This window comes from Hemitrygon akajei, unplaced genomic scaffold (assembly GCF_048418815.1).
Source record: "Hemitrygon akajei unplaced genomic scaffold, sHemAka1.3 Scf000045, whole genome shotgun sequence".
NCBI classification, from domain to species: Eukaryota; Metazoa; Chordata; class Chondrichthyes; order Myliobatiformes; family Dasyatidae; genus Hemitrygon; species Hemitrygon akajei.
In genome coordinates this window covers 5,313,404-5,379,299 of record NW_027331931.1, presented here as the reverse complement: position 1 = coordinate 5,379,299, position 65,896 = coordinate 5,313,404, and the positions used below count along the sequence as shown (strand labels likewise).

The 65,896-nt window shown below is 45.4% G+C and overlaps 2 protein-coding genes across 2 annotated transcripts; both read left to right on the top strand.

The window, feature by feature from the left end:
* Positions 1–6,374: 6,374 nt before the first annotated feature.
* LOC140720594 (uncharacterized) lies at positions 6,375–35,111 on the top strand. The gene is made up of 8 exons (XM_073035426.1): positions 6,375–6,519; positions 9,203–9,327; positions 26,043–26,139; positions 27,513–27,800; positions 28,379–28,545; positions 33,953–34,124; positions 34,224–34,289; positions 35,056–35,111. The coding sequence occupies exons 1-8, from the start codon at positions 6,375–6,377 to the stop codon at positions 35,109–35,111; spliced, it is 1,116 nt and encodes a 371-aa protein (XP_072891527.1).
* A 7,106-nt stretch (positions 35,112–42,217) lies between these two features.
* LOC140720592 (ribonuclease inhibitor-like) lies at positions 42,218–47,771 on the top strand. Its single transcript, XM_073035425.1, has 5 exons — positions 42,218–42,240; positions 42,359–42,529; positions 46,700–46,870; positions 47,026–47,193; positions 47,331–47,771. Exons 1-5 carry the CDS (start codon positions 42,218–42,220, stop codon positions 47,416–47,418), a joined length of 621 nt encoding a protein of 206 aa, XP_072891526.1. The 3' UTR covers positions 47,419–47,771.
* Positions 47,772–65,896: the final 18,125 nt, after the last annotated feature.

The window sequence follows — 65,896 nt, the reverse complement described above, 5'->3', positions numbered from 1 at the left end:
TCTCCTATCATTTCGCGTTTTCCCCTCCCCCTCCTACTTTCAAATCCCTTACTATCTTTCCTTTCAGTTAGTCCTGACCAAAGGTCTCGGCCCGAAACGTTGACAGTGCTTCTCACTATAGATGCTGCCTGGCCTGCTGCGTTCCACCACCATTTTGTGTGTGTCTCTCTGTCAAACCTTCTTTTGATCTCCCACCTACCCACACACTTCTGACAGAAGGGAACCAACACTGCAGACGGTGATACACAACAGGTCTCACCAACCGACTATATAATGGAACAATCACATCTTTACACCCCTCCCCGCCGTCCACTCCCCGCTATAAACTGCAGTGTGAGTAGTTCTCATAATTTTGACCTCTCCCAGCAGCTACCTACCGAAATGTCGTAAAGGGCAGACAGATAGTGTCGACCCCTCCTGCGATGGAATAAGCAAAGCGAATTGTTGAATTCCCTCGGTCGGGGATCAGTAAATCCCTGAGTGTGGACGGATCGGCCTCCTGCTGTTGCAAGCAGTAGCCCGGGACAGTTCCGAGATTCGGGAAGCTCGCACCTCCCGAGCCTTTGCTGATGAATCACAGCCGGGTTGAAAGTGCGGCGTTTCCGATAACACCTCCAACTACACCGGTTCCCCGGGACATGCACAGGAAGTCGATGCATTCAATTAGCTGAAGGGAATTATTAATTCATTTAAAAGCGATTGGCTACAGTTCTAATGTCGATCAACACAATACGTTATCAATCCCATTCGTGTTCATAAAAGTGGCTAACAGCCTTTATGATGTTTATATTTCAGTATATAGAGCTTCTTACCTTCTTACTGTGTACCGCGGTTCCTGGTTCTGTTACCACCCTGTCCCAGTAAGGCTGTGTTACGGGTTCTGTAAGTAATGAACACACCCTGGTTAATGTTCAGTCAGCTCCTGATGATAATCATTAACTAAACCCACAGCTTTATCAGTGGTTCTCTCCCTATCCTGTTCCTTAGTACAGGGTACGTTCTGTCTCCAACAAACATCACCATGGAGATGAAATGTGATCTCAGTGATTTTGAGAGTGGAATGTTTGTTGGTGCCAGAGGGTGCAGTTTTATAGACAACAGTCAATAGGTTCAGGAGTAGGCCGTTCGGCCCTGCGAGCCAGCACCGCCATTCAATGTGATCGTGGCTGACCATCCGCAATCAGTACCCCGTTCCTGCTTTCTCCCCATATCCCTTGACTCCGCTGTCTTTAAGAGCTCTATTTAACTCTTTCTTGAAAGCACCCAGAGAATTGACCTCCACTGCCTTCTGAGGCAGAGCATTCCGTAGATCCATAACTCTCTGTGTGAAAAAGTTTTTCCTTATCTCTGTTCTAAATAGCCTACCCCTTATTCTTAAACTGTGGACTCCTGTTCTGGCCTGGGGAACATTTTTCCTGCCTCTGGCATGTCCAATCCCTTAATAATCTTATATGTTTCAATCAGATCCCCTCTCATCCTAAATTCCAGTGTTCCGGTGAAAACACTGTCATTCAAGCGTGAAGAAAGTTTAACTCTTTGTGGTACAGGGAAGAGCGGTAGAACCAATGACGCGATGTAAAATCCATTAGCTGGGGTCTCGAAGGTCGACTGTTCTTTTCTCCATAGATGCTGCCCGGCCTGTAGAGTTCCTCCAGCATTTTGTGTGTGTTGCTCGGATTTCCAGCATCTGCTGAATTTCTCTTGTTTGAGAGAGATCGGCGACGGGTCACTGCCCCGTGGGATATTTCACATGTCACTACCGGGGTGTAAGATGCTTTCTGCTCACACTCAGTAGAGACCAGCCAGGAGAGTATTTCTGGTTGACGGCAAAGACGTTGTTTCTCTTAATCCATTTGGACAATAATTGACATTAACATGAACATGTCAGGACTCCCTTCTCCCACTAAATTCACTCCCTATCTCGACCAAAGCCGAACCTCGCTCTAAGTGCTGAATCGTTGTGCAGAATCATAGACAACACTTACCTCTGATGTTGTAACCGGACGGCGTTCAGTGTGGTCCCGGGAAATCACAGTCTGACTACCCGGGTGATCGATAATGGTCCTGCACTGGTGTGCTCACCCTGTACGGAGAGTTGAGTCTGAGCTGCTGCCCCCGAGGCCACTCGGCTGTGATGTGTCCGTCGCTCATTACAGATGGACAGGGCCGGGTGAGCCGGGGTAGAGCGGGACTGCAGCAGTCCGGGTCACACTAACTCTCAGCGGCTCAGGACGGGTCTGACAGCGGGAGGAGGCGGGAGTGGGATCAATGTAGCAACCCTGAAGAGGAAAACAAACAGGCTGCGTTAACCTTTCTGTCCGGATTTCCGTGTGGATCTCCCCTTTTTCTTTCATCGCAACCAGTGGGGCGGAGTTTCTGTTTAACACAGCGAGTCCCAGGCTGCGGATTTGATCCAGCCGGGGTTCTGGGAGGGTCTGAACTCCGCCCTTTGTGTAAGAAAGTCTGCCTGACATGGATAGAGTTTCAGTTCAAACTTCCCTCACCTGTTCAGGTACAGGGAGCCGCATTTCTGCTGAAATTAAAGCAAACACGCTCGACTATATATTTCCACTAACTGGAAAAAAACTGGGAGCGATGTTTGCATTTCCATCCGGACAACTATTGTCACAAGAACCCTCCTCGCCCACGGTTTCATTCCACACCCCGCCGGAAATACTTGTTGAATTTATTTCTCTTAAAAGTCATTTATTCCAAATGGCCAAATGTTTTACCGAGGGATGGAGTGACTCACTCACTAAAAATTGTCACATACGTTAAAATGGTCGACAGGGAGGGAAGGACGCACTGATCGAAATGAGCATGGGGGAGGGGGGAGTTGTTTGCCGATTAAAAATAGTTGCCTCACTCCCTTCTATCCCCTGACCCTCACTATCCTCATCCCTCTACCCTATCTACCCTATCTATCCCCTTCATGATTTTGTGAATCTCCATCAAATCTGCCCCAAATCCTCTGCGTTCCAAGGAACAAAGTCGTAACCTATTCAATCTTCCCCAATAACTCAGGTCCTCCAATCGCAGCAACATCCTTGTAAATCTTCGTTTTACTCTGTCAACCTTATTTACATCTTTCCTGTGGGTAGGTGATATAAACTGCAAACATACTCCAAATTAGGCCTCATAACTGCCTTATATCATGCAGTCTCCTGTACTGAATACTTTAACTTATGAAGGCCATTGTGCCAAAGGTTTCTTTACTACCTTATCTAGGTGTGCTGCCACTTTCAATGAATTATGGACCCGTATTCCCGGATGCCTTTGTCCTACCGCACCCTTCAGTGCCGAACCCTTCTCTGTGTAAGTCCCACCCTGGTTGATCCTACTGAAGCGTAACAGCTCACAAGCCTGCATTAAACTCCATCTGCCATTATCAGACATTTTTACACCTGGCGCAGATCCCGCTGCAAGCTCCGATAGTCTTCCTTGCTGTCAAATACACCCCGAACCTTGGTGTCATCCGCAAATTTGCTGATCCGGATAATCTAATTATCATCGAGATCATTGATATAGATGACAAACAACAACAGATATCAGCACTGATCACTGTGGAAATCCACAAGTCACAGGTCTCCAGTCAGAGAGGCAACCATCTGCTACCACTATCTGCCTTCCTCCTCTATGCTAATGTCTACTCCCATTTACTAACTCAAATTGAATGCCAAGAGAATGTAATTTATTGGTCAACACCCTATGCGGGACCTTGCCAAATGCCTTGCTAAAGTCCATGCAGACAATATCTAGAGCCTTGCCTTCATCAACTTTCCTGGTAGAATTCCTTGTAACCTCTTTGAAAAACTCTATAGATTGTCTAGGACACACAAAGTCATGTTGGATGTCCCTAATCAGTCCTGTTTATTTAAATACTCCTATATCCAATGTCTTCACACGACTGATGTCAAGTGCACCGGCCTATAATTTCCTGGTTTAATTTTGGAGCCTTTTTTAAACAATGGATCAAAATTTGCTATCCTCCAATCCTCTATTAGCTCTCCTGTCTTTGAGCATAATTTAAACATAACGGTAACATCCTTGCAATGTCTGCATCCGCCTACATCGGGGTCCAAGGACTGATCTTCTCAGTCACTGGGGCTTTATACACTCGCAGTTGACCAATTTGCCCCAAATATTTAACTCATCCGTAATTTGTATAACATCCGTGGCCTCAGTTCTCCTTTGTCTCACTTAGATAGATTATTTTCACAAGTGAACACAGAAGCAAAAATCCACTTAAGAACTCCTCTATCTGTTTTGGCTGCATGCATACATTGGCATTCTGATAATCCGGACAATCAATTGTGTCCCCTGAAATCCTTTTGCTTTTAAAACATCTGTATGATCCCTCACCTTGTCTGCTAGGACAAACTGATGCCACCCTATAGCCTTCCTGGTTTCTTTCCTCAATCTTATCTTGCATTTTCTCAACTCCACAAGTACCTCAATTTTTTCCTACCTGCCTACACCTGTTATGCATCTATTTTTTTTTCTAAACACAAAGTACACTACTGATGCTGTGGTCAAATCAAGACGTACAAAAAACCTGGATGAACTTAGCAGGTCGGGCATCATCCGTTGAAAGCAGCAGTCAAAGTTTCGGGTTAAGACCCTTCATCAGGACTAAAGAAGGAGGGGGCAGAGGCCCTATAAAGAATGTGGGGGAAGGGTGGGAAACCATTCAGTGGAAAGATCAAAGGGTGGGGGAGTGGAAGCAGGGAGAGGATACGCAGGAGAGGTGAAGAAGGAATCTAAGGGGAAAGCACTATGGGTAGTAGAAGAAGGCAGAGTCATGAGAGGTGATGGGCAGCAAGAAGAGGAGACAAACTGAAGGTGGGATGGGGGAAGGGAGAGGGAGGGAATTACTGGAAGTTGGAGAATTCGATGTTCAAGAATTCGATCCTTCTTCTGGTTTTCCACCCTCCCCCCACCTTATTTATAGGGCCCCTGCCCCCTCCTTCATTAGTCCTGATGAAGGGTCTCAACCCGAAACACTGACTGCTTCTTTCAACGGATGCTGCCCGACCTGCTGAGTTCATCCAGCTTTTTTGTACGTTTTTTTTCTATACCATGGCCTCAATATCACGGAGCAGAGCTATCGTTCTCCATACTTCCTTTGAATCTGATTGCATTGTGATCACCAGATGCAAACCGTTTCCCTACACAGACTTCTGTTACGTCTGTCCTGTCTCAGTCCCTAATGGGAGATCAAGTGTCACACTTGAGTCTTTGGGACTTCGATGTACTGATTAATGAAACTTTCCTGAAGACATTTGACAAGTACATGAGTACATCTATAGTATGAGAGTTCCAGTCTGTATGTGGAAGGTTAAAATCAAATTATAACAAATTACGTTACTTGCAATATTCTCGGACATCTACTAATTTGTTCCCCTAAATCCCACAGACTCTTGAGTGGTCTATAAGACAGACCCATTAACATGTTCAAACAATTTTTATTTCTCTGATCTACCCATAAAGCCTTACTAGATGAGTTCTCCCATCTGCCCTTACTGTACACTGCCGTGAGTTTCCCTGAGTAGTGAAACCACCCCTACCCCATTAATCCCTCACACTCTGTCCTGTCCAAAACAACAGAACCCCGGAATACGGAGCTGCCAGTTCGCTGCAAGCCAGTCTCAATAATGGTGACAATATCATAATGCCATCTGTTGATCCATGACCGAAGCTCATCTGCCTTTCCTTCAATACATCGTGGGAATTTTTTTTTTGTGTTTCCGTCGATTTACGGAGAGTGAGGAAGTGGTGGGTGCTGTCGTCACACAGATTTACAAGGGATTTCAGCCACCCCAGAAAACAGGAGTTGTATTCTGTGAATGCTTCAGAGATGGGGTCATTTTTACTGCAGTTGGTAGTTTCCACATCCCTTAAAAGGCTAACAATTACACCAGTGCCCAGGAAGAGCAGTGTGAGTTGCATTAATGACTATTGTCCATAGCAATAACAGTTATTGTGATGAAATGATTGAGAGGTTTGCAATGGCTAGAATTAGATATTCTCTCAGCAAGGACCTGGGCCCACTGTAATTTACCTGTATCCACAATAGGTCACAATGCAATCTCATCAGCTCCTCACGCGGCTTTGGATTACCTTAACATACGAATACTTACATCAGAATGCAGTTTCTCAACCAGAGCTCAGCGTGTAAAGCAATTATTCCTACAGTTCCGATCAAAAGGCTCGAACCTCTGGGCCTTTCTACCTCCCTCTGCAACTGGATCCTCAATTTCCTCAACAGAAAACCACAATCTGTACGGTTTGGATATAACGCCTGCACATCGCCATCGATACTGGTGCACCTCAAGGGTATGTGCTTTGCCCACTACTCTACTGTCTCTGCACCCATGGCTGTGCAGTTTGGCACAGCTCAACTGCCTGTGACAAACTTGCTGTTGTTGGCAGATTTACAGATGGCGAGGAGAAGGGAAACGGGCGAGATATATCACCTGGATGAGTGGTGTTGCAGCAACAAACTTGCACTCAACATCGGTATGATCAACAAACTAACTGCGGACTTCTGAACGGGTAAGACGAAGGCACACACACACCAATCGTCATTGATCAGTCAGCAGTGGAAAGAGTGAGCAACTTCATGTTCCTGTGTGTCAGCATCTCTGAGGATCTAACCAGGACCCAACATATCGATGCAGTAACAAAGAATTTCATTAGGAGTTTGATGAGATTTGGGATGTGACCAAAGACTCACAGATTTCTACACTTGTACCGTAAAATTTTGTTCTAACTGACTGCACATCGCTTGATATGGTGGGGTGGGGGAAGTGGTGAAGCTACTGCAGAGGATCGAAATACTCTCAGCAATGTTGTCAATTCAGTCAGCTCCATCATGGGCAGTAGCCTCCGTAGCATCCAGGGCATCGTCATGGAGCGATGCCTCAAAACGGCGGCATCGGTCATTAGGGATCTGCTTCACCAAGGAGATGCCCTCTTCTCATTGGTATCACCAGGAAGGTGGTACAGAAGACTGAGGGCACGCACTCAGCTAGTCAGGAACCGCTTCCTTCCCTCTGCCATCCCATTTCTGAATTGACATGAAACCCACGAACCTACTTCACTGAATTCATTTTTGCAATACTTATTTAATTTTAATTTCAGTAACAGATACTTATTACAGTTCTTTTTTTCTATTATTAGAAACCGTGTTGGCTAAACAGCTTTTCTCACGCTTGCTTTGGAATCGTAACCCCTGATTCGGGAACTGTTTTAACCTTGACATAAACTGTGGAGAATCTCAACCGTGCAGACAGGATAATGCAAGAACAGAAATACCACGACCGACAGAACAGGCTTGAAACAGAGCGAATAGCTTCTTGCAATACACACAAAATGCCGGAGGCTCTCAGCAGGCCAGGCAACATCTAGGCAAGGAGTCCTATCGAAGGATTTCGGCCCAAAACGTCGTCTGTTCACTCTTTTCCTAGATGCTGTCTGGCCTACTGAGCTTCTCCAACATTTTGTGCGTGTTGCTCCAGCATCTGCAAATTTTCTCTTGTTTGCAAGTAACTTCTTGATCACTGATCCAAAACACAGGGAACGTGTCGACTGGAAACAAAGATCGGAAATAAATATCAGAAGCTGAATTATTCTCACCTTAATTCGCTAAGAATATTCAGTCTCCGTGTGGGTATATTCTAACTTTACAGCAGACAGTCAAGCGAGGGTCATTTAGTAGCCACGGGGTTGGAGGAGAAGGGGGGGTGGGGGTTGCTGATCTGTGAAAACTCACAGCGCGATTCTCTGTGTACACAGGGCGAATTCCAACACACAGACATCCCTCAGAGCAGGGAGCGGCTTCTCTGCTGAAACCAAACAAACCAGTTCGACTTTCCGCGCTCACCTTCAACTGTGAAGAAAGCTAATTTAACACTGTGTTTAAATATTTATGTTACGGAAAAAAAAAAACACGATGATATAGAAAAGGAAGTACACCATTGTCTGCAATCTGAATGTCGACTTGTTAGAATTACTATCACACTTTGACAGGTGATATATATATATATATATTATACACACACACACACACACACACACACACACACACGCACACACGCACACACACACACACACACACACACACACACACACACACACACACACACACACACACACACACACACACACACACACACACAATTAATTAAATAAATATATCTGTGGCATTGACCACTGCGGCGTTCCGAAAGGCAAAATCTTACAGTAGCTCTGTATTCCGAATAGTTTTCCGTGTGTATGTGAGTGAGAGAGTGACAGGGAGTGAGAGGGAAAAGAGGGAGAGAGACTATTTCCCTGCCCCGTGGCGACACTTCGCATATCATTGTCGGTGCGAAAGGCTTTTCTGCAGCGACGGAGTCTAAAGCAACTGGAGAATGTTTGCAATTGAAGTCAATCGTTTTTTTTAATCCATTTAGTCAATAATTAATTCGTTAATTTGAAGATTTCAGAGTTCCCTTCTCCCACTGAATTCCCTCCCACCTCGACAGAAGCCGAACGCCGTGGTAAACGATCACTGATTCTGGAGAATCGGAGACAACACTTACTGTGATGTTGAAACCGGACGGAGTTCAGTGCGGTCCCGGGTGAACGGTGTGTTCACCGTGCACGGAGATTTCAGTCTGAGCCGCTACACCCGAGATCATTTGGTTATATAGTGTCTGTCGCTCATTTCAAAAACACTCGCTCTCCTCCCACCCGCCCCTCCCCGTTGTGCTCTCCTCCCAATCAACTATTCGGGATGGAATAAGCATCTGTCTTAGTTACTGCATTAACTTTCCTGTAATCAGTACAGAATCTCATACTCCCATCTGACGTAGGGACAATCACGCACGGTGACGCCCAGTCTGAAGTGGATGGCCTAATAATGCCGGCTATTAACATATATTCAATTTCTTGTTCAATCATTTTATTTTTGACTTGGTTCATTCTGTGAGGGTGCTGCTTAATGGGATCAACTTCATCTACAATTACGTCATGCACCGCAGCCGTGCACGGTCTTCGAATATCAGGGAATAAATCTTTATACTTGTCCGCGTAAGCCACATGTGATTTCCGCGCAGGACATATGTAGACATCGAGGCATTGCAATGATAACATGAGTGCCAGCAACTCTTTTTCAAAAGTGGAGTAATTTTTCTGATGCACATTAAATTTCTTTTAGAAATAAGCTCACGGATGTTCAATTTCATCATCATCCTTTTGCAACAATACCGCCCCAGCAGCTTCACCACGAGCGTCTACCGCGATTGGAAACGGTTTATTGAAATCAGGTGCTCTGAGCACAGGGTGATAACAGAAGATGGTTTTTCAGGCGGTCAAATGCCTCCTGGCAAAGGTCATCCACACAAATCTGCGAAAACAAAATTCAACAGAGTTTCACATACTTCTTTAACAGGCCACTGTCCTGCAAGCGGGGTCAAAAGTCGGGAAACCAGTCCAAACTTCACGAGTTCTTTATTCAAAAATCCAGAAACATCACCTTTCTCAATATTTTCAATAAGATTTACCTCACCAGCTTTCAACTCATCACCAACTTTTAGAACACCGTCTAACGCAAGTGACTGAGTATCCTCAATTTCCACTGGCATCAAATTTAACCCTTTATTCACTGAACCAAGTCCATCCGGCTGAAAAAGATTGCATTCCATTTCAACCAAGTCAGACACCTCAGATCTTAACTGAGTTTCAACACAAGATCCAACATCCTGGAAATGCACTGGTGCTTCAACAACCTGAACATAGGCAATCGGGACAGCAGCCACTTCTAGGCTTTCAATACCAGTCCCAGTTTCAAATTCCACGTTCCCTTTATTCTCCTAGCTACTCCCTGGAAAACTCCCTTCTTGTGTACGCTCAACCTTCTGTGTTAAAAGAACCTCGTCTGCTAACCACAAGGTAGTGGCATTCTTTTCATCTCGGTATGCCCTTACGTCATCGGGAACACACTTCTTTAAGTCTTCAGTCACAATCAGCTCTTTCAAGCTGTCCAAACAATCAGTTACCCGTTCCGAGGTATACCAGCGATTGAAGTATATAAATTTCTACCTCTTGAACTGTCTCTGTCTTTCTGCTCCGTCCTTATGCTTAAATGCCCCCCTAGCCGCATGTATCCTCCTGTTTTCTGCTTCATCAGCCTGGAGCTGTTTAATTGCATCTCATACTCACACTTCAGTGCTGCTACCTGAAGCTCAACCTCAGCCTCAGTAAGTACTTTAACTTCAGCAAACATTTCCAACACCTCCTCTTCGAATTTTCCCGCGGCTATATAATGCTGTGCTATTAACAGCTGGATCTGAGCCTTCTTCATGCGAGTGGTCAATTTAGCCTTTTAACTTACGAGCAATTCCCAACAGTAAGCCCTCTTAGCATCATCCAACGCCTCAGGGCTTGGTTTGGCCACAAACCTATTAACTCCGAACTCCATTTCCGCTGTTTTCCACTCACGCAAATAGTAAGATAATTTTCCCAATCAAATCAACTAGTCAACCAAGACCCCAACAAGTTTTAGAATGGCTTCCACCAAATCTCTTCATATCCCGGGCGAGACCCCAAATTGTCACGTACGCTGTGACGGATTAAAATGAACCAGCAGAAATGGATACACATGGAGTCTGTCTTCCGTTATTAATCCTAACACATCAGTAACTACATGAACAAAGTAATATAAAACAAGATATAAGTGTAAAGATAGATAGATAGATACTTTATTCATCCCCATGGGGAAATTCAACTTTTTTCCAATGTCCCATACACTTGTTGTAGCAAAACTAATTACATACAATACTTAACTCAGTAAAAAATATGATATGCATCTAAATCACTATCTCAAAAAGCATTAAGAATAGCTTTTAAAAAGTTCTTAAGTCCTGGCGGTAGAATTGTAAAGCCTAATGGCATTGGGGAGTATTGACCTTTTCATCCTGTCTGAGGAGCATTGCATCGATAGTAACCTGTCGCTGAAACTGCTTCTCTGTCTCTGGATGGTGCTATGTAGAGGATGTTCAGAGTTATCCATAATTGACCGTAGCCTACTCAGCGCCCTTCGCTCAGCTACCGATGTTAAACTCTCCAGTACTTTGCCCACGACAGAGCCCGCCTTCCTTACCAGCTTATTAAGACGTGAGGCGTCCCTCTTCTTAATGCTTCCTCCCCAACACGCCACCACAAAGAAGAGGGCGCTCTCCACAACTGACCTATAGAACATCTTCAGCATCTCACTACAGACATTGAATGACGCCAACCTTCTTAGGAAGTACAGTCGACTCTGTGCCTTCCTGCACAAGGCATCTGTGTTGGCAGTCCAGTCTAGTTTCTCGTCTAACTGTACTCCCAGATACTTGTAGGTCTTAACCTGCTCCACACATTCTCCATTAATGATCACTGGCTCCATATGAGGCCTAGATCTCCTAAAGTCCACCACCATCTCCTTGGTCTTGGTGATATTGAGACGCAGGTAGTTTGAGTTGCACCATATCACAAAGTCCTGTATCAGTTTCCTATACTCCTCCTCCTGTCCATTCTTGACACACCCCACTATGGCCGTGTCATCAGCGAACTTCTGCACGTGGCAGGACTCCGAGTTATATTGGAAGTCTGATGTGTATAGGGTGAACAGGACCGGAGAGAGTACGGTTCCCTGCGGCGCCCCTGTGCTGCTGACCACCGTGTCAGACCTACAGTCTCCCAACCGCACATACTGAGGTCTATCTGTCAAGTAGTCCACTATCCAATCCACCATGTGAGAGTCTACTCCCATCTCCGTTAGTTTGTGCCTTAAGATCTTGGGCTGGATGGTGTTGAAGGCACTAGAGAAGTCAAGGAATGTAATCCTCACAGCACAACTGACCCCCTCTAGGTGAGAGAGTGATTTGTGCAGCAAATACGTGATAGCATCCTCCACTCCCACCTTCTCCTTATACGCAAACTGAAGCGGATCCCGGGCGTGCCTGGTTTGTGGCCTCAGATTCTGTATTATCAGCCGCTCCATGGGCTTCATCACGTGCGACGTCAAGGCAACAGGTCTGAAGTCATTCAACTCCTTTGGTTGTGGTTTCTTCGGTACCGGGACCATACAGGATGTTTTCCACTGTCTGGGTACTCTTCTCTGCCAGGCTCATGTTGACGATGCGCTGTAGTGGTTCTCCCAGCTCAGTCGCACAGGCCCTCAGTAATCGTGGGGAAACTCCATCCGGTCCAGCCGCCTTGCTGGTACAGATCTTCCTCAGTTGACCTTCCACCTGTGCAGCCGTAATCCTGGGCGTGGGCAAGGTCTCCTGTGTGTGGCTATTTTCCTGTGAGGGATGTAAGCCTCGTGTGGATTTCTGCTTCCCAAGCTTCCCAGCTCAGGTGATTAGGTGATACAGTCGTACGGCGGGATAGCAAGTCATCAGTTCAGTTCTGGAATTTGATTTGAGCAGTGTTGGAGAGAGAGAGATAGGAAGTTAGTTTGTTTTCCCAATGCCGATGCCGATGCTGATCCTCCACGTCGTCCTCCTGCTCCCGAAACTTAAAGTCACTGACTGTAACCACAAAAAGACGATGCCGTCTTTTGTGGTGGAGTTATCAACCCAGACCAGGGATAAACACACCGATAGCTCCCCACCGGTTACCCCTTTGTCCACACTGTAAGCAAAACCCTACCCTTGTCGTGTGCACACAAACCTCACAAGTGTCCTCCTTGCCTCTGGCGACGTGTGTCTCCTGTGGTGTGTCTTGTGCGTCTCTGGTGTGTGTCTGATTAAAAGGTCGACTGACCTTGCATATATCTCCAAGTGCTGAACACAAGCTGTCCATTATATAGCTCCGCCTTTCCGTTTCCAAGGCAACTCACAGACTTTCTCTCTCTCTCCCTGCGGCTGAATTAGTACACAAGTTGCTTGCTCCCCCTCTCTCTCGTAAAAGGATCAGTCCACTTTAGAATGGTCCTTCAGATCTCGTCACAGTTGCTGCCGCAGTATCAGCATTAACGAGCTCGTGTACAAGTTTACCTAATAGAATAGCCACTGTCTGTATTCCCCATTTAGACAGTACTTCCCCCATCTCGAATATGAGCACGGATGAGATCTCGGCCTAATTATTGCATTTTCCCCTGTTTTCCAACAAAAAGTTGTCGCCGACATGGCAATGCACCAAACACTGTTATGGTGGTGCGGTGTTGGGGGTCATTGTCCCCTTTGAGCTCCACGGGTCGCGCGGCCGCGCGGTGACGTAAATGCTCCCGCGCGCGTGGAGTCTGTGGCTGCGCGGATGGAATTGCGAACAGCTAGAAAACATTTCCGAAATGTGGAAGCTTTCCTTTGCTGTACTGTATTATATAATACCTTCTATTGATAAATGAAATCAAAAGTATGTGATATACTTAAATTTCAATCAAAATATTCATAGATGCATATTGCAAAAACAACACATTGGAAGTGCCGCACAGTCTTCAGGCCGTTTAAACATGTCCTGTTGCGAGCAATGGTTGGTCCGCGCCCCTGTAAACAAAAAAGATAGAGGGAACGTTGGAGCCTGCACAACGTCACAGCTGATACACATTAATCACGATTAACAAATAGATTTTAATAAGTTTCAGCCCTAGCGAGAGGAAAAAAGGTTACTACCAAACGAGTTCTAAAAAGCTCCTCCTCTCCGCTTGGGCAAGGTGCAAAGCTAGGTTAACACCATCACCTCCAACCCCCACGTACAAGTCCCTTGAAGTCATGAGCAAAGATGGTGGATTGTCCTATGAGCAGCTGGTGAATATCACAATCGCTGGTTATACAACCACATAACCCTGGTATACATTCTCTGAGTAGTATTGATAATGGCTGGGGTCACCCGTCTTGTAAACACACGGTCCAGAAGAATGCAATGGAAAGCCACTTCTTCAGAAATAAAATAATGCGAAGAACAATCATGGTCCTGGAAAGACCATTTCCGCCCGTCACACAACACGGCACGTAACGACCGCGCCAACAACAGTACCGAACTTCCTTTTGCAGATGGGATATTAAGGCTAAATAGAGTGGACAGAACTGTTCGACCCGCAAGATCTGTGGCGTTATGGAAATAGTAAAGAATAACACAGAATAAATTAATTTCTCCCTATTTGATAGAGAGATTATGCTCAAGTACTAAATAGCAGAGAATTAACGTGGAACAGCGACTAGTCAGAACGTCCAATTGTAGTAATGACTGAAGATCTTCCTTTAACTTCCTTGAAAATTCACTGCGAATTCTTCCATAATCTCCTCAGATACCTTTTACAGAAACCTAGAATGCAGTCCGGCTGGTTTAGTTTAGTTATATAACCTCGTACCCTTCAGCTTCCCAGTCAAACTCTTCTTCGTCAAAGGTTTCGAAGGTACATATAACGTCAGAGAAAGCATAAGATATACATCCTGAAATGTTTTCTCTTCGCAACCATCCACAAAAACAGAGAAGTGTCTCAAAGAATGAACGACAGTTAATTGTTAGAACCCCAAACCACCCCCGCTCCCCTCTCTCCCGCGTGTAAGCGGCAGCAAGCACGATTCTCCCACGCCCACTGACAAAAAAACTGCTTTAGTACCCGTCACCGGGCACTCAAGCGTGCAGGAAAATCAACAGTAAAGACACAGACTTGCAAAACGGCAAAGTCTATATTGTTCACCCGGCATTCGACACACCACAGGCTCTCTCTCTCCCGAATAAGTGAGAAAGAGATGTCTCCATTTCACAGCGAGAGGGGAGACACAACAAACAACTCGCTGCTTTACGATGTTAAAAGTCGCTTGCGTCGCTTTTCTCAATCTCTGATCTCATGTCTCTGGGCACACAGCCAAAGCAATTACAAACAGCTGCCCCAGATACTTACAAATTCAGACATTTTCCTACTGATTTCCACAGAGATGACTAATACAAAATACTTAGTAAGTTCGTCCGCCATTTCTTTATTCGCCATTACTACCTCTCCAGTGGTCTTGCCTCTATTTTACTCGTTTTATATCTGAAAGCAAAGGTATCCTCTTTTATATTCTGAGCTATCTTACCTGCAAATTTCTTATTATTCTCCGCTCATTATTACTCTTTAGGTAGTTGTTGCAGTTGTTTTTTTAAAGCTACCCAATATTTTTGTTTCCCACTATTTTTTGTTATACGGTAGGCACTGAATTTTGCTTTATTTTTGTTTTTTATTTTCATTGTCGGCCACCTTGCCTCATCATCCTTTTTCACCGTGGATCGTGGCACTTCTCTGAATTCTGAGGTAAGACTGAAAAATTATAGGATCTTTGACAAGTGAACTTTGGAAATTTCGCTCTTAAGTGAATTAACGAATTCTTTCAGCACATTGGATCAACTTTCTGAGCAGCGGAAACCCAATCTGTTTGAATATGTTGCTGGAAGCACTGTACGTTCCATGCGGTGTCGGGCAAATGACAAAATTCCCACCAGCCCGAACCCTCCTCAGGACTGCGCTTCTTACAGCAGCAGCCATCCCTTTCACACTCTGTGCTGCATTGTTCCCGGACCGAGGGATTGAGGATCGCTTCATTCAACACATTGCGCTGCTGTTTTCTTTATGTCAAACTGATGTCGTAGTTCTAAGGACAATTACTACATTGATAACTGGTTTGTTTGTAATTTCTTTAGAGGAAATGTTTTTGAACTTCAACATGCTTTTGGCCGATTTCGTAGAAATCTTTGTGGATCCAGAACTGGTTTGCTCACGGAGGCAAAGAGTGGTTGTAGACGGGTCAGATTCTACTTGGACCTCGGTGACCAGTGGTGTGCCTCAGGGATCCGCTCTGGGACCCCTACTGTTCGTGACTTTTATAAATGACCTGGATGAGGAAGTGGAGGGATGGGTTAGTAAGTTTGCTGATGACACAAAGGTTGGAGGTGTTGTGGATAGTGTGGAGGGCTGTCAGAAGTTACAGCGGGACATTGCTAGGATGCAAAACTGGGCTGAGAAGTGGCTGATGGAGTTCAACCCAGGTAAGTGTGAAATGGTTCATTTTGTTAGGTCAAATATGATGGAAGAATAGTGTATTAATGATGACTCTTGGCAGTGTGGAGGATCAGAGGGATCTTGGGGTTCGAGTCCATAAGACTCTCAAAGCAGCTGCGCAGACTGGCTCTGTGGGTAAGAGGACGTACGGTGTATTGGTCTTCATCAATTGTGGAATTGAATTTAGGAGCCGAGAGGTAATGTTGCAGCTATATAGGACCCTGGTAAGACCCTATTTGGAGTTCTGTGCTCAGTTCAGGTCGGCTGACTACAGGAAGGATGTGGAAGCCATAGAAAGGGTGCAGAGGGGATATTCAAGGATGATGCCTGGATTGGGGAGCATGCCTTATGAGAACAGGTTGAGTGTACTCGGCCTTTTCTCCTTGGAGCGGAGGAGGATGAGAGGTGACCTGATAGAGAAGTATAAGATGATGAGAGGCATTGGTCGTGTGGATAGTCAGGGGCTTTTTCCCAGGGCTGAAATGGTTGCCCCAAGAGGACACAGGTTTAAGGTGCTGAAGAGTAGGTACAGAGGAGATGTCAGGAGTAAGTGTTTTACTCAGAGAGTGGTGAGTGCGTGGAATGGGCTGCCGACAACGGTGTTGGAGGCCGATACGATAGGGTCTTTTAAGGGACCTTTGGATAGTTATATACAGCTTAGAAAAATAGAGGGCTATATGTAAACCTAGTAATTTCTAAGGTAAGGACATATTCGGTGCAACTTCGTGCGCCGAAGGGCCCGAATATTGCTGTAAGCGTTCTATGTTTCTGTGTTTCTAAATAGAGTGCTTTTTTTTTCGTTGTTACTGGATGAATGTCGGATTTTTTTGCTGTATTCGCAGGTATTAGCTAAAGGTTCGGAGGCGATGGTATTCGCTGCTATTTGGATCAATGCGACTTTAGTTAAATGAGCTTGTTTAGTTAAATGAGTTGAGCAGTTGCTGGCAATATACAAAATGTCGAGACATCTTGACAGCAATGTGGACAATGTTTGCTGCTGTAAGGGAAGCTCAAACTGGTGAGGTTATACGAGGTTATTTTTACGAGGTGGAACAGTGTGTTTTGGAATTCCCTTCCTCAAAGTGAAAAATAGACAGAGGTTTTTCGATGTGTTCAATTCCGCAGGACACAGTCAGTTTCTTGACAGCCAAGGGAGTGACGTGTTGCAGGCTGTGCAGTCTTGGGCCGCTGAAAACATAGTTCAGTTGAGATCAGAGAATATTATAGAGTGGTGGAACAGAACTGAGAGTCCGAATGACCTGCTACTAATTTAATATGCCAGCAGCAACCTCCGCCAAATAAGAGACCCAGTGAATTTAATATTCAGAGTTTTTTCATCCGTCACTGACGATAAACGATTGATATACACGTAAAGTAAATGCGTTGTCAGGCAAATTCACCAGCGGGAAATGATCTAAATTTCATATGACAGCGCTGTGATCCTGCATTAAGTGAATAATAAACTGAAGGAGAAGGGCATCACAATCTTGTTGACGACTTTGACTGGTAGTTATCTCTGGCAGATCTCGGCACAGCCGCTCCCCAGTTGCCCATTACCCAAATGCTAAAACTGCGGGCAGCTGTAAATGATGTTTTATAAATAGGCCAATTTAAAATCACTGCAATTCCAGGCTACGGGGGCACAGTTAAATCTGGTGAAAGGGGATGCCCACTGTTCAAAAGAGAACAATATTCCAAATGCATAATATTTCATCAGAGTTGAGAGCGTCCTCTCAACTCTGCAGAGACTGCTCTCTCTGCAATAAACCCGCAGCGATCTTTGCCCTGAGCTGTCGCTGGAGTTTATAATCTGACAATAAATTGCTCCCAAGGTGAATAATAATTCAAAGTGGCATCACCAACCGAACGGAACCAGGATGCGGGTTATGATTCCTCTCTGGAGGTGGTAAAATTTCGCACACTGAAGTATCAATTCTAGTTCGGACCACAAGTTAGAAAGACTCATTCAAGTAAGGTGAGTCTTTGTGTGGTTCAACTCAAGGGTTGTGGAACAGGGTGTGTCTTTGCACGCTGAATAGACTGAAGTTCAGGTTTATGAGCGTGTTATCAACTGAACATTGCTCAGGGTGTGTTCACTTAATGTCCATAAAACTCAGATGCACGGATTCCCTGAAACTAGACCCAGGAGTTCTGCACCGGGTAGGAAGATAGACTGTATTTGGTAGTGTTATGGCGTTTTAATAAGCCCACTTGTCACGGCAGTATTTCTAATATTTCTACAATATCAATATTATCATTGACATCGCGCGGCTTTACGGATCTGTGTGTTCGATTATTCTGTGTGTGTTTTTTAGAGAAGACGAGGAAGATCAGACAGTGATATTTATATCTACAAATATTGTCGTAATTCTCGATGACGGTAGATAAAAATAGCAAATTCTACACTCATTGGACACTTTACTAAGTACCTCCTTTACCTAATAATGCGGCCACTTAGTGCATGTCCGAGTACTTCTGCTGCTGTTGCCCGTCCGCTTCAATGCTGACCACTGCACTACCGTCCGCTTCAGTGCTGACCACTGCACTACCGTCTGCTTCAATGCTGACCACCACACTACCGTCCGCTTCAATACTGACCACTACACTACCGTCCGCTTCAATGCTGACCACTGCACTACCGTCCGCTTCAATACTGACCATTACACTACCGTCCGCTTCAATGCTGACCACTACACTACCGTCTGCTTCAATACTGACCACTACACTACCGTCCGCTTCAATGCTGACCACTGACTACCGTCCGCTTCAGTGCTGACCACTGCACTACCGTCCGCTTCAATACTGACCATTACACTACCGTCCGCTTCAATGCTGACCACTACACTACCGTCTGCTTCAATACTGACCACTACACTACCGTCCGCTTCAATGCTGACCACTGCACTACCTTCCGCTTCAGTGCCGACCAATGAACTACCGTCCGCTTCAATGCTGACCACTGGCTACCGTCCGCTTCAATACTGACCACTATACTACCGTCCGCTTCAATGCTGACCACTGCACTACCTTCCGCTTCAATACTGACCACTACACTACCGTCCGCTTGAATGCTGACCACTACACTACCGTCCGCTTCAATACTGACCACTACACTACCGTCCGCTTCAGTACTGACCACTACACTACCGTCCGCTTCAATGCTGACCTCTGCACTACGTCCGCTTCAGTGCTGACCACTGCACAACCGTCCACTTCAATGCTGACCTCTGCACTACCGTCCGCTTCAGTGCCGACCAATGAACTACCGTCCGCTTCAATGCTGACCACCGCGCTACCGTCCGCTTCAATGCTGACCACTACACTATCGTCCGCTTCAATGCTGACCACTGACTACCGTCCGCTTCAATGCTGACCACTGCGCTACCGTCCGCTTCAATGCTGACCACTACACTACCGTCCGCTTCAATGCTGACCACTGACTACCGTCCGCTTCAATGCTGACCACTGCACTACCGTCCACTTCAATGCTGACCACTGACTACCGTCCGCTTCAGTGCTGACCACTGACTACCGTCCGCTTCAATGCTGACCACTGTGCTACCGTCCGCTTCAATGCTGACCACTGACTACCGTCCGCTTCAATGCTGACCACTGACTACCGTCCGCTTCAATGCTGACCACTACGCTACCGTCCGCTTCAATACTGACCACTGACTACCGTCCGCTTCAATGCTGACCACTGACTACCGTCCGCTTCAGTGCTGACCACTACACTACCGTCCGCTTCAATGCTGACCACTACGCTACCGTCCGCTTCAATGCTGACCACTGACTACCGTCCGCTTCAGTGCTGACCACTGACTACCGTCCGCTTCAGTGCTGACCACTGACTACCGTCCGCTTCAATGCTGACCACTACGCTACCGTCCGCTTCAATACTGACCACTGACTACCGTCCGCTTCAGTGCTGACCACTGACTACCGTCCGCTTCAATGCTGACCACTGACTACCGTCCGCTTCAATGCTGACCACTGTGCTACCGTCCGCTTCAATACTGACCATTACACTACCGTCCGCTTCAATGCTGACCACTACACTACCGTCTGCTTCAATACTGACCACTACACTACCGTCCGCTTCAATACTGACCACTGACTACCGTCCGCTTCAGTGCTGACCACTGACTACCGTCCGCTTCAGTGCTGACCACTGACTACCGTCCGCTTCAATGCTGACCACTGCGCTACCGTCCGCTTCAATGCTGACCGCTACACTACCGTCCGCTTCAATGCTGACCACTGACTACCGTCCGCTTCAGTGCTGACCACTGCACTACCGTCCGCTTCATTGCTGACCACTACACCACGTTTATGAACCTTAGGTTGTTTTCGCTGAGTTAGTAGAATTAGAGTTAACATAATTTTATCCTCGGGTACTGGATGAACAGGCACATTTGACGTATTCGCTGGTGTTAGATGAAGATGGAGACTTGATTGTATCACTGTTATTTAGATGAAGACGTGTTCAATGGAAAAGATTATCCCAAATGAATGACTTCTCATCAGAGTTCACAGCGCCCTTCCTTCCTTTTGCTGAAGAGGCTGAAATTCCGCTTTATGAGCGTGTTATCAACTGGATATTGCTCAGGGTGTGTTCACTTACTGTTAGGGACATAAAATTCAGATTCTCGGATTTACTGAAACCAGACTCAGGATTCCAGCACCAGGTAAGAACAGGGACTGTATTGGGCTGTGTTGTGGTATTTTAATAAGCCCACTTGTCACGGCAAGTATTTCTAGCTTTTCTACCATATCAATACTATCATTTGCTGCTTTAGAGGAACCTGGAACACGTGAAGATAGATGAGGTTAATTTAATGAGTTGGAACTCTTTTCAAAGGAAAAGAGAAGAAGTGTTGTTTTTTTCAACGTGTTTAATTCCACTGAACACGGATTAACTACAGGCAAGTGAGTGAAGTGTTGCAGACGGTCGCAGGGATGTCCCACTGAGATCACCGTCCATCTGTGATCATAGACAATGGCGGAACGCGACTGAGGGGGGCTAATGCCCTGTTACTAATTCAACATACTCTGATAAATAAGAAACCAAGTAGATTTAGTGTGTTTTCTCATCACTCTCTGACGAGGAACAGTAAATGTATTTGTAAAATATGGTCGAACCCTGTTGATGTAGGTGTAAAGTGAATAGGATGCCAAGCAAATTCGCCGCGGGAAATGGCTATAATTTCAGATGATTGATGCTGTGATGTGGTAACTTGTTTCCAGTAAGTGAGCAATAAGCTGAAGGGGGAGGGCGTTCTTATCTTGCTGGCGACTTTGACCACTTGCTATCTCTGGGAGATGGTTATCGCGGTACTGTCCATTACTGTAATGGTCCAACTGCGGACAGCTGTTGACCAATGGCTCTTTCCAAACAGACTGACCTTGAAGCCAGTTCTTGACAACTGGGTCACAGTTAAATCCGGACAAAGAGAATGTCCAGTGTTCAAAAGAAAATAAAATGCTCCACGTGCATAACACTTCATCAAAGTTCACGGCTCCCTTGCTTCTGCTGTCAATATGTCATAAACACACAGCGATCTTTGTCCTGAACTGTCGCTGGAGTTTGCAATCTGATAATAAACTGGTCCAAATGCGAACAATAAATCAAAGCGACGACGCCAACATAACCGGACCATGATGCAGGTTGTACTTCTTCTCTGGATCAGATGAAAATTTCTAAATAAACGCAATCATAGCTAGCAGTACTGAAGCAGTAATTCTGCCACGGACCAGATGTTAGAAAGTCTCACTCATGCAAAATGAGACTTTGTGTGTTTCAACACAAGCGTGATGCGACAGGGTGTGCCTTTACATCCTGAATAGGGCGAATTTCATTTTAATGAGCGAGTTATCAACTGGACATTGCTCAGGGTGAGTTCACTTACTGTCAGGGCCATAAAATTCGGATGCTCGGATTGGCTGAAACCAGACGCAGGAGTCCAGCACCAGGTAAGCACAGAGCGATAAGGGGAAATGTTATGTTGTTTTATTAAGCCCACTGGTCGCGCTAATATTGTTAATGTTTCTATCAGTTCCCTATTGTCCTCAGGATTGCTTGGATTAATGAATATGTGTATTTAATTTTGTTTGTGTATTTTTAAGCAAAGACTTTATATATCTGGCAGCGATATTTAGGATAAAAATTCCTGTAATAAATCTCACTGGCAGTTGATAAAAGTATGGAAGTCTACACTCAGTGGGCACGTTTTTATGTACCCCTGTTCCTAATGATGTGACACTGAGTGATTGCTCGGGGTTCACTGCGGCTGCTCCCCGTCCAAATCCAAGGGCATGTGTTCAGTGACGCACTCTTGCACACCGCTGTTGGAGTGCATGGTTATTTGAGTTCTTGCCGCCTTCCTGTCGGACTTAATCAGTCTGGCCAATCTCACTGAGCTCTCTCATTAACGAGGCCTTTAGAGCCGCCGCTCACTGGATGTTCCTTTGGTTTGTTTCCGGTCCATTCTCTGTAAACCGAGAGATTTATACGTGAAAATCCAAGTACCCGATCAGTTTCCGTAACACTCAGACCACCCGGTCTGGCACCAGCCATCACTCCACGGTCAACAGACACTTACATCACATTTATGTCCTATTCAGATGTTTGGCCTGAATAACAACTGAACCTGCTGACCATATCAAAATGTGTTTCTGCTTTGAGTTGCGGGCAGATGATTAACAGATTCGCATTAATGAGCTGGTATACAGTTGTACCTAACAAAAGGGCCATTTCGTGCATTTCCCGTATAGACAAACCCTCACGCAACTCGAATATGAACACGGAAGAGATCTGAGCCTGATTATTGCCGATTTGCATGTTTGCAACAACAGGCTGTCGCTGGCAAGGCAGTGGACAAAACACTGTTATAAGGTGGGGGTAACTTTGAGAGAGAGACTCGGCACTGTTCCCTCTAAACTGTGTGTCTGCGTAACCAAGATGCTCCCACGAACGGAGCCTTTGTTGCAGCGCAGATGGAATTAAACACTGCCAGAGAAACGTTTATGAAACCTGATTTTTTTTCTTTGTTGTGCTGCATTTTTATCCCATCCTTTAATTAGTAATTAAAATCAAACGAATGCTTTTTTTTAAATTATTGTTGTCGGCCTGCATTCTAATTATTCATAGATGCACATTACAAAAAAAGACGCTTCTACTACGCTGCACTTTTTTCAGGCCGTGTGAACATTTCCGGCTCAGAGCAATGGTTGATCCACGCAGCTGCAAAAATAGTAATTAGTGGGAACATTGGAGACCGAACCACGTTAGATTCTATGCATATTAATCACGATTGAATATGGTACATTATCGTGCTTCCTCTTATAGACGAGATGTTAAAAGTCAATAGATAGTCAAAACTGTTTCACCGGGAGCCTCTCTGGGATCCAGGAAATAGTAATGAATAACGCAAGAAAAATTAATAATAATTTCGCCTTGTCCAAGGGAGCATACTGTGAGGCAATGAGGCTCAAGTGCTCAACAATACAGAACTAATGTTGAGCAGCGAATAACTAGACGGTCCATTTAGTATAAATTTAAGAACTTTTCGTTTTCGTTTCTCGAAAGATCACTATCAATGCCCTGATAATCACTTTTGCTACCTTTTCAGAAAACTGGGTGTAGTACCTCCCCCATTATAGGGATGAGCAAGGATGAGATCTGGGTCAAATTGCGCAATTAAGCGTTCAGGGTATCACGCAGCATCTCCGACAATCCCTGTTCTGATACTGTGTCTCCCACAGTGTCTTTTAAACAGATAGAATCTGACGTACGAGTTTGCAGTACTTTATGAGAGGAAGGCAGGAATATGGCATTGGGGTGAAAAAAATCAGCCATGATTGAATGATGGAGCAGACTCGATGGACCGAATCACGTCATTCTGCTCTGATACCTTATCGTGAATGAATGATGAGTCCTTCGTATCACGTATCAGGATTTGTGACGTGTGAAGGACTATTACAGATTTGTTCACTGAGATCCTTTTATTTGTCTTCAGCGTTTAAATTTCAGTGAGATTCGCATTTGAAACATTGAGCAGAAATAGTTTGTTCTCCTTTGTATTGCTCATACACTTTAGAAAGATAGAAACATGGAATAGTACAGTCGGCCCACAAAGTTGTGCCGACCCTCAAACCCTGCCTCCCATATAACCTCCACCTTAAATTCCTCCATATACCTGTCTAGCAGTCTCTTAAACTTCACTAGTGTGTCTGCCTCCACCACTGACTCAGGCAGTGCATTCCACGCACCAACAATTCTCTGAGTAAAAAACCTTCCTCTAATATCCCCCTTGAACTTCCCTCCCCTTACCTTAAAGCCATGTCCTCTTGTACTGAGCCGTGGTACCCTGGGGAAGAGGCGCCTGCTATCCAATCTATCTATTCCTCTTCATATTATTTATCTCTTTGGTTAAAGTTAGACCTGCGGTGAGAGATTTATTGGAAGAAAATCCCACAACTGGAAGCAAACCACGACTGAAAACCAGGGAAGAGCGACAAGTGAACCAGCCCGAGGACTGAGAGCAACGACTGGAGAGAACCCTTCTGACTGAGGGTTTCCATTGATTCAGTCGGGAGAGAGTTTGGCGAGTCTCATTTACTCGAACACTGGTCCGTTAGATAATACCTATCTGTACAATGGAAGGTACGAAATAGGTGGAATGGACTGAATGTGTTCGGAAGAACCTGTCATTCCTGTGCGTGACCCAGCACTAATCACACCAGGTCTGGTAATGTGCTTTCAAAAGCCCAGCTCTTTAAAATCACTCACATTCCATCAGTGTTTGCTCATTTGAAGGTCTTGCATCAGCTGAAGTAGCTTTTGGTCAGTTCTGATGTTTCCTTGTTACGTTATATTCATCTTAAAATGAGTTGACAATTTCCTCCCTTTATAAGAAGCCGCAAGTGCGTCTCCTGCAGTGATTGTAGAAATGTCGAATTATCATGAACTGCAGCAACATGTCATTGATTCTTCTGGCTATTGCAATCTGCAATGATATACTTACCCTCGAATATATCGTCGCGTAGGCCTCTGCTGAGAACAGACCTTTTTAAAAGCAAAATGTCCCAACACTGCATTTTATTCAGTTCTCAGTAGCAAAGCGCAACCAATAGTTTTCATTTACATACCTTGGCCTCATCAAGTACTTTTCTGCTAATTACATTTTCAGAACCTGTGAACGTGACATTTAGCAGAGGTAGAAATTCAAAGTTATTTTCCCATGGATGCTGTGCATGGGTCTTCAGCAAAGCATTTGACAAGGTGTCACAGGACAGCTTGGCCTAGGTGATTAGGTCCCATGCTGTCAAGAAAGAGCAAGTTGGATGTTTTCAAAATTAGCTTCAAGGTAGCAAGCAAAGAGTGCTGGTTGAAGTTTGAATGGAGGTGAGTAATTAGTGGTGTGCCGCAAGGGACCTTTGATATTCGGTATTTTATAGCAATGATTTGGATGCGGTTGCACAAGGCTTACATGACTGGTAAGTTCGAAGAATGCACAACATTAGTAGTTGCTGTTCGCAGAGAAGATTATCGTAGCTACAGGGGATCTAAATGGACAGTGGGTGGTAAAGAGATTACTAAACCAACACGAGCAGCAACGGATTCATGCAGATGTTGGAGATTATGTGGAGGAAACAGCCAGAGGAAGTGGATGAGGCAGGCGCATTCGCATAATTCAAAAAGCAGCTGGGATGTGTAGATGGAGTGAAAAGGCCAGAAGGGAAATGGGACCATGACAGGAAATTGAGACCATCTCAGTGGGCACTGTGGTTGGCATTGTCTCGTTAGGCTAAACACTCTGAATTTGAACTCTATTGCTCTGTGAGTCTGTCAGTAGATGCGCCAGGTATCAGCGGACAGACATACAGACATGGTGTGGAAGTTATTATTAAGCGGGAATGTTTGGTCCCCAAGCCAACTGCTTCTCTGATGCAGGGGATGGAAATACTGTCATATCTGCAAAGTAACCCTGCTCTCTCTGAATCACTGTCTGCTTGTTCTGTAATTTAGAACATCACCAGCGGGTGGAGCTGTCCTGCACCAGGACCAAAGTGTAAACAAGACGACGACGATCAACAATCGTCAGTCAGAATCAGAATGGACAAAGGTATGATCACAGGGATCTTTGAATTAAACTTGTGTCGCGTTTGTACACAGTAGTTCAGATGAAGAAACTGACACAGATGTTAACAGGGCATAGAAATGTTTCATCGAGCAGTGTCATTTATCCCACGGGTAAAGCCACCTTCAGTAATTGATCAAACTAACAGTTCTAGCGCATTTCCAAATGACTCTGTCACCTATAAAAATATGATTGTGCTCAAATCTGTGATTCCAGGTGGAATAAAAAAGATGTTACAGCCTGGAAACGGGTCCTTCTGCCCATCAAATTCATGCTGATCTAAATGTCTGAGCTTGCCCCGTTTTCCTGCAGCTTTTCCAAAATTTCCCTTGTAAAATTATTCCATCCATTTTCCTTCCCGCATGCTCTCAATTTTGCAATTATATTTGTGTTTGCGGCCTCCTCTGGATGCAGGTAATTTATATCCACCAGCCACCACGTGGAAAAAATGCCCCTTTGGTCCCTTTTAAATCTCTGCCCTCAAGTCTCAGACTCCCCTATGCCCTGGAAAAAGACTGTGACCATCTATCCTATCTGCACCACTGATTACTATATGTGTGTGTGTGTAAGGTCACCCTTCAAGCTCCCATGCTTCAGGCCAAACTGTCCCAGCCGAAACATATAACACAAAGAACAACACCCTAGTCCTGTACCGTAGTGGTCATTCTTCACTACACACTTTCCAGTTTGATCAGCTCCATCCTATAGATTAGCAACTGCAACTACATGCAAAGCTCTCTAAAGGAGACTTTGCCAATGACTTGCATAGTTGTTACATGACGATCATCAGGCGGGGTATAAGAAGGGAACCACGGGAGCGGTCAGAATAGATATCAAGGTAATGGTCAGCATGTGACGCAGGGTACCGGACGCTGTGCGTTTCAAGGGAATGGTCAGTCTGTGACCAAAGGGACTGGATATCGTGTGACAAAGCAATTGGGGAATGTGTGATCCAGCTGACTGGACCATGTGTAAACCTGTAGCTGGTCTGTGTGTGACGCAGTCTACTGGACAGCAAGTGACTCAGGGAGATTTTAGCTTGTGGAAGATAATCCCGGTGATATTTCCCAGTATCACCGGAAACCGTTGCATTAAGATCCCGTGGTCATCCGTGTGTTCAACTGCTGTGAATTCAGTGATCAGTATTACTGTGTCTATCCTGTTATTTTACTGGGAGTGAATGTGTCCAGTCACCGGCTTATTGGGATGGTCACCTGGCAGGACGTACGGTTCACATTCACCAGCACAGTTCCACTCCAGATCTGGTCAGCCAGAGTCTCGGCTCCATTGCAGTCTGAATCAGTTTTGCTCAGATCTAAATCATACTCGTATAACCTGCAATTCATCACTTATTTCAGTTGGAGAATTGAAACGAGCAGCGATAAGACTGAAGAGGATTTTACCAGGCGGATCATCGAGGGAAGATGATCGGGACACCAGAAGCAAGGTACCAAAGCAGGGTCAGATTGAGAGCAATGTCCGAATGGAATGCGGTCCGGCCGCAGAGGAGGAGGAGCAAATTCAGCCCAGAGACAGTGACGTCAGAGACACTGATCAGGACCCTGGAACCAGCACAAGTGAGGCGACCGCCTGTCAGCTCGGAAGCAAATTAAACATGGAATTGTCAAGTCCCCAACAAGGAGCGGGTGAGTGGTATATGAGGGTGATGGGTTCTCAGAATGTGGCAGGAAGGAGGGTAAAGTTGAAGCCTTTTTGGACGGTTGATCAGATGAGGGGGGGGGGGGGGAAGTGTGGGTCTAGTACATGTGGTGTAGCGGCAGCTGTTACTCCACTGCAGGAAATGTACTACCTGCTCTGACGATTTCCAGGATGTGTATTGGAGGAAACGCAGCTATCCAGATGAGGAGAGTATTTCCAGGATGTGAATCAAGGGAAATGTATTCGCCAGGATGGAGAGAGTATCTCTGGGAAGTGAATATTACCGACAGTCCCAACATTGATTGCCCATCCAAAATTGAAATAGGTCAGTGGGTGGGATGGGGGATGGACTGGTTTGCATTAAATGTGGTCCTTCTATTAACCTAATCCCTAGGACATTGTTGGTTCGGTTTTAAGGCCAGTGTTGGAGATGGGGAATTAATCCATTTCTGTGTCTGTGAGCAGGTTCAAGTCATGTTTTTTTTGTTTTTGTTGAGTTGGGTGAGATCAATGGAGACGAGCGATATCTGAGTTCAAGCCTACATTTTCCTTTTTATATTCACAGAGTCAGAGTTTACAATCTCTGACCTCCTGGCACAGGGGGAAGAATATCGACTGTACCAACTGACAAAGTTCTATAGGGACAGACTCAAACAAGCAATTGAAGAAAAGGTTGAAAGACTCGGTTGGATGTTGACAAAGGAGGGACATTTCAGTAGAGAAGAAAATGAGGTGAGTGTAGTGTGTGTATTGTCACCGAACTGTATAGTGTATGGTGACCAAAATTAATCTCCTTCACGTTCTACGAGTTCTACATGGGAATGGAGACTTTGATCTCTGACTTGTCTCTCGCAGATCTGCTTTCAGCTGTTAAGGTGGGGAGCACTGGGAACTACAGGTTCAGTGTCACCTTTTCCTCTCACACCTGCTTTATTGATCAGTGTGAAACAAGAGCAGTGGCTGCATGTCTGGACTTCCAACAGGCATTCAGTCTGAAACTCTTTTCAAACTTTGTCTGAACCGTCGGGCAGTTTCATCTCATCTCATTAGTCCAGGATGAATATCAAACTGTCAGATTATAAATTGGGACAACCGGCTTCACTGCCGTACTTGACGGAGGGAAAACTGCTAACCACATCCGGTCTTGACTCCATGAGTTTCCAAACAATGTGTGGCTGACTTGTCATCGGCCTTGAAACAGGCCTTTTGGACCATCTATTCCATGCCGGTCTACTTAAACTACCTATTCCCGGGCCATGGCGCTTTATACCCTTATCATTAATGGAACTATCCAGACATTTCTTAACCGCTTGTACTACTTGCGCTGCTAGCTAGTTTCACACACTTAGCACCCTCTGAGTGAACAAGTTTCACCTTTGTACCCCTTGAACATTTCACCATTCACCCTTTACTGATAAACTGTTGTTGTAGTACCTCTTTACCTCAGTACAAAATTCCTGCTTGCACTTATCCTATCTATACCCCATGTAATTGTGTACACTTCTATCAAATCTCCGCTCAATCTTTCATGTTCCAATGAATAAAGTCCTGACCCGTTGACTCTTTTCTTATAACTTAGGTCTTCCAGTCCTGGCAACATCCTTGTAATGTTTTTCTGTACTCTTTCAAACTTATTTCCATCTGTCCCGTAGATAGTTGAGCGAAACTGCACATAATATTCAAATTAGGCCTCAACAACATCTTACACACCATCGTAACCCATCTACTGTATACGATATTCTCATTTCTGAAGGTCAATGCTCAAAGAAAATTTCTTTCAGAGCCTATCAACATTTGTCGCCACTTCCAATGGCTTATGGACCTGTATTCCCAGAACACTTTGTTCTTCCGGTCGCTGTGTAAGATCTACCCTGCTTGGTCAATCCGAAGTGCTACATCTTGCACCTGTCTGCATTAAATTGCATCGGTCCCTTTTAAACCCATTCTCCGGTTGGTCTAGATCTCACTGTAAGCTCTTGTAGTCTTCCTCTTTGTCCACTGCACCTTCCCAATGTTGGAGTCATCAGCAAATTTGCTGATGCTGTTAGCCATAATTTCATCCAGATCAATGATATAGATGACAAACAACAACAGGCACAGCGCCGATCCCCGTGACACTGCACGAGCTACAGGCGCCAATCAGAAATGCAACAGTCTATAGTGACACTCCGGATTCTTCAAAAAAGTTATTGTCTATCCAGTTTACTACATTATCTAGGATGCTGAGCAACTGAATCTCCTTGACTAACCTACTATACTGGACCTTGTCAAATACCGTGCTAAAGTCCATGTAAACAATATTCACAACCTTCCCTTCATCGACTTTCCTGGTAACTTCCTCGAAATTCTTTAAGATTGGTTAGACGTGAAAGATCACGCACAAAGCTGATTATCTCATGACCACAAAAATCAATAGTTTGATCTAAACGGGAAAAAAGCACTAAACATAAAATAGATCTGCTGACTAGCTGATATCTCATGATCCCAAAAATCAACAGGTTGTCCTGAAAGGGAAGGGAAAAAACGAAAAAGAAATCTGCTAACTTGCTGAATATCTGACTAATGAGAGACAGGGACACACCATTTCAGGTCACTCTCCTTGGAGCTCGCAAACAGTGATTGTCTTGTCCTAGATCTGACCTATTCAGCCATGAGTGGTATTAGAAAATCAAGTGTGTTACACCCGTGAATAACTCTGTTCTCATTGGCGCTAAATGTAATTATTTAGACAGGCATTATCCAAAGGCAAGAGGAGTAATCTGTAAATATGTATACTCATCTATAAATTCATCATTTGAAGACTACTGCTTTACTGGTAAAACTTTAAATCTCTTTCAAAACTGTAACTCCTCAGACATGGTAGCAGTGAAACTGAGGGATTATTTTACAGTGCAGTGGACCATCAGGGAATTATGTTGATTTATTCCATATTTATTGTCCATTATTCATGTTATGAGAACCTTTCCAGTTCCCTACTGGTAACTGTTCTGGGAGAGCAATCATTCTAACCCAGGACATCATTGCTCTTATTTCTCAGAGTAATGTCCTGAGCACATCCATCTTCAATTACATCCTCGATTACCTTAATTCCATCATAGGTGTATGTTGCTTGAAGGCTATTCAAAGTTTAACTCATAATTCCTCAGTTAATGAGGGAGCCCCAGCCTACATACAGGAAGTGATCACCATTTTACAGCATGAGTGCCAGGCAGTGACCATCTCCATTATAAGACGGCCGCAATGACATCCCTTAATGTTCTGTTGTTTTTACACATCATAAGACCATAAGGCATAAGAACACAAATAGGCTATTAGGCCCATCGATTCTGTTCCGCCATTAGATCATGGGTGATTTACTATCCCTCTCAACTCCATTCTCCTGCCTTCTCCCAGTGAACTTTGCTGACCTGATTAATCAAGAAGGTACCAACCTCTGTTTTAAATATACCCAGTGACCTGGTCTCCGCAGCTGTCAGTGAAAATTGAGAGGATCTCCACATCCTCTCAATGCCTTTCGATATTCCACAGGTTACAATTAGATTTCCCCTCATCCTTCCACACTCCAGCCAGTACAAGTGCATCCAGGATCCATTCCCATCAAAATCAGGTTTAATATCACTGCTTCTGTTAGTTTTGATTCATCTCTGGAATTTCCACAATGCCATCACATATTTTCTCTCATCAGGAAACTAAAGCCGCTCACAATATGCAAGTGTGGTCTAGCTAGTGCTTGTTCTTATATTCTACTCCTCTCGAAATTAATGCTAACATTTGTTTTTGCCTTTCCTAACACCGACGCAAACTGCACGGAATCCTGCGCTAAGACTCCTGAGACTCTTTACAACTCTAAAAAATAGTGTACGACTTCATTATTTCTGCCAAAGTGTATAGCCATGTACCTCCCTATAGTATATTCCAATTGCCACTGATTTGTCAATTTTTTCATCGGCGTAAGTCCTCCCGCGAAATCCCTGCTTCCTCAACGCTTGTTCGCACTCCCCATATCTTCGTAATGCGCGCAATCTGGGCCATAAAACCTTAAAATCATTGACAGAACGGAAAAAGAAACTGTCCCAAAACCAACCACTGCAAAACACCTCCGGTCACCAACATCCAACAAGAAAAAAGTCCTATTTGTTCCCATTTTGTGCTTCTTGACAGTTAGACAAATTCTGTCTGGAGAATAACATGGATCCTCTATCCATGTTAGTGTATTTCTTGTCCTACTGTCGGCCCTTGTCTTGTTAAATGGCGTCATGTGGGGCACCTAGTCAAAGGTCCTCGGGAAGTCCAAGTGAACAAGTTGCACTGGCTCCGTTGTCGACCCAGCATGCTATTCTCTCAAAAAGTTCCAACAGTTCCGTCAGGCAAGATTCCATTCCATGGATTTTGGTCTTTTTTTTAATCATGTGCGTCCAAATACCCCGAAAACATCATCCATTATCACTGCTGGCATCTTCCCAAACGCTGATCAGACTAACTGGCCTCTAATTTAAAATGGTCGGTCCTCCGGAACCATTCCAAACTCTAGTGATATCTTGAGCGATTATTACTAATATCTCCACAATCTTTATCGGACTCCTCTTTCAGAAGCAATCGGGTGCGATTGGTCTGAACTTATCTATCTTCAGAACATGCAGTTTCCCGAGCGCCTTCTCAGTAATAATTACAAATACATTCACTTCTGCCGCTTGACATTCTCAAGTATCTGGCACGTTCTAGTGTTTTTTTTACAGTGAATGCTGACGCAAAATACGTACTAATAAATTCCGCCATTTCCTTGTCCCCTGACAGTGCCTCTCTACTGTCATTTTCCAGTGCCCCAATATCCACTTTCCTCTATTTCACTCTTCATATATCATACGGACCTTTAGTTAAGCTATTTTACGTTATTCGCTATCCTACCTTCATATTTCATATTTTCTCTAATTACAGCATTTTCATTGCCTTCTGTTGGTTTGTAAAAACATCCCAGCTCTCCAGCTTTCTATTATATTTTGTAATATTCTGTGCCCTCTCCTTTGCTTTTGTGCTGCTTTGACTACCTCGTCAGCCACGGTTGATCATCCTCCCTTTAGAATAATTCTGCATGTTTGTGATCATTTGTCCTGCGCCTTCTGAATTGGCTCCGAGAAAAATCGGCCATCCCTGCTCTGCTATTGACCCTGTTAGTGTCATTTTCGAATTTACTTTTTTGCCCAGCTCCTCTCTCATACCTCTGTACTTCCTTTATTCCACTGAAACACTGATACATCTAACTTTACCTTCTCCCTCTCAAACTGCAGTGCGAGTTCCTTTATTTTATGATCACTGCCTCTTAACGGTTTATTTACCTTGAGCTTCCTGATCAAATCCTGTGCAATACACAACACAGAACTAGATCCGCCTTTCCTATAGTGGGCTCAATCATAAGCTTCTCTCAAAAGCCATCTCATAGGCATTCTACAATTTCCCTGACTCAGGATTCAGCACCGACCTGATTTTCCAAAGCTACCTGCATATTCAAATTGCCCCAGGATAATTTTATCATTCACATTCTTACATGCCTCTTCTCTCTCCCGTTGCAATTTGTAGCTCACATCCTGGCTACTGTAAACAGGCCTGTATATAATTTCCATCAGGGTCATTTTACCTATACAGTTTTTTAACATCTATATCGTCCAATCCGATATCACCTCTTTCTCAGGACGTTTCATTTTTAATGACAACGGAGTCAACGCAATACTTTCACCTACCTGCCTGTCCTTCGATTCAATATTTATACTTGGATTTAAGCTCCGGAATATGATCTTCTTTCAGCCACGATTCAGTGATGCCCACCATCCAGTTTTTGCTCTCTTGCTTTCCCCTCTTTTCCGCTCATGTTGTCATATCTTATTGATGTAATGTTGCACATTGATGGACAAGTAAATTAATCAAGTTACAGGGTGTCAGTGAATCCTTATTCTTACACACTATTGATTTAGAATTTCCTTCAGTTACTGTTTCTCTGTTAATGACTGAACCCAGGGAGGATGAGGCAGCAGCCCAGTGACTGCATCTGTTCTGAAGCTACCGGGGCCATGAACAGATACTTTCCTGCACATTCCCCATGTCTGTCTGGCTGCTCCACAATAAATACACTGTTTCCCTTTTATAGAAAATCACTGAACTGACAGAGAAGGGAAACCGGACAGAGAGTTCCAGACTCTTCCTCAGTTTGGTGATGGGCAAAGGCTCCCGGGCCCGGAGGGCGATGTGGGAATCCTTTGTGACATGGAGGACTGAGTTACCCAAGTTGGACAGAATACTGAGGGAAATACAGGAACTCGGTATGTTAAAACCACGCATTGAACACAAGGGCACATTGAAATAAACAGTTTTAATTATTTTAGTTCTGTTTTCATGGACATTTTTTTTTATTTAAACAGGTCCCGATCCTCAGAAATACATGATCATCGCCCAAGGGTTATCTGAAATACCCCCTCAACTGAACGGTGAGTGATGAAATGCAAAGTTCAAACCAGATCTCAGTGACAGCGACTTGGTAGAACCTGGAAATCAAAATTCACCATTAATTCACTGATCTCTGTTCAGGTTACAATTCAGAGAATCTCTCGTTGCAGCCTGAATATTCTGCAATGTATTTTTCTACTAATCCAGCTGTTGGTTCTGCTGGAACCTTCACTCCAGGTCCTCCCGCTCTGGGACTGCCCACACACCCCAGGCAGGCTCCTGATACACTCTATGACCCAGTCCAGGTGACTTTCCTATCTTCGACCTTTCAGATACGGAACCACCTTCTCCCTCGTAATAGCAGCTGCACTCAAAACTGTTCATGGATGTCCTTTACATTTTGTAATTCTGCTAGTGACTTCCAAAGATGTCTGACATTTCCTTTTCACCCATTACTACATCTACAACATCATTTTTCAGCAGTCCAATGTTGACTCTCTCACTTTTTTTTACTCTTAAAAATATTTTGGTATCCTCTTTTATATTATTGACCATATCCCCGCATTTACTGCACATTTCATGTGTATATCTAGGAGAATCTATATCATATTTGCCTCAAACATGACCAAGGCAATAAATTACAGGCACCCACTACCATGTGAAAAACTCCCCACGTGCTGTAAATTTACCCCATCTCACCTTAAGCAAATGCCCTCTGGTACTAGACACCAGCCATATGTAAAAAAAAAACAAATTGCTGGCTGTGCACATAAACTCTTATCTCTTAATCTTACACACTTCTTTCAGATCTCTTTTCTACCAGCAGGGTAAACAACCCAAGTTTATCAAAGCTCTACTTGTAGCACATGCCACCGAATCAAGGCAACACCCTGATGAACCTATTCTTCACCCTCTCCAATCCTTGCAAGAGCTGGACAATCAGAAGTGAATACAATACTCCAGATGCTCCCTAAAACCATAAGATCCAGGAGCAGAATTAAGCCAATCGGCTCAGTAAATTTGCTCTTCAATTCCTCTCTACCCCATTATCACAGTAAATGTTGACACTCTTCCTAATCAGGAACATATCAACCTGCATTCTAAATATACTCAACTGCTTGTTTTCCTCAGCTGTCAATGACAATAATTTCTCAGATTCACCACCCGCCAGCGAAAGAAATTTCTCCCAGTGTGGATCCTCGCCAGCCAGGATGGGTATCAGTATTCTCAAGCATGATAATTTTCTCTATGAGCCTCCCATGTGGGATCTTGTCAAACACCCAAATAATATCCAAGCAGACAATATCCATGTGTAACTTCATCCATCACCTTTGTCCCCTCCTGGAAGAATTCAATCATGTTAGCAAGACGCTACTTGCCGCGCCCAAAGCCTCGCTGCTGATCCCTAACCCACCACAAACATTCCCCCTTTCATATTCCCATGGGGCAGAAGATATAAAAGGCTGAAGGTATGTACCACCAGCCTCAAGGACAGATTTAATTCTGCATTTCTAAGACTACTAAATGGTCACCTACTATGTTATTATTTGCTTCTTAATAATAAGACAATTTTATATATAAAATTGTAACATCGTGCATCTCGGAACTAATTACCGCTCACTTAGATGCCCACAAAAGACATACAGAAGAGTGGTAAGAATACAACTTGGGTATGAACGGATTTAAGGAACAACTGATAAAAGATTATGTAATTCTATAGCAATACCTGGGAAAGCAGAAAACTTTCAATATTATATAGCCTATCAAAAAGCATTTGATTCTGTTCCTCGCCTGTTTAAGATAATTTTCTAATATATGTAAGATGCACCCAATCTTTGTGAAATTTTTCATTTTCAATTTTGTTTTATTAATTTAAAAAATATAAGGATAGATACAAATCAGAGAAGTTATATCAAATGCATATTTAGTAAAAGTACAAATAAAGAAAGGAATATACACTGTCAAAATCATGTATAGGATAATATTAAGTGAATATAAAAAAGGAACCGTAGCTCCACTTAACAATTCATAAAAAAAGACTCAAATTTCCATCATTGAGAAAGAAAAAAGAAACCACTAAACTAACCTAAAACAAACAAACAAAAAAAAAAGAGGATTGGGCAGTTCATTTTGAGGATATAATTACCAAAGAAAGGAAAAATCTTTCTGGTCAAATGTGAAACTTCGCAGAGAAGGAAAAAAGTTACCTAAGAAAGTACAAAAAGAAAATTAGAGCATATGGAAATATTGAATGAAAGGTCGCCAGGTATGCTCAAAGTTAATAGATGCATCAAGCGTCCGACTTCTAAATTTCTCCAAGCTTAAACATGACATAATGGAGGAGAGCCAGAAAAAAAAACAGAGTGGATGGATTGGGATCCTTCCAATACGACAAAATATCTCTCCTGACCAATAAAGTTGAAAAAGCTATCATACGTTGAGAGGAAACAGGAACATTTCTTGCTTCCTTTGGAGTGATCCCAAAGATTGCAGCAAGTGAATTAGGTTGTAGGTCCAAACCTATGATTTTTGATAACGTTCAAAAAACTTTGTTCTCTCTAGTCATATCCATCTTTACTGTTTTTTTTCAAACTATCAATTCTGGATAAGGTCTTTTTAACATGGAAAATTAAGGGAATAAAAACTTTTTTAGATTTGTTTTTAAAGAATTGTTTAATGTCTTTTTCGCAGCTATTGGATAACTATGATATATCTAATGCACAATTTTTTAGATATTTACAAGTTAGGAAATTTTTACACGATTTGTTACCGAATTATCTATTTGTTCATTTATCAAATATGATAGATGCTATTTTTCAGCTTAAACCACTTCAGAAAGGATTGATGGTTATTATATATAAACAGCCTTGTGTTCGCTCTGGAAAATGCCCCCTTTTATTTTGATAACAGTGGTTGTTCCTTTGTGGTTGTTAATAGGGCGATTATTGTATGCCAATGCTTCATTAGATGTTGTAGAAATTTATATATTATAAATTATATTATAATTACTATTATGATAATATTACATTTACAAATTATGTCTAATGATAAGGTTAAATGTGCTTGGGAATTGGAACTTCAGGAGTCATTTTCAGCTGATCAATGGAATAAAATTTATCGTTTAGTTAACAATTCATCTATCTGCGCCCGTCACTCCTTGATTCAGTTCAAGGTAGTGCACAAGGCGTATATGTCAAAAGATAATCTAGCGCATATTTTTTTTCTAATATAAATCCCACCTGTGATAAATGCAACGTGAGGTGGCTACCTTAACTACCTTAAAGTTTTGGTCTTCTATAAAGTTAAATAATTTTTGGACAGATGTCTTTGTGAAATTTCTACAACATCTGATGAAGCATTGGCGTACAATAATCACCCAATTAACAACCACAAAGGAACAATTACTGTTATCAGAATACAAACGGCTTGTATTTTGTAAATGGAGGCATTTTCCAGAGCGAATACAAGGCCCACTATGGTTTTGTCTAGTTTTAAATCCGCTTTCTAATTTACCGAAACCGACAAAAATCACTGCATCAAATCAGAAAAACAAAATAAACGAATGATACCTTGACACAGCTGTACAGGAATGATTGGAAATTAGCTGTTCTTGCATCAGTAAAGCAAAAACAGTTAATTCAAATAATGGAACTAATTTCTAAAGAAACCATATATAGCATATATAGCTATGCATGTCTGTGTGATTCTATGAAATTAAATTAAATAATTTGTGTAGAAATAGAATAAAAAAGAGTTTAGTGAGGCACTATCGTTGGGTTCAATATCCATTCAGAAAATGGATGGCAGAGGAGAAGTTGTTCCTGAATCGTTGAATGTGCACGTTACTCCGATCCCGTACAGTAGTCCCCATGAACCAGACGGTGATGCAGCCAGTTACAATGCTCTGCAAGTCACACCTGTAGAAATATTCGAGTGATGTTGGAAACTCCTGATGAAATATAGCCACTGTTGTGCCTTCTCTGTAGCTGCATCGATATATTGGGTCCAGGTTAGATACTCGGAGATATTGACAGCCAGGAATGTGAAATTGCTCACTCTTTCCACATCAGATCCCTTTATGTGGACTGGTGTGTTGTGTTCCCTCATCTTGCCTTCTCTGAAATCCACAATTAGTTCTAACGATATATTTTCATCAACGCAAGGAGGATTCAGCACCCCATACAAGCATAAGCAATCCAGATAAAGGGTACACATCACTGAACGGAAATGAAAGCATAACCGATAAAAAGGAAGACACTATCATAAGAGAAGATGTTAACCAATGGAAGGGTGTCCTGGCTTGCGTATTTAGACAGCTGGGACGCAACATCCATGGTCAACTCTGATAGGCGGAGGCAGCATAATACAGTGCCCTACACTCCACCTGCCAGACTGATCAGTAGCAGATGCCAAGAATTCACCACCCTCTCCACGCACACGATGTATACCAGTGAGACGCTTAAGGAATCACGGAGAATCCTTTCCATCTTTCCTCCGCTCCTCCATCACTGAGACTGAAAACTACCCATTTACATTCTTGTCGTTCCAATGGGTTATCAATCCGAAACTTCACTGTGATTCTCTCCAGTTGCTGCCCGACTTGAGTACTTCCCGCATATTCTGTTACTGTTTTGATGCAAGAGCAGTGGACACCTGTGACTCCCCAATGTGCAGCTTTGCCAAAATGCAGTATCCTGCTCTCCATATTTCCACACCAGATCAACATTAACATTGCCTGTTAATGATGTAAACAATGCTTTAAATATAGTGAAATGTTGTTGTAACGGGAGTGCAGAAAGGATTGGAATAGAATATCAGGGTAATGCTCACCTTCACAAGTAATTAGTGTCAGAATATGAGGATTGGATATTTTCTGGGACTTTCATCACTGTCAACTCTGGTGTCTGTGAACAGAATCTTACTTTGTCCTAATATCCATGGAAGTATGAATTTAATTCATGTAATCTCAAACACTGAATGTTGAAATGCAGTTATAAAGTTCTTTGTCAGTAGAGTTATTTAATTTTTTGACAATGTTCTTTGTTTCCATGGAAGATGTTCAACAGAAACACAGGCAGACTCTGCGGGTACAAACTGCAACACTGAGAATGAATACGATCTTGATGAGGGACAATGTGAAGATTTTCCAGCTGGTTGATCGATACGCTGAGCTCACGGTCATTTCTACTGTTCGAGATCGGACACTGGTGGAACATGAGCTGTTGGCAAGAGGCAGACAACATGAAGAACTGAGAGAGAGACATCCCCGCAGAAAGCTGGAAAAAGTCCGGACTGATCAGTTGTTCCAGAGCAGCTCTTCCCGAAGTAAATCCAAATCTGGGATTTCGGCAGCAGTGGCCGGAGTCCCGGGGGTCGGGAAAACAACAATGGTACAAAAGATTGTTTATGACTGGGCCGCGGGGAAAATATACCAACAATTCCAGTTTGTCTTCAGTTTCAAATTCCGGGATTTAAATTTCATTAACTGCAGACTAAACCTGAGAGAACTGATTCTGGATCAGTATCCTTACTTTGGGAATACCCTGAGAGAGGTCTGGAAGAACCCAGAGGGATTGCTATTTATATTCGATAGTTTGGATGAATTCAATGACAAAATTGTTTTTACTGACAGTCGGACAGACATAGAACCTCCGTCCACATGCACAGATCCTGAATTCAAGTGCAAGGTGTCTGACATTGTGTACAGTTTAATCCAGGGCAAGCTGCTCCCAGGGTGTTCAGTGCTGTTGACCACCCGCCCCACTGCGTTACATTTATTGGAAAAGGCTGAGATCAGTGTGTGGGCTGAAATCTTGGGATTTGTTGGTGAGGAACGGAAGGAATATTTCATCAGGTATTTTGAAGATCAGACGGTGGCAGCTGCTGTTTTCAAACACGTGAAGGAGAACGAGATCCTGTATACGATGAGCTACAATCCCTCCTACTGTTGGATCCTCGCTCTGGTACTGGGCCCCTTCTTCACACAAAGAGTCAGGGGCCCGCAGCGAGTTCCCAAGACCATCACTCAACTGTATTCCTACTATATTTACAACATCCTGAAAAACCATGGCCGTGAGATTGAGAGCCCCCGTGATGTGTTACTCAGGGTTGGTCAGATGGCCTTCAGAGGAGTGTCTGAGAAGAAGATTGTGTTTACAGATGAAGATTTGATCAAGTACAATCTGCAGCCTTCCCAGTTCCTGTCCGGGTTCCTGATGGAGCTTTTGGAGAAAGAGAATTCTGCCCGGAGCGTGGTGTACACATTCCCACACCTCACCATCCAAGAGTTTGTAGCTGCAGTCGCACAATTCATTAATCCAAATCCCGGGGATATCCTGAAATTCCTCACTGAAGCCCACAACACGACAGATGGGCGATTTGAGGTATTTCTCCGTTTTGTTGCTGGTCTCTCCTCCCCAATGACAGCTCGGGGCCTGGAGGAGATTTTGGGTCCATTTCCAAATGAAACAACCTGCCGGATGATTGACTGGGTGAAGGAGGCGGTTAAACGCCAGAGTGGAAACACAGAGAGTGAAGCTGGTAAAAGGAGCCTCCTGAACACATTGCATTACCTGTTTGAGTCTCAGAATCGTGAACTGGCTCAGGCCGCACTGGGATCAATGGAATCACTTTCATTCCGTGAAAAGACACTGACCCCAATTGACTGCGCGGTCCTGTCTCATGTCATCGGACTCTGTGATACAATAAAACAACTCGACCTGGAGAACTGCCAGATTCAGTGTGAAGGAATCCAGCGGCTGGGACCTGTGCTGCACAAGTGCCAGGAGTTGAGGTAACTTGATTTATCTCTCACTCTGAACTGTGAAACTGTTCGATTGTGTTGTTTCAATGTAAAGGAATTTGGGTTGAACTGTAGTAAATCAGATTGTGAAGAATTGTGACAAATGATCTTGGGATCGGTCAGTAATTTCCCAAGGACGGGAGGGTTCTGTGGTTCTTTGTGAAGGGATTTTGGAGACTTCAGCAGATCAGTGAACAACGGCCATTGGTTTAATGGTAGTAAATCACAGGAATGCCGAGTTTCTTGCTGCCTGTGACACGTCCATTGACAATGTTCCTTCTCACTATTACTGACACCCAGACCGACACTGACTGCAGCAGGTGGGTCAGAGATTCACATCCACTTCCCGGTGAGGGACAAGAGACCGTCAGCAGACTGTCCCAGTGAGAAGGAGAGAAATACCATTGTGAGATTGTCCTCCCCAGCCGTTCCCCGTGTGTGACTATCACCATGTCCACCTGTGTGACTGTGCTCACTACCAGATACACAGACCCCATGGGCGCTTCTCCTCTCCTGATTGTTGGCCACAGTTCAGACCCACCCCTCCCTTGCAATCTATTTCTGGATCATCTCATCTTATTGGATTATCTTTTCCCATCGGTATACTCGTCTGGGTCTTCTCATCCGCATTCCCTTCCTCCTATGGGATCTCTCATCCCCAGCCCCTTCCTCCTGCAGGATCTGTCTTCCTATCCCTTTTCCTTAGGTGGGATCTCTTCCACTGTCTTCCATCTACATTGCCTCAATCACAAATCTTCCTCACTCTGGGAGTTTCTCCCATCGTTCATCCCTGCACTTTCCGACCCTTTCATATCAGGTACACTTTTTTAGCCATCGGGGAATGAGACAGAATATGTGGGGTTTACAGGGTCACACCGATAGACTAAATTGCTGACATTCGGTTAATACACTGGAGCTGGGCAGTGAGGGACATTGACAGTGATGGGAACTCCGATCAGTGATTTACTGAAGGGTTTAATGTTTCCTGAATTATCCGAGTGAGAGTAATTCCGTCAGACACACGGTTTGAATCACTTTGTTCATCAATCTGTCTGTTTGTGTTTAGACTTCGGGAGAATGACGTGGGAGATTCAGGAGTGAAACTGGTGTGTGCGGCTCTGAGGAACCCGGAGTGTAAAATACAGAAACTGGTGTAAGTACCAGACTATGGGAGATTGTGTTTACAGTCAGTGGGTGTCTGACACTGAACATCAATGTGATCAGTAATTGTGTTACTGATAAACACTGGGGATTTGTACCGTCTCCTGTCTCTCCGTGTCCTTCACCCTCACACTCTCTGATCTCCAGGCTGTGGGATGTCGGTCTCACAGATTCTGGTGCCGAGGAACTCGTCTCCACTCTCAGTACAAACCCATCACTGACGGAGCTGTACCTGGGTGGTAATAAACTGAGAGATTCAGGAGTGAAACTGGTGTCTGCGGCTCTGAGGAACCCGGAGTGTAAAATACAGAAACTGGGGTAAGTACTTGACTGTGGGAGATTGCGTTTACAGTCACTGGATATCTGACACTGAACACTAATGTGATCAGTAGAAAGAAAGAAACAGAGAAAATATACAGCACAATATAGGCCCTTCGGCCCACAAATCTGTGCCGAAAATGTCCATACATTAGAACTACCTAGGCTTTACCCATAGGCCACTATTTTCTGAGCTCTATGTAGCCATCCAGGAGTCTCTTAAAAACCCTATCGGTTCCGCCTCCGCCGACGTTGATGACAGTCCATTCCACGCACTCACTACTCCCTGCGTAAAAGGAAAACTTACCGCCGACATCTCCTCTGTAGCTGCTTCCAAGCACCTTAGAAATATGCCATCCTGGGCTAGCCATTTCAGCCCTGGGGAAAATCCTCTGACTATCCACATGATCAATGCCTCTCATTACGTTGTACGCCTCTTTCAAGTCACCTCTCATCCTCCGTCACCCCAAGAGAAAAGGCCGGGTTTAATCAACCTATTTTCCTAAGGCATTTTCCCCAATCCAGGCAACTACCTTGTAAATCTCCTCTGCACCCTCTCCATGGCTTCCACGTCCTTCTAATAGTGAGGCGACCAGAACTGAGCACAGTACTCCAAGTAGGGTCTGACCAACGTCCTATATTGCTGCAACATTACCTCTTGGCTCCTAAATTCAATTCCACGATTGATGAAGGCCAATACACCATACGCCTTCTTAACCACAGAGTCAACCTGCGTAGCAATTTTGAGTGTCCGATGGTCTCGGACCCCAAGATCACTCTGATCCACCACTCTGCCAAGAGTCTTACCATTAATACTATATTCTGCCATCACATTTGACATACCAAAGTGAAGTACCTCACACTTAACTGGGTTGAACTCCATCTGCCACTTCACAGCCCAGTTTTGCATTCTATCAATGTCCCGCTGTAACCTCTGACAGTCCTCCACAATTCCACAACACCCCCAAATTTGGTGTCATCAAGAAATTTACTAACCCATCCCTCCACTTCCTTATCCAAGTCATTTATAAAAATCACAAAGACTCGGGGTCCCAGAACAGATCCCTGAGGCACATTTCTGGTCACCGGCCTCCATACAGAATATGACCCGCCTACAACAACAATTTGCCTTCTGCGGGCAAGCCAGTTCTGGATCCACAAAGCAATCTCCCCTTGGATTCCATGTCTCGTAACTTTCTCAATAAGCCTTGCATGGGGTACCTTATCAAATGCCTTGTTGAAATCCATATACACTACATCTACTGCTCTTTCTTCATCAATGTGTTTAGTCACATCCTGAAAAAATTCAATCAGGCTCGTAAGGCACGATCTGCCTTTGACAAAGCCAAGCTGACTATTCCTAATCATATTTTGCCTCTCCAGATGTTCATAAATCCTACCCCTCAGGATCTTCTCCATCAAATTACCAACCACTGAAGTAAGCCTCACTAGCGTATTATTTCCTGGGTGATCCCTACTCCCTTTCTTGAAAAAGGGAACAACATCCCCGACCCTCCAATCCTCCGTAACCTCTCCCGTCCTCACTCATGATGCAAAGATCATAGCCAGAGTCTCAGCAATCTCCTCCCCCGCTTCCCACAGTAGCCTGGGGTACGTCCCGCCATCTCCCGGTGACTTATCCAACTTGATGTTTTCCAAAAGCTCCAGCACATCCTCTTTCTTAATATCTACACTCTCAAGCTTTGCAGTCCACTGCAAGTCATCCCTACAATCACCAAGATCTTTTCCGTCACGAATACTGAAGTGAATGATTCATTAAACACTTCCTCTATTTCCTCCGGTTCCATACGCATTTTTCCATTGTCACACTTGTTTGGTCCTATCCTCTCATATCTTATTCTCTTGCTCTTCACATACTTGCAGAATACTTTGGGATTTTCCTTAATCCTGTCCACCAAGGCCTTCTCATGGCCCCTTCTAGCTCTCCTGATTTCATTCTTAAGCTCCATCCTGCTAGCCTTATAATCTTCCAGATTCATATCACTACCTCGTTTTTGAACCTTTTGTAAGCTCTTCTTTTCTTCTTGACTAGATTTACAACAGCCTTTGTGCACCACGGATCTTGTACCCTACCATCCTTTCCATGTCTCATTGGAAAGTACCTACTCAGAACCTCATGCAAATATCCCCTGAACATTTTCTACATTTCTTCAGTACGTTTTCCTGAGAACATCTGTTTCCAATTTATGCATACAAGTTGCAGCCTGATAGCCTCATAGTTCTCCTTACTCCAATTAAAGGTTTCCCTAACTTGCCTATTCCTATCCCTCTCTAATGCAATGGTAAAAGAGATAGAATTGTGATCACTATCTCCAAAATGCTCATCCACTGACAGAACTGACACCTGGGCAAGTTCAGTTCCCAATACCAGATCAACTACAGTCTCTCCTCTTGTAGGTTTATCTACATATTGTGTCAAGAAACCCTCCTAAACACACCTAACAAACTCCACCCCATCTGATTCCCTCACTCTAGGGAGATGCCAATCAATATTTGGGAAATTAAAATCTCACACTTCAACAAACCTGTTATTATTACTTCCTTCCAGAAACTGTCTCCCTATCTGCTCCTCGATGTCCCTGTTACTGTTGGGTGGTCTCTCCAAAACACCCAGTAGAGTTATCGAACCCTTCCTGTTACTAACTTCCACCCACAGATACTCCATGTCCTTCCTGAAACATCTAAAACCTGCCACTTGAAGTTACCATTCCTGCCCCTGCACCATCCAAGTTTCTGTAATGGCCACAACATCATATCTCCAAGTGCTGATCCATTCTCCTAGGCTCATATGCTTTGTTCGTAATACGTTTTATTCATCATACTCCTTAAATTAAAATAGACACATCTCAAACCATCGGTCTGAGCGCGTCCCTTCTCTATCACCTGCCTATCCTCTTTTTCGCACTGTCTCCAAATTTTCTCTATTTGTGAGCCAACCTACCTTTCCTCCATCACATCATTTCGCCCCCACCCAGCACTTCTAGTTTAAATTCTCCCCAGTGGCCTCAGCAAACATGCCCGCCAGATATTGGTCGCCCTGGGATTCAAGTTCACACCTGCTCCAAAAGAGGTCCCAAAGATCCAGAAATCTGAATCCCTGCCTCCTGCTACAATCCCTCAGCCACACGTTTATCCTCAACCTCATCCTATTTCTATTCTCATTGCCACGTGGCACAGGCATTAATACCGAGATTACCACCTTTGCGGTCCTGCCTCTCAACTTACTTCTGTACTCTTTCAGGACCTCTTCCATTTTCCTACTATGTCATTGGTACCAATATGTACCATGACCTCTGGCTGTTCTCCCTCCCACTGTAGGACATCTGAAACATCCCGTACCCTGGCACCTAGGAGGCAAACTACCATGTGCGTTTCTTTCCTGCATTCAAAGAATCTCCTTTCTGACCCCCAAACTATAGAGCCCCCTATCACTACTGCCTTCCTCTTCCTTTCCCTACCCTTCTGAGCCACAGGGCCAGACACTGTGCCAGAGGGACGGGCACAGTTGCTTCATCACCCCCGTAGGCAACCCCCCTCCAGCAGTACCCGAACAAGAGTACTTATTGACAAGGGGTACAGCCACTGGGGTACTCACTATTACCTGCTTCTTGCCCTTCCCTCTCCTGACTGTGACCCATTTCTTCAGTCTCCCGTGACCCCGGTGTGACCACCTGCCTGTAACTCCTCTCTATCACCTCCTCCCTCTCCCTGACCAGACGAAGATCATCGAGCTGCATCTCCAGTTCCCTAACTCGGTCCCTAAGGAGCTGCAGCTCGACACACCGGGTGCAGATGTTGCCGTCCAGGAGGCTGGGAGTCTCCAGGATCTCCCACATCTGACACCGAGCACAGAAAACCAGCCTCACACACATACTCTCTGTCTGTATTGTAAACAGATAACCTACCTCGCCTCGACCCTTTATCGCCGAAGCCCTGTTGAGCCAAAGCCTTCCTACTCTGTCTCCCGCTCCTCTGACGCTCGCTCTGTAAATCTGTCTTCCTTTTAAACTCTTCTCGCTGTTCTCACTGGCCGACTTGCGCAGTTGTGCTGAAGAAAATAATCATTAATTGTGTTACTGATAAACACTCGGGATGTGTACCGTACCCTGTCTCTCTGTGTCCTTCACCCTCACTCTCTCTCATCTGCAGGCTGGACAATGTCGGTCTGACAGATTCTGGTGCCGAGGATCTCGCCTCCGCTCTCAGTACAAACCCATCTCTGACGGAGCTGGACCTGAGTTATAATAAACTGGGAGATTCAGGAGTGAAACTGGTGTCTGAGGCTCTGAGGACCCCGGAGTGTAAAATACAGGAACTGTGGTAAGTACCAGACTGTGGGAGATTGTGTTTACAGTCACTGGATTTCTGACACTGAACATTAATGTGATCAGTAATTGTGTTACTGATAAACACTGGGGATTTGTACTGTCTCCTGTCTCTCTGTGTCCTTCACCCTCACTCTCTCTCATCTCCAGGCTGATGAATGTCGGTCTCACAGATTCTGGTGCCGAGGATCTCGCCTCCGCTCTCAGTACAAACCGATCACTGACGTGGCTGATCCTGGAATCAAACTCGCTGACAGACCGATCTGTCCCCGCTCTCCGCCGGCTCATACTGACCCTCCCGAGTCTGGAGTGGATCTGGTAAATGTTTGCTTTAATGTTCAATGTGATAAAATATCAGCGGATCCGCGGGTTTTCTGGTGATATTTGTCTGTGAGTGTTTTTGAAACATTAACACCAGTCCCCGGTTACTGACACTGTCGTGTCATCTGTTTCAGGCTTGTGGAGAATCTTTTCAGTGAGACCGGGAGGAAGGAACTAAGATCTCTGCAGGAACCCAGACCCGAACTGAGAGTGGATCTGTGAACATCTGAATGTGTGAACATCCCCACCCGCGGGATGGGGATAATCTGGCCGATTCCCCGCCCTCCGCTTTAACTCTCCCTTCCACTTTAACTCCCCGCTCACATTTAATGGCCGCGCGCCCGGGTAATTCCCAACGGATTTAACGGAACCGGCTCCAGTCTTGAGTTCATTGACATCGGAAGCGTTCTCGTAGTGACGTATTTCCGCCTGTTGTCCAGTGGCGCAGCTTCCTCCGAATATGCGGATTCGAGTCTTCCCACGTGACCGTGATCTCAATCAAATGCCATTCTTTCCCATTCATTCCCACCATCCGCACTCCCAATGACACCACCCCTTCCCATTCACTTCAACTATCCACATTCCTAACGGGACGCACCGCTACCCATTCGTTTGCGTCGTCCAAACTTCCAATAGACCCCACCCCTTCCCATTCACTCCCACTGTTTGCCTGCCAGTGTGCCCCGCCCCTTCCCATTTACCCCCACCGTCTGCACCCCTTCCCAATCACTCCTGTCGTCCGATCTCCCAGTGGGATCTGACCCTTCCCATTCACTCACACCATCTACCTCCCAATGGGACTCCTTTCAGTTCATTGCCAAAGGGAATGGGATCCTGGAAATTGGCGGGGACGCTTGATTTCTGTATTTGACAGAACTCGGAGCGGGGTTAACGAAATCTGATGGGAACGCCGGTGGGTTTATTAGTTACACGGAAAGTCGAGGGTGGTGTGGATGTTGACGGCTTTGTAACACTGACGATGCTCATCTCCTGGCGGAGACGGTGGATACGATCGGACGGAAGGACCTTCGCCGCGCCTTCCTGAAGATGGGGGGAGGGGTGGGTGCGTGCGAGAGAGGTTTATGGTTTCCATGTCCCAACGCCGGGTGATTCATTGCACCCGGTTCCCGGTGTCCACATAACACACAGGAAGTTATGCAGGGTACGGTTCCCGGTCTCCTTATCGAGTGGAGGGTGGTCGAGTGTGTCCGTCCTGCGAGGGGCTCCTGTTTGAAAAAAATGAATAGGGAGGGAACCACAGAAGGATTTAGAATGGTCACTAGGGAGGGAGTGAAAGGTTGACTGAAAATGGTCTCCGGTGAGAAAGTGATGGGCTGAGTGACAATGGGCGCCAGGGAGGGGGCGATGGGCCGAATTAAGATGGCCGTGGTCACCTTGTTTCTGATGGCCGACAGGGAGGGAGTGATACACTGACAAGAGAGTGGGAGAGAGAGGCAGAGTTAAAATGAACCGATAGGGTGGGGATTTTGCACTGACTGAAAATTATCACGGGGGGGCGGGGAAAGTTATGTGCTGATTAAATATCGGATTCTGGATTAAAACCAGAAAATAAAATTAATACCAGGGAGAGAGTGACGCGCCAATATAACATTGTCTATAGGGAAGAGGTGACGCGCGCTTTGAAAATGGTTTCCAGGGAGGAAGGGAGGGATGCACTGAGAGAAAATGGACGCCAGGAGGTGACAAATCAGAGGGAGTGGCAGCCAGATCTGAAATAGTCTCTGAAACCTTTGTTACAATGGCCGACAGCGAGAGAGTAATGGACAGTCAACAGAGCGGGATTGACGCACCGGGTAAAGTGGCTGAAATGCAGTCAGTGGCACATTGAGAAGAGAGAGGGGGTAATGGGGCGATGTAAAATGACCTATTGCTCTGACATAAAATGGCCGCTGCTTCGCTTAAACTCTCTGACGGGGCAGTATAGGGTTAGTGATATCTTGTTTAAAGTGGGTGCCGGGAAGGGAGGGGATGAGACTGCGATTGAATACGGCCGTCAGCATCGTTAATTTTGTTGGGAAAAAGGGAGAAATGTGGTGACTGAGGAGACCCCGTTCGGCCGGGTTGAAACGGGACCAAGGAGGGAGAGATGTGGTGACTGAAGGAGACCCCGATCGGCCGGGTTGAAACGGGACCAAGGAGGGAGAGATGTGGTGACTGAAGGAGACCCCGCTCGGCCGGGTTGAAACGGGACCAAGGAGGGAGAGATGTGGTGACTGAAGGAGACCCCGATCGGCCGGGTTGAACCGGGACCAAGGAGGGAGAGATGTGGTGACGGAAGGAGACCCCGCTCGGCCGGGTTGAAACGGGACCAAGGAGGGAGAGATGTGGTGACTGAAGGAGACCCCGTTCGGCCGGGTTGAAACGGGACCAAGGAGGGAGAGATGTGGTGACGGAAGGAGACCCCGCTCGGCCGGGTTGAAACGGGACCAAGGAGGGAGCGACGCCTTGGATAAAGTGAGCGGCAGAGAAGGAGTGAAGGGCAGGTTGACTTCAATTAATCCCATCCTGTAAAATCTCATTTCAGGGAAACAGACACCATCAATTTGCGGGAGACTCCCGGAACTCCCGGGAGAGGTGGGATGTCTGCAATAGAGCAGCTCCTTAGCGGCCAGCCAGCTAGTTTAAATAACGTTAGCTATGCTAATGAACGAATGACACCCGTTAAACTCACCTCAACAGTGATTTTAACCCCCCCCCCCATGGGCAATAGAAAACACAATGTTGCAGACAGTGCAGCGAGCAACACTCTCATTATTTTGACCCCTAATTAGGCAGGGGTAAACTTCAGTGTAGTTTGGGGTGAAGTACGTTTTGTATTTTCTGTTTTTGCAGTACTCTACCATGGCTCGCTCTCTCTCTCTCTCTCTCTCTCTCTCTCTCTCTCTCTCTCTCTCTCTCTCTCTCTCTCTCTCTCTCTCTCTCTCTCTCTCTCTCTCTCTCTCTCTCTCTCTCTCTCTCTCTCTCGTTCCCAAAAAAACGATTTCCGTGATATTTTATATAAATTGCGGCGTCAGGGAGCCGCTATCAATATGCGGGAGCCTCCCGGAACTTCCGGGAGAGGTGGGATGTCCGACGCTTCACTTGAAATGGCCGCTGGGGAGAGAGTGGCGGCTTTGGTAGAAGTGAGCACAAGAGAGGGAGGGACGCGCTGATTTAAAATGGCGAATCCTTGGTTAATGTGGCCGCCAGGGATGGAGTGAGATACTGACTTACAATGGCCACTGTCACACGCAGAATCTATGGCGAAGGAACATGTGGTGCCCATGGATACAATCCCGGGATCGAATGTGTTATTGATTGTAATAACAGCATTTTAATTTGTGTTTTATATCGCCTTGTGCATTGTATATATGTTTTAAGTCCAACAATTTCGTCATTGAATAAGCTAATGTATATATCAGATATTCACTCATACACATATACATGTTGGTTTTGGGGAGGAGGTGAGGGATTTAAGAGGAAAAGGAGTACGAGGAGTGGACTGATGAGACAGTGAACGTGTCGAAGTCACTGACTCAATAGGGGACGGAAAGGGGAGGGGCAGAAGTTCCTGTCACAAACTGATGGCCGAAATGGAAAAGATAAAGACGTGGTGAGGAGGAGTGAAACGCCAGAAACGGAGCAGGAGTGATGTGATCGGGAGGAAGGGGAATGATGGGGTGGGGAGGGACCGGAAGCGATGGGATGCCGAGGGAGGGGGGAGTGGTGTGACGGGGAAGGAGGGGAAGTGATGGGACGGGGAGGGAGGGAGAATAATGGGACAGGGTGGGGAGGAACAGGATGGGAAGTGTGGGGGAGTGACTTACTCAATAGAGGAGGAAGGGTTGGTGGTGACATTTCCTTCGTAAATAAGACGGACGGCAAGAAAGGGGAGGGGTGTGCTTACACTGTCACAAAATGGCTGTCGGCAGAAGGTTAAATGGAGAGTTGGGAGAGCAAGGAAGGTGAGAAAGGAGAGGAGAGAAGAAGAGTTGAGATTGAATAAACTGGAAGTGTGTGGAAGTTGAGGAAATGGATGTGCGCCATTATACGATGCTGGGAGAGCGGTTGTCAATGGTAAACATCACAAAATGGCCGCCAGCCAGGGTAAGATGGGCGGTGATAGAGGGAAGAGCGAGGGGACAGGGAGCGGAGTATTTCAGGAGTGACGGGAGCCGAGGGTGGGAGAGGGCGACTAGTAACAAGGGAGCAGGAACTGAGGGGTTCTCACGGGGGAGGAATGTGACTAGCACCGTTAATTCCTTCCCCCTCCGTCTCCAAAATCCCGCCTTGATGTTTCTTTCGGGCCGAGCCTCAGGTCGCTCGACTGTCCCATGGAGTAGGGGGACGTGTCATCACTGGGGCCCGTCAAAGGCAGGAGTGGGCGGCAGCTTGCTGGACAAGATGGAGGCGAGGATTGTCGGTGCGGGCTGTTTGGCGTGGATCATCACCATCTTCTGCAGGGTGGGGGAGAGGGAGGGATCAGTTTGAGGAGGGGAGGGGAGAAAGAGAAGGGGAGGAGAGGAGACTACCCACTCCCTCAGCCTCTCTCTCCCTCAATCCCCTCTCTCCCTCCCTGTCCCCTCTTCTCTCTCCATCTCATCCTCCACTTCTCTCTCCCCACCATATCCTCCTCTCTCCATCCCTCCCCACACTTTTATTCCATTTCTACCCCATCTCTCTGAACTGTCTAGTCCATCAGCAATAACAGGAACGATTCTCTAATTCCCAAGAAAGTATGAAATTATAAGTATTATCTCGGATAAATTCAAGATTGGAAAAGACAGTGACATGCGAGTTTGCATTTGAACAATCGTTGGCAGGCGAAAAATGCAGATGTTGTCAATAAATTATTCCTTTTTAGGGTAGCAGGCAATCACATGTGCGGTACCGCACAGAATGGAGCCCGTCTGTCACGATATAGACTGGATTGATCATGTCGATAAGGTCGGGACCGGGCATTCTATTTATTTTTTTTTCCGAAGTTCTGGGCGAGATGAAATTGGGCGATGTGGAGAATTATGAGGACGCCGGGATTATCCAGTGCAATTTAATGGATCTCGATGTGTGCGAAAATCCATGGCAATTAAAAAAAAAACGTGGATAAATGTAATGAATGGGGAAAATTAAAAGAGAAATGCTTCCAAAATAGCGATTTTCATAATTTATTGGAAATTTCTCGTGTGCCAATTCTCCGGTCGCCTGGAACACTGTTCACTGTTCACGTGTAAATAGGGCAACCAGTTCAAGTCAGAAATGGTCAGTTGATATTCTCAGCAAGTAACTTTTATCCCCGTCAGAGTCAAGTGTTCCTACTCCAACTTCGTCTCGATATTATGAGGCAAGAATTGGAGTGTCGCGTGCAGCCTGTGCTCCTTGCTTAAGAAATACCTACTCGCAATAGTGGAATGTTCACCATCTTGGTTTCTGACGTAGCTGTACTGTGATGGGTATTGGATTACGTGGACTGGACGCTCCGTCGCGAAGCTGCTTCATTCAAACAATGACCTGTGCATTCATTCACACTGAGCAAGATGAATGATTTGCAAATATTGCAGATAATCTCTGTCTGAGTTTACATGGTCGGCACAACATTGTGGGCCGAAGGGCCTGTAATGCGCTGTAGACTTCTATGATTCTATGATTGACAGTCTGGGTGCAGGGAATATGTATCCTGTCCCGTGCTGTCGAGGCCTAGGAGGCAAAATTTCGGAAGAATGAATACACTGTACACGACGGATATCAGACGAAATTACTTAATGCTCGTGAGTGGTGAATCATTGGAATCCGACAGCAGTGAATCTGAGGTTAACAGTAACTCAGCCTTACCCTTGATGGGTAGTGGAGGGCGATTAGGTTGGGGCTGCCTGATTGCAAATCATAATGTTTATTTCATTCCGTTCTCTTTCTCCAGTGAATTTAGTGTTGATTGTCATCCTGTTCCGGGGAAAGTGCGGCCTCCCCACCTGACACCACGTGGTTCCTGGTGGCCATGGCAGCGGCGGATCTACTGGTCATTATCACTGAGGTCGTTTGGTATCAACTCAATTATCATTATTTTCCCGTTTGTTTCCTGAACGTCCCCTCTGTGTGCACTGTTCTCCGTGTCCTGTCCCGCATTGCCGTGAACTGTTCCGTCTGGTTCACCGTCACTTTCACCTTCGATCGGTTTGTTGCCATTTGCTGTCAGAAACTGAAAACAAAGTACAGCACGGGGAGAACGGCGGCCGTGGTTCTAGCGCCATCTAGCGGTCTGTTCCGTCTGAAAAACGGCCCTGTCTACTTCACTTACAGAGAGATCATTAACAATGGACCATGGTTCTGTTATCCGAAGCCGAGTTACTTCACTCAACCGGAGTGGGTGGCGTATGACTGGTGTGACATCGTTTTAACTCCGTTCCTCCCATTCGGCGTAATTCTGCTGCTCAACGCTCAGACAGTCAGGCACATTTCAGTGGCCAGTCGGGTCCGTAGGGGCTGAGGGGTGAGCAAGGGGGGAAACATCAGTGACCTGGAGATGGAGAGCCGGAAGAGTGTCTTTACCCTCTCCGGCAGCTTCATCCTCCTGTGGATGACGAATGTTGCAGAATTTATCTACTATCACATCACCGGGATAGGATCACAGGGGAATGACTCGGAAATTATTTCAGCCTGTGCCGGGTATTTGCTGAGGAATTTCAGCTGCTGCACGAACACATTCATTTACGCCGCCACTCAGTCCAGATTCGGAGAGCAGGTGAAAAGCGCGGTGAGATATCCGTTCATTTCAGTACTCCGGTTCATTAACAGAGCAACCCGCAAACGAAGCTCAAACCTGCTCACAGTCAGCCCCGCTGCTCCCGACTTCTACCCTCTCTTCCCTAAGGTCAGTAAGTCTTGGTCAAGCGAACTGGAGAAGAACAAAGGACGCCCCCATGAACGACGCCCGGCCGATCCGAACACGAAGGCCTCAGTGAATAAGGACACGGAGAGGAAAATTGCAAAATACAAGAACACAGAACAATTATTGCGCGACACGTTAATTCCTCCGGGTACGTCCGCCTATAAGGTTTGGTTGGAAATAGGGGACAACAGGGACTCTGCTACCTTTTCTAGTGATTTACGTGTTGGATCAGCCCCATGGAGTCTTCTTCGGTTTGGTAAAAATCGGATATCGGAAAGGAGAATCTGAGAACGGACGTGGGGATCCTAATTGGGAACTGACTTGCATGTTTTACTGAATGGGGAGAGGTGGAACAGCGGCAACAGCGCCCTAAGGTAAAGGCCAAGAAATGGAAGAATAATAGTTCAATGGCAGATTCTAGCGTCAGACCGAAGCCCCATTGGGTGGTTTGTAGCCTCAGCCGGCGCCTCCGCCTCCCTATGACGCCCCATGAATGATATCGAGATTATAGAAATGGCAGCGGGGTTGCAACAATAAAGACCCCAGATCGGGCAGCCAGCCCAGGGTGTGACCGAACCAGATGTTCGCTCGCCTGGTACCGAACCCTGCCCCTTTGCCCGATTCTCCCGGAGCCCGCGGGCGGGAACGGACGTTCTGTTCACGGAGGGTCGAGTTTCCACCAGACGGGGGAGAGGGACCCTTCAAATCCCCCGGATAATAGTGGACGATATCCCTATTTAAAAAACCAGGACCCCGGCTGACGTACGCAGTCCGATCAGCGACGCCCCGGATCCACTAAGCAAACCTGTAGCTTTTCATAATTACGAAATGGGTTGTTTAAGATCACGGGAGAAAGGGGGCAGTTCACACAGAAAGGTGAGTGGAAGGCAGGAGTTCGGCCTAGGCCCCGGGACGGGAGGCAGGACGGATGTCGGAAATGTGGGCGAAAGCGGCATTAGGCCAGAGAGAGCCGAGGCGGAGCGGAGAGAAGGGTTAGGAGAGGGCAATTGGAAAGAATCACCCACGAAGCCCCGGGAAGTGAAACATTTCACTCTGCATAACCCCTTCAGGTCCCAGTAGGGAGGGCACGAGGGGAAGACGATACAACCGGCTCTGATCGGGCTCCATGAGAAGCCGCAGGAGGATCCATTCCCGGATGTAGAAATAGCTGAGAAACGAGTCCGTGTCCTGGTCGATTCCGGCGCCACGATACCGTCCGTAAGCCCCTCTGTGGCACTGCCTGAGAGTACTATGAGTATAGAGACCGTGGGGATAACCGGACTCCCCATGACCGACCCATTTTCCCAGCCCGTAGAGATTAGTGTAGAAGGTAGAGGGATTGAAGAAACATTAGTCATAGCCAATAACTCACCCGTTAATCTACTCGGACGCAAGGCTTTGTGCAAACTAAAGTCGTAATTCACTGCCCTCCCCTGGGATAGTACCTTCTTCCCTTGAATACCCTCCAACCCTGACCCGCTCTGTCATGATCGAAAGGGGCGTGGCAGTGACGAGAGCGCGAATAAAACGTCGGATGAGAGTGATAATTGGTAGAACGTGGAGATGGTGGGATGCATGAGACAAATGGTGCTGAGTCTCTCTGGGCTTCTAAACGAGTTTAACTCTCCCGGCTGTCGCGGTCGCTGCTGACGACAGTTCTGTAGTGTCTCGGTGAGAATACAGCGATCGCCTGTGAGAATAGACTAGATATTTAGTTGTCTAACTGAGCTGAGCGGATATGTCTTTCTTTATTAAACTTTTTAGTGATTTGAAAAGAACATGTATACAAACAAGAGAATTATCTCAAATATACATGTCAAAAACAATACAAACAGAAAGTGAAATAAACATTATCAAAATCATACAAATAAGTAAATATATGTGAATATGTGTAATCATAATATGTAGTATATAGTAAAAACAGGAAACAGCTAATTCTGCTCTTATCAGTTAATAAAGAGGGAAAAAAATTAATTTAAAAAAAACAAAAAAAACCCATTACACTATATGAAAAAGGGGTGGGGGTGGAAATGGGCTGTGCAGTTTGTTCTGAGGAGACAACCAAAAAAAGAGGAAAGACTTTCAGATCAAATCTAAAACTTGGAAAATAAATAATTGGAAGAGTAATAAAAGAAATCAAATGAAATTGACGTGAGTGGATATTTCGCTGCGCTGATGAACTGCTCCCTGAACTTGGACTGAGTCACGCCATAAATAAACGTGTTGGTGCAGCAACTTAATATCATCAGCATGTATCCGGAATGTTGAAGTATGTATTCCGAATCGTTGTAATTATTTGGATCCAGTCCGGCAATGGTGTAATAAAGGAATTCGGCAATATACACCGACCACAGGATGATGAAGCTTCCGGAGATGGAGAGAAGTAAGATCACAGACCTCCTCCTGCTCTCCATCTCCGGGTCACTGCGGTTCTCCGCCTTGCTCTGACCCCTCAGCCCCTTACGAACGCGACTGGTCACTAAAATGTGTCTGACTGTCAGAGCGTTGAACAGTAATATTAACACGAACGGGAGTAATGGCACCAGAACGGTAGAAAGCCAGTCATATCCCACCCACCCGGGATCCGTATAGTAGCCCGGCTTTGTAATACAGTCCCAGGGTATATTGTCAATCACTGTCACAGGTTGGTATATAAAGAGGAAGGGCACATTTATAAAACAGAACAGAACTCCAGTTGTTGTCAGAACCACAGCCGCAGTTTTCCCGGTGCAATACTTCGCTTTCCGCTTCTGGCAACAGATGGCGACAAACCGATCAAATGTAAACATGACGGTGAACCAGACAGAACAGTCTGTGACTGCCTGTCCCAGAGCATAAATCACACTGCATACGGGGGTGATGTCCAGGAAAGTCCCGGGGAAGTAATAATAACTGATCCGCCACAATATGACCCGAAATATGATGGTTAATAGATCCGCCGTTGCCATGGCCACCAGGTAGCGAGTTGTGCAGGTGGCGAGGCCGCACTTTCCCCGGGACAGGATCACAATCGCCACTAAGTTCACTGGGGGAACAGAGAAAAAAAAGTGAATTACTGTCTCGCCACTCCGTGAGTCTCCAGAGAGAGATAAGCTGGAAATTCAGAACAATCAAACTTTGCTGACAACAATTTCAGTCAGTTAAAAACGTGTAAACCCGCAGTCGCAGCCAATCACACGTGAGCGTGGGGTGAACGTGTACGGTACTCGGTACTGGCAGAGGACTAGTGTTGGGGAAGGAGGCATTGTCAACAGGTCGTAGACGGCGATTTGGGGAAATCATTCTAAATTTTCAGCCATTAGGTTTTCTGCTGATGGTCAAGTCCTGGAAACCAGATATATTGACTGCCGCGTTTCCCTCACCCAGGTTCTGTCACTCTCTCCATACATCGACTGCCTGCTCCCTCCGCCTCTGAACAACGTTCTCAGCAGACTCATTTTCATCCTTCTCTCATCGACTTCCGTTCGTCACCCGCACAGAGGAGACCCGCTTAGCTCGCTACTTTTAAATTCTGCAACTACTCCTCGCCGGGCTTTATTTTACAATGTGTCAAACCATCCGACCAGAAAGTTTGATCTTCGCATTGAAAGATTCTGTCTGGTTCGACGAACTTTTCATCTACTTCGTACGTTCGTGCTGAAATCATCAAAGATAATATAAGTCCGCTTGAACTTACGGATTTGCCTCTTTCGGATTTGCTCCAAATTACTGCGGGACGATTCTAAATGCTTCGATATTGGAACAAACCCTGCTAGATTAATTCGCACACAGACGCTTATTGGAATCTCCGAAACTCCCGATGGCTCGGGGTCCAACACACAACTAATGACGAACGATCTCCCTTGAATCACAGCGGCGCATCGCCTTCCGCTTTCCCTTCAACGTTGCAACATTTATCTTAAAACATGACGCATCACCTTTCAATCTGAATTTAAAGCTTGTTGCACTATAGATACGGAACAACTCCAAGTAGCTCCTAAAGGCGCCGAGCGCATTGGAGTTTGTTTGTTTTTTTTAGATAGCGGCTTTGCAATGATATTTGAAAACTGCTTGCTACGAAGCCACACAATGAATCCGTCTCACCGATCAGCTGCTCTACATCTGCTTCAACTGCCGGCTTAATTTCCGCCGAGATCACGTAATAAATGTAAAGGGGACATCGAACGAACTGAGAATTTTCTCACAATGTCGGCGCCGCAGTAACTGATACATCGGCATCACAAACCTATCGGTAACGAACGGGAGTAATGGCAGTAGAATGGTAGAAAGCCAGTCATATCCCACGCACCCGGGATCCGTATAATAGCCTGGCTTTGTAATACAGTCCCAGGGTATATTGTCAATCACTTTCACTGGGTGATATATAAAGAAGTAGGGCACATTTTCAAAACAGAGCAGAATGCCGGTTGTTGTCAGAACCGCAGCCCCAATTCTCCCGGTGCAATACTTTGCATTCCGTTTCTGGCAACATATGGCGACAAACCAATCAAATGTAAAAGCGACGGTGAACCAGACAGAACAGTCGGAGGCCGCCTCTCCCAGGACAAAGATCACACTGCATACCGGGGTGATGTCAAGGAAAGTCCCGGGGAAGGAATAATAACTGACCAGCCAGAATATAACATTCAAGATGATGGTTTGTAGATCCGCCGTTGCCATGGCCACCAGGTAGCGCATGGTGCAGGTGGAGAGGCCGCACTTGCCCCGGGATAGGATCACAATAGCCACTAAGTTCACTGGGAAACAGCAAAAAGAATGATAATTACTCTCTCGCCGCTCCCTATGTCACAGGAAAGAAATAAGCTGGGAATTGACAACAATCATACTTTGCAGACAACTTATTTCTGAAGATTTGAAGCGTGTGGAGCGGGAGTGGAAGATGCCTCGCACAAGTACATGCAGGGTGAAAGGGTACAGAGTGTGACGGTTTGTCAACTAATCGCCAAGGGCGCTTTAGAGAAATCAATGTAAACCCGCAGTTACTTCGCACATTGCACGGTATCCGGTTAGAGAGTTTCAGCTTCCGTATTTTTTTAAAGATCTTGTCGGACCCGTTGAATTTTCAGCTATTTTGCACGTGAGTGCTTAATCTACCAATTTTCCAAATGAAAGGCAATATAGGTACTTCAAGACTTCTGTCTCTTTTAGTTTTGTTTCCAGATGGCTACAGGATGATTCTGAATGATTCGATGTTTATTGTTTTAGAGCGGAGTATCGTATGCAAGAACTCAGCATCCGTGAGAAAAGAGTAGCCAACGTTTCGGGCCGAGATCCTTCATCAGGAATGGGGGGAAGAGAGGGCCGAAGCCCAGTAATAGAGATAGGGGAGGGGGTAGGGCCTAGAGGCGAAAGGTGGAAAACCAATCAGAGGAAAGATAAAGGGGGGAGAGGGAGGGGATAAACACGAAAGAACTGTAGAGATAAAGAAGCAGAAAGTTGAAAGGGGAGAGAGACAGAGAGGGACCAGGGACAGGGGAAGGGGAAAGGGAGGGGGAGGGAATTACCGGAAATTGGAGAATTCAATGTTCATACCACCAGGCTGGAGGCTACCCAGACGGTAGATGAGGCGTTGCTCCTGCAATCTGAGTTTGGCCTGATCATGGCAGTAGAGGAGGTCATGATATCGTATGCATATTGCCCCGTCTGACCTCCAACTGACCCTGTTGGGTTGGCTCTTAAATGTCGCTTCAGTTCACGTGGGAACAAATCCTGGCGCACGCAAACGCGCACAGAAACTTATTTTAATTTTGGAAACTCCCGATGTTTCGGAGTCTAACTCACAAGGGATGTAATCCAATCACAAACAAGAGAAAACCTGCAGATGCCGGAAATCCGAGCAACGCACACAAAATGCTGGAGGAACTCAGCAGGCCAGGCAGCGTCAATGGAACAGGGTACAGTCGACAGTTCCGGCCGAGACGCTTCAGCAGAACGGACTTGCTGAGGGGGCTCGGCCCGTAACGTCGTCTGTAAACTTTTTCATTGTGAGTTTATCACAAGAGATGTCTACTTCTCCCCGCTGAATCTCACCGGCGATCCGCTTCCTGCATTCCCTTCAAACTTGCAGCGATTTCTGAAAACACTGCGCAATAATTTCAATTTGAATTTAAAGCATGTTACTGTATTGATTCGGAATAACACTAATAGCCCGTAAAGCTGCAGAAGCTCGAGATTATCGGAGTTTACTTCAACAGCCTGCCATGAATCATATCTCCGATCTTCTACTCTGCATCTATTTCAACCGCCAGTTGATCTTCAGTCGAGGGCACGGATTAAACAGCAAGGAGATTTCTGAACGAACACGGAGATTTATCACAATGTCTGCACCGCACTCATTGATACACCGGCATCACAATGCTGTCGGTAACTGAACGAGTTCACAGACCGCGCACACAGAACCACAATTGTTAGTTCGCCTCTGTTCTTACCAGGAACACCGATAACGGCGATGATCATGAACCATATCTTTCTCACACGGGAAAATACGTCAAGCATTTTGTGTGGCATTCAGCCTGTCTTCCAGCTGCCCGCGATCTCGCTGAAAAAACTCTGAACTGATGAATCTCCACGGTCATTCATTTATACTCGCTCCGGCACACGGAATATTCAGCACTACACAAGGCTGACGTGTCTTCCAACAGCTGGGGTAAAAATAAAAATGACGTAATTCAAGTAAAATCCCAATTGTGAAGAGTTTGCAAAATCTCAAAGACAAAGAAATGACGATTCTCGCAACCAGTGAATATTATTATGAAACACTCTGAGGGTCAGCTCTCGTTTTCATGATTGTCATTGTTGATCACGTGATGTCCTTTCCTTGGCTCCATAGAATTTGTCGTCATTGGATAATTGTGAACCGTTATCGGGTTGCTCTGTTCACTGAGGAAATCGTCTCGGTTATGGATCTTGCAATTGAATCCGATGACGCCGATACTGAACACATGCAAACCGTGAATAAAATTAATTGTAGCACACACAAACTGCTGGAAGAACTCAGCAGATCAGGCAGCATCTATGGACAAGAATCAACAGTCGATGTTTCTGGCCTAGACGTCTTCTTCAAATTAATTAACGCTTCGTCGAGCACCTCATGTCCATCAACATCAAGCGAAATTTCCCGGTGGGCAAACATTTCGATTCCTATCCCCATCCCGAGCCGACATGTCGGTCCATGGCCTCCTCTTGCGCCATCATGAGGCCACCTACATAATGGAGGAGCAATATCTTATATTCTGTGCAGGTAACCTCCAGTTTAATGGCATAAACATTGATATCTCCATATTCTGGTATTCCCCCTTCCTTTTCCCTCTTCTTTATTTCACCACACTGGACTCTTACACTTCTCCTGACTTGCCTATCATCTCTTGTTGGTGCCCGACCTGTTTCCCTTTCTTCCATGATCAACTCTCCTCTCCTATCGGATTCTTTCTTCTCCAGACCGTTTGCCGTTTCCAAATATCTCCAGTCACATAATTCGCCACCCCTCCCCCCCACCTACGCACCTGGCTTCGCCTGTCACTTTCATGCTTTTCCGCATTCCCATCACTCAACCTTTTCACTCTGGCATCTTCTCCATCCGTTTGAAAAGTCGCAGCCCGAAACGTCAGTAGTTTATTCTTTTCCATAGATGTGCCTGAATTGGTGAGGTCCTCCGGCATTTTGTTTGTGCATCAAACTGATGTAGTCCCTCACACAGTGAACCAGCACCCATCCATTTCGCGCTAGCGTGAAGCCAGGCATTTCAATCGACCCTCCATTTGGTTCAAATGTTTAAACCTTCTACATTTATTGCACTTGTACGAAAAATGACAATTGTTTTACAGATGCACAAAATTGATAGCGCTGTTGACAGTGAGGTAGAAAGTCGCATTTACTTGTTTGGACGATCTGAACTGACCTTTCACGGCAAATATAACACGACATTGTATACTCCGTTTCATTTTGTCCTCCGTTGTGCACATCCATTGAATGGTCTGAATCGAATGACGCACATAAACAGCCTTTCACGTGTCCAGCTACTCCGTGCGGTTTTAAGTCAATGGGTCGTCAGATATGGTATGGAATTGATCGGCTTGTCAGATGGTCCTCGAAGGGCAAACAGGGGTGAATATTGATGTACATATTGATTCCGCTCCATGGATGAGTAGAGCTGGAATATTCACAAAGTGTGAGAAGTTCTGGAGAGTGCTGATGCAGGGACGGACAAGGAAATGGACGGTCAGAATTCACTGAAGGCAGAAGTGGAAGATTTAGCGTAAGTTCACGTAAGGTGTTGGCTTTCTTTGTGAACCGTTATTGACCCAATAACAGTCCCGAGGGTGAGTGTTAACTAGTTTCTCTTTCTACGCAGTCTGGTTCACTGGACGAGTTCTCCGAGTCTATGTTTCAGTCTTGGACCTTGAACATGGACTCAGGTCCAGCAGATCATTATCAAAAGAAGCAATAAACAACTCATTGCGCCCGCTTTTATTTGCTCTAATTAAGTCAGCCTGGAGGAGGAACTTCCATTCCTGCGAGCACATGGCAAGAACAACGAACTTCCCTTCGTCTAGTCTCGTTCCTGGTTACCGATTTACAAACTGGCTGTCTTTCTATCTATCTATCTATCTGTCTGTCTATCTATCTATCTATCTATCTGTCTATTGGACTGTCAGTCTGTCTGTCCTCTACCTGCCTGCTTGTCTGTTTGCCTGTCTAACTGTTCATCTGCGGCTCTGCCAGATATTGCCACTTTGATCGAGAGGGTTTCACAAGGAGAGGGACAATGCGAAGCCGTTATGAAGATGGAAATGCTCATTTTCTCAATCTTACCGGATCAAGGTTTACATGATGGATACACTGTGACATGAGAATGACGTCGTTTTACCATTCCATGGTCAGGTTATGGGCGTTTACCAAGTCCGACTGAATTTCATGACCCATGAGCCACCCAATCTCTCACTTGGTGCACGTTTTTAACTACATTGATGATATATGGTTTGGTGGAGACAGACAGCAAAGCCTAAGTGAAGGTCCACTTGAACTGGCTGAGGAAATGAAGCACAGTGAGTGGACAATGAGCTCAAATGGAAATACCTGTTCTCAGCTATAATGTGGAGACTGGAGATACAACGGAATAATGTAAAAAATAATGATTCAGGAGAGGGCGAAGACTAACATCGAGTACCCTGCAGTCCACAACCAGGGAAGAGCTCCACTGTCGTTGTCCCGACTGAACAGCGGCTGGCATCCGATTTTGGAAACTGCAGTTCCCCGGAGCGTCGATAGATGCCGCTGTCCCTTTCCGACTCAGACTGACAATCATTGCTGCCACATTCCTTCACGGAAAGTCATGCGGCAAGTGATGGCGCATAACAACTCATCAGCCAAACCCCGGGACCCTAGGCAACGGTGATGTTCTTTTCCTGAAAATAACAGATGGGTGGACCTGTCTGTGATATTACTGGCTTTGAGATTGAGAGGAGAATTTGGAAGGACCCACGAAGAACAAAAATGTTAACAGCAAGAGACTTTACTGGCGCGGTGTCGGCTGAAAGAGCGGTGCTGTGTGGAATGAAAACAAAACTGAGACAAGGCGAGCAAGAACAGTGTGGGTGGGAATGCAACTAACTGAAAGTAGAGGGTGGGGGTGGGAGTTCCAAAGAGAGTGATAGAGTCATTAATGACACAATTTGTTGTTGACACGTTTCCCTGTGCACAACTGGAATAAATTGGCATCAGGAAAAATAAATGAACGGAAAGTTTGTGGAATGCAGAAGGAAAAGAGTGTCGGAATGTGCTGAAGAAACATAAAGTAACAATGGAACTGTTTATTGTCAGGCAGATCTATTACAAGAACGCCTGAAATTCAGAAATTAAACAGTTTTTTTTATTTTGCATGAAAAATACTTCAAAAATTGTGAACATGCGGCAGACCTGACTGTCAGTGTGAGCATCAGGCCGCCAGTCGGCTGAAGGGATTCGTTCCGAAAGGAGAAGCCAATTTCCTCAAGAAGCAAAATAATCGAGATTTAATTGTCTGCTGACACAGCCGGAAGGAAATCATGGAAAATGGAAGATGAACCAGGCCGGAATTAGCCGCGGGATAAAGTGACAGGGTCTGGGGGCTGAGGAGCTGCCGAATGAGTTCCCCGTTTTCCAGTGACAAGCATATGACATTCCGTATTGCTGCTAATTTGTGCAGCAATTATTGGTCTGCAGTAAACAAGAATAAAAACGAGAGAGATCAGAGGACAGAGGTTTAAAATTGACATGGGGGCAGTTCCTTCATATAAAGGCCGGGACATGTTTTGACTGAACTGTCAGAAGTGGCGATTAAGGTGGAAATATCGGCAACACTTAGAAAGCCATCTCGATACTTGCCAGGATTTCAGAGGTTCAGAGGGATACTGGCAAAGTGAGGGAAAATGGGACCAGCTCGCTGGGCGTGGAGCAACTGAGGCGATGGGTCGGTTTCCGTAACCTATGACTCTAAAACTCAATTTTCATGCGACCGATTGCTTAGCCCGAGTTTAAATGGTGAGTTTATTTCTGTAAACCGTTTCACTCCTCGTAACCTGAGGCCAGCAACCCGAATGGTATTAAAGTCAAATTCATGGTGCCGCACTTGACTTGTTTACTGGAGACAAAATCAGTGGCCAAGAGTCAAAGTTACCCCTCAGCCCCTTCATATTGAGCTGTTGCTTCAGTCTTGAGGAAAGACAAAATATCACTCCATAGGCCTGGGTCACAATACCTCTCAGCTCTTCCCAAGTAGTTTCCATCATCCCAGTTGTGTTAACATTCTCCAGCCTCTCGGTCCTTTACGCCTGGTTCGAGCATTTGGAAAATAAACTCCCCCTGCCTGCTGACAAAATTGTGCTCAGGTCAGCGACGGCCAGCAAGAGTCCACTATAAACCGCCGTGTGAAATAGAGAAGGTCGCTCACTTGTGCAAAATCTGCATCCGTGAATTAGCAAAGGGGACCGTCACATCGGACAAAAGTGGGCTGGACAGTAAATTTCAGCGTGGAAAGCAAAGTCCACTTTGTTACAAATAGTATTCATGAAAACTCTGTTCAGCTAAATGTGTTAAAACCCATGTGTGTTTCATTCGCTGGAAATGAATTTACACGTGATTGTAATCCACAGAACAATATGTCCGTCCACTCAGTTACTGCTGTTTGCAAGAGATGTTCTGCCGGGGTGCTGGGGGTGGGTGGGTAAGTTACAGAATTCTTCATCATTCTACTGAATAAAGGGAATTACAGGGGCACGAGGGAGAAAATTGCCCTGGCCGATCAGAGGAGGATACTGGCGGTGATGACGGCAGAGCAGAGATGGCTGAAGTTTCTGGGAATAGTTCACGAGGTGCAGGATCGATATGTCGCACGGAGGAAGAAGCTGTCAAATGGCAGGGGTAAGCAACTGTGGCTGACAGGGGAAGTTACGGCCTGCACAAAGGCCAAGTAAAGAGCAGATAAGGACGAAGAATTTAGGGGGAAGGATGATTGGAAAGCTTTTAATTTCCAACAAAAGGCTATAAAAAAGGAAAAGACGAACTAAGAGTAAACAAGGCCATAACATAAAACAGGAAGCTAAAACGCTTTTCCGTTATGTAATGTGTAGAAGGGAGCTGGGGGTTAATGCTGGATCACTGGAAAATGATGTTTGTGAGGTAGTGATGTGGGGCAAAGAAATTGTAGAATTTAATGGGTACTTTCCATCTGTCTTCAGTAACGAGGCTCTGAATACGGCGCAGGTGATATTTTCCATATTACGCCTGTTAGAATCCGTGTGTACAGGATCAGGTTATTGGTTTATTTTGTGTGCCTGAGAG

What these genes read in the sequence shown, in the direction of transcription:
- LOC140720594 (XM_073035426.1), top strand. Translation starts at nt 6,375, where the DNA reads ATGGCTGTGCAGTTTGGCACAGCTCAACTGCCTGTGACAAACTTGCTG. An exon ending in CAAACTTGCACTCAACATCG is followed by an intron (nt 6,520 to 9,202) that starts GTATGATCAACA and finishes AATTTCTTTTAG; the next exon opens with AAATAAGCTCACGGATGTTC. An exon ending in CAGAATCAGAATGGACAAAG is followed by an intron (nt 26,140 to 27,512) that starts GTATGATCACAG and finishes CACTTATTTCAG; the next exon opens with TTGGAGAATTGAAACGAGCA.
- LOC140720592 (XM_073035425.1), top strand. Translation starts at nt 42,218, where the DNA reads ATGGGAGATTGTGTTTACAGTCA. An exon ending in GGAGATTGTGTTTACAGTCA is followed by an intron (nt 42,241 to 42,358) that starts GTGGGTGTCTGA and finishes TCTGATCTCCAG; the next exon opens with GCTGTGGGATGTCGGTCTCA. An exon ending in CCGAGTCTGGAGTGGATCTG is followed by an intron (nt 47,194 to 47,330) that starts GTAAATGTTTGC and finishes CATCTGTTTCAG; the next exon opens with GCTTGTGGAGAATCTTTTCA.